The sequence below is a fragment of the Castanea sativa genome, chromosome 8 (assembly GCF_040712315.1).
Source record: "Castanea sativa cultivar Marrone di Chiusa Pesio chromosome 8, ASM4071231v1".
Taxonomy (NCBI): Eukaryota; Viridiplantae; Streptophyta; class Magnoliopsida; order Fagales; family Fagaceae; genus Castanea; species Castanea sativa.
The window spans coordinates 4,361,998-4,434,086 of record NC_134020.1 but is presented as its reverse complement, the minus strand read 5'-3'; the positions used below and the strand labels follow the sequence as shown (position 1 = coordinate 4,434,086).

At 34.5% G+C, this 72,089-nt stretch overlaps 3 protein-coding genes across 8 annotated transcripts; 2 read left to right on the top strand and 1 right to left on the bottom strand.

Annotated features, from left to right (window-relative positions):
* The first annotated feature begins 34,283 nt into the window (after positions 1–34,283).
* Positions 34,284–53,983, top strand: LOC142607436 (putative serine/threonine-protein kinase PBL25). Of its 4 annotated transcripts, XM_075778932.1 has the most exons (6): positions 34,284–34,513; positions 51,007–51,117; positions 51,615–51,817; positions 51,931–52,120; positions 52,386–52,777; positions 52,973–53,983. In XM_075778932.1, the coding sequence occupies exons 2-6, from the start codon at positions 51,015–51,017 to the stop codon at positions 53,501–53,503; spliced, it is 1,419 nt and encodes a 472-aa protein (XP_075635047.1). In that variant the 5' UTR covers positions 34,284–34,513; positions 51,007–51,014; the 3' UTR covers positions 53,504–53,983. The 4 variants fall into 4 exon arrangements, with proteins under 4 accessions (XP_075635047.1, XP_075635046.1, XP_075635045.1 ...); XM_075778931.1 differs by lacking the exon at positions 34,284–34,513 and having other exon boundaries at positions 50,664–51,117; positions 51,633–51,817; XM_075778930.1 differs by lacking the exon at positions 34,284–34,513 and having other exon boundaries at positions 50,664–51,117.
* Positions 36,486–50,058, bottom strand: LOC142607435 (uncharacterized). 3 transcript variants are annotated; one of them, XR_012839323.1, is made up of 5 exons: positions 49,843–50,058; positions 42,498–42,612; positions 40,454–42,410; positions 39,700–39,853; positions 36,486–36,659 (listed from the first exon to the last, which is right to left on the bottom strand). XR_012839323.1 is itself a non-coding variant. In XM_075778929.1 (4 exons), the coding sequence occupies exon 3, from the start codon at positions 42,247–42,249 to the stop codon at positions 40,459–40,461; it is 1,791 nt and encodes a 596-aa protein (XP_075635044.1). In that variant the 5' UTR covers positions 42,250–42,410; positions 42,498–42,612; positions 49,843–50,058; the 3' UTR covers positions 40,002–40,018; positions 40,454–40,458. The 3 variants fall into 3 exon arrangements, 2 of the variants coding, with proteins under 2 accessions (XP_075635044.1, XP_075635043.1); XM_075778929.1 differs by lacking the exons at positions 36,486–36,659; positions 39,700–39,853 and adding an exon at positions 40,002–40,018; XM_075778928.1 differs by lacking the exons at positions 36,486–36,659; positions 39,700–39,853 and having other exon boundaries at positions 40,308–42,410.
* Positions 53,984–61,925: 7,942 nt separating the features above from the next.
* On the top strand, positions 61,926–71,455 carry LOC142605657 (uncharacterized). The gene is given in 11 exon segments (XM_075777090.1): positions 61,926–62,399; positions 62,962–63,082; positions 63,223–63,311; positions 64,127–64,547; positions 64,646–64,746; positions 66,073–66,139; positions 69,235–69,462; positions 69,753–70,217; positions 70,482–70,554; positions 71,157–71,371; positions 71,373–71,455. Coding segments are annotated over 11 exon segments (2,217 nt in total). The 5' UTR covers positions 61,926–61,992; the 3' UTR covers positions 71,403–71,455.
* The last annotated feature ends 634 nt before the right edge of the window (positions 71,456–72,089 follow it).

Genomic DNA, 72,089 nt, shown 5'->3' with positions numbered 1-72,089 from the left:
GCCTTGAACTTTGGACAATTCCTCTTCTGATGTCCTTCCTCACCACAATGGAAACACTTTCCTTTGATCTTCTTTCCTTTGTTGGCAACCCCTAAGGAAATTTGCTTACCCTCTTGCTTAGTGAAGTCTTTCTTTTTCTTACCCTTGCCTTTCGACTTAGGTTGAGAAGTAGAAGTTTCACCCACATTGGCTTCAACACTAAAAGTACCAAGGATACCTTCCGCCGCCACTAACTCATTCATTAATTCAGACAAAGAATAAATCTTTTTGTTCATATTATAATTCAGTTTGAATTCCTTGAATGATTCTGGTAGTGACTGGAGTATCATATCCACTTGAGATTCTCCATCAATGTCGGCACCTAAAACTTCCAAAGTGTTCAGATTAGAGATCATTGTAAGACAATGCTCCCTAACTAAAGTACCTTCAGCCATTTTGGTATTATAAATTTGCCTCATAGTTTCTTGCCTTGCTGAACGGCCTTGCTCAACAAACATCTCCTTCAGGCTTTGCATAATGTCCAAAGCTAGTTCTACATCCTGCATTTGATACTATAGAACATTTGAGATAGATACTAGGATGTAGCACTTGGCCATTTCATTAGATTTCATTTGAGATAGATGAACATTTGATGCTTTTCCTCAAGAGGAGCATCTAATGAAGGAAAGTTAGGACATGGTTGAGTAAGCACATATTTGTGCTCTTCAGCAGTTAAAACTATGTCCAAATTTCTTTTCCAGTCAACATAGTTGGATCTAGTCAGTTTGTTTTGATTAAGAATAGTAACAAGCGGGCTAAATAATGCCATGATAAAATTTGAAAACAATCAACATGAATATAATAAGTAAACTGGACATTATCAATTTAGCATATAAACATATAGTATGGAACCTTAATAAAACCATAACATAATATATGCAACGACAACTCAATCCCATATTCAATATCCCTCAGCATAGAGTGAACATTAAATACTATGATTGATTGAGAACTATTCTCATTATTAGTGCTATCATTATAACTCTTATCAAACACTAATAATATATTGTTTTACATTTAGCCTCTAAGTAATAATAGTAAGAACTCAACATAGAGGATACTATAATACTTAGTCTAGTGTATACCATTGTCTAAAATCATGTGTAGCCACATTTCATCCCTTTAACAGGTTTATTTTGTAGTACCATGATAGAAACACCCTCCGCATGGAATGCAAAGCTCAAAGCTAAGACAAGGTGTTTGATCAAACCACTGTAAATCAGGAAATTCAATCTTGTAGGACCATGAAATGAATACTCTCCGCATGGAATGCTAGGCTCGAGACAAAGACAAAGTACATATTTCACACTACTATGAACCAACAATGGAGGCCGTGAGATCCAACCCTTATATCTCTCTCCCACTAGATGTTTTAAAATAAAGGTTTTTAAATTTAAAACATGTGTAAACAAATTACACATAGCCTTGCTCTTTATACAAGTTAAAAACACTTAGAGAAAATTCTGGACCCTCAGTCCCCGATCAATCCTTTACAGATGCTCGATCGATCGAGAAAAGTTCTGGATGCTCGATCGATCCTCGACAAATGCTTCATCGATCGAGAAGCAATTCCGTGAAGCTCGAATGATCCTCGATCGATCAAGAAAAATTTTGCCAGCTCAATCGATGCTCAATTGATCGAGTGTCACAAATTTCGAATTTTCCAGAATTTTTTAAAGACAATTTTTAAACGTTTTCATGAACAAAACAACCATCATACGATCATAATGAACGGAAATTGATATCAAAAATGAATTTCATTGATGCTATAGCATTAAAGTTCAATTTAACATACTTAAACTCAAAATTAAACAACATCATAACATCAATATCCGTTTTTATCAAATAAAAATTTCAACAACCATGCAGAAAACTAATTTCTAACAACATGAAACTATTGTCAATAATTCCAAAACTCAAAACACGTTAAACAGATATGAAAATGAAGACCGCTCTGATACCATTTTATGGAAAAATACATGCTTGTATCGCATACAAAACATACGCAGTGGAAAAACAACGGATCTACTTCATTCATAAATGTTAACACGCACTATGTAAGTTTTAGAATATAAGAACAAGAGAGTGTACCTTGGAGCAGTGAATTTCAAAAACGAAGATCAGAAGCACTTGGGAACACTTTCAATCTTTATTCCAATTCCACTAATGCCAAGATGTGTGGTCTCTCAATCAGTTTTCAAAGGGAAAATGTCAAAGTGTCTACCACTTCTTACACCACTTCACAAATTCTGTATATTTCTCCCTTTGTATCTAACTAATTATCTAATTGGGCAGGCCTTTTGGGCCTTTTCCAATTGGGCTTAAGTGTGTGGTTTGGAGTGGGACCAAAAGGGACCAATAAGACACTAGCTCCAATGGGTCTCAGGCTTTTCTATCAACTCTTGACAAGTCCAAAGTTACCATTAATTATATTTAATACCACTATATAAATATAATTGCACTCTAGGCCTTATTTATAAATTATATTCCAAGTCTTTATTGTACATGCAACCCCTTCATAAAATATTCATAGTAACACAAAGTCATGAATGTAAACTGCCACTTTGTAAATTACTATATCTTATCCTTGAGTTCCCGATTTAATCCTTTAAGTTATTCATCATATATTTATGAAATCCAATTTTATAAATATATACTCTAGTAACTATTTACTAAAGTAGTTAGGCCTAACATTCTGAATAACAAACTCATTAAACTTATCTCAAGGGAATATTTTGTATCTCCATTAAGAGACTATGAATTCCATCTTGAGAATATATGTTCCATCAACATTAAATGTGGTTGCCCAACATACTGAGGTTTTGACCGTAACTCTAGATCTCACTCCAGATATATCAAAGCAACCTACACCTCATAATCAAGTCCATTATTCTCTCAAGATTAAGAGTTTATGCAAATATAAGTCGTGAGTTTATTATTCATTTGACAGTCGTTAGGAGAATAATAAATCTCACAGTGGTCCGGTTCAATATGTCTTAACTCTTAAAACATATCAACATACCAACTAGAAATCTCCATTTTCATGATCAAGACAAATCATCTTAGTTGACATGTTATAGTCTTCGCAGATGAAATGCCCAATTTCATCATAGACTACAAACTAAAATTCTGAGTTTACAAAGAACTTGTGATTTATATCTTCTGTGACTTTTCACATAAATCGCATACTATGCATCTCATGGACTATATGATAATGTCTCAATATTCATGTTACCATTATTTTTAGATAATAATAAAACAACTTTATTAAACACAACATTAAGTCATACATAATGGCATACATAATAACATACATAGCATCATACAATAGGATTTAAGGGCACACATCCTAATAGATGCTCCATACGTATAGCCATATAGGGTCAAAAGTACACCATCTAATCTTCTATACGTGAGCTCATATTTTTTTTTTCCTAATCTCCATTCACCTCTAGTTCTCCTTGAGATGAGGACAAAACTAGGAAAAAGGTACCATATTCGATATCATACAAAATCAAGCCTACACGGACACCGTGACCTTTTGCTATTCACCAAAACCCGAATTCGGTAAACCTATGCAGAACTGGACCCAAGAGCCTTCTATTACACTTGACGCAACACAAGGCATAGAAAAATAAGTCAAAATCCTTCTTCGTTTACATCGTTAAACTCATTGATATAAAAACAGTCTCACTATTGGCCAAAATACTCACATAAAAAAATTATTTTAATTCCATATAAAGCCTAAATTTGGTAAAGAACAAGATTTCTTAGGCTCTTACCTCAAGTGTGCCGTCAATCTTTCACTACTTGAACAAAATCAGAAGTCCTCCTCCAAAATATCTATCGTTATACTCTAACTTAATTAGCTTATGTGTATACTTAGGGTTTCAACCTAATTTTCTAAAAAATCTCTTAATAATATTAATTATAAAAATTGACCTCACAAATAGATTTACTTAAATACCCCTCTTTTTAAATCTTTTTTTCTCCCGAATATTACAATCTCCCCCACTTACAAGAATTCAGTCCTCTGAATTCATCACAAGAGGAACCAATTATCACCCTTCCGCTGTGCTACTCGAAAGCCACAATCATATTGATCTATACAAATTTATCTCCCATCACCACAATAAGAGCAATTAAATTATGAAGAATTCCTTTTTTTATGCCTATCACTCGACCCAAATTGCACTATAATTTACTTCCATAGTGAATATAAATAAATTTCAAAACCTACATGTTCAAGTAAACCCAGTAAAATGATAGTTCTTCAATAAGTAACCTCCAATAATTATAAATGGTGAAGGAGCCTCCAAGGTTGTGATAAAAGAAAACCACAATCAAAGTCTACAGTAATTCATTATGCTCTGATATTCTCATTGAGTTTTATATTATTTCCGCTTAAATATAAATTCAAAACTATTTCACAACATATGCATAGACTTTTCCTTCCTCAATTTTTTTCTTTTTTTTAAATTCCAAAGTAAATGAAGCCATGATGCTTTCGCTGCATAAATACAATACCACTATAAAATTTCTTACTCAATTTCCCATAGTTTAAGAACAACCAAATTACGTAAAAAAATAAATAAATAATAATAAGATTCTTTTTTTTTCAAATATACACATATCTCTGGTCTAAATACTTCTCTAAGTTCCTTTCAATATGAATAAAAGTTCCAAGGTCCATTCGTTTAGGTCAACCCCAGTAACTGATTTTTCCATCAATTATTAATTTCAACAAAATTTCAAGGCCTAAGTAGTCACCAAAAATTACAACAAGGGAAATCCACAATTGTGAGATTCACCATAGACCATTAAATGCTAGCATCCATTTAATTCTATACCTCAAAATTGTTGGAAAAATACATGTTTGTATCCCATACAAAACATACACAACGAAAAATTAATGGATCTACTTCATTCGCAATTGATAACATGCACTATGTAGATTTTAGAATTTAAGACCACAAGAGCGTACCTTGAAGCGATGAATTTCAAAAACAAAGATTAGAAGCACTTGGGAACACTTTTAACCTTCACTCCAATTCCACTTTACGCCCAAGAAGTGTGGTCTCTCAATCAATTTTCCAAGGGAGAATAATAGCGTCTCACACTCACATACACACCATTTCACAATGATGTCACACACACATCTGAAATTATGTATGTTTCTCCCTTTGTATCTAACTGATTATCTAACTGGGCTAGCCTTTTGGGCCTTTCCAATTGGGCTTTAGTATGTGGCTTGGAGTAGGACCAAAAGGAACCAATAAGACACTAGCTCCAATGGGCCTTGGGCTTTTCTGTCAATTCTTGACCAGTCCAAAGTTACCATTAACTATATCTAGTATCACTATATAAATATAGTTGCACTCTAGGCCTTATTTATAAACTATATCCCAAGACTTTATTGTACATGCAACCCCTCCATAATATATTTGTCGTAATACAAAGTCATGAATGTAGATTACCACTTTGTAAATTACTACATCTTAATCCTTGAGTACCCGGTTTAATTCTCTATGTCATTCATCATATATTTATCAAATCCAATTTCATAAATATATACTTTAGTAACTCCTTACGAAAGTGGTTAGGCCTAATACTCTGAATAACCAAACCCATTAAACTTATCTCAAGTGAATATTTTGTATCTCCGTTAAGAGACTATGAATTCCATCTTGAGAATATATGTTCCATCATCACTAAATGTGGCTGCCCAACATACTGAGGTTTTGACCGTGACTTTAGATCTCACTCCTGATATATTAAAGTAACCTACATTTCATGATCAGGTCCATTATCCTCTCAGGATTAAGAGTTCATATAAATAGAAGTCGTGAGATTTATTATTCATTTGACAGTTGTTAGGAGAATAATAAATCTCACAGCGGTCCAGTTCAATATGTCTTAACTTTTAAAAAATATCAACACATCAACTAGAAGTATCCACTTCCATGATCAAGACAAATCATCTTAGTTGATATGTTATAGTCTTCACAGATGAAATGCTCAATTTCATCACCGACTACGAAATAAAATTCTGAGTTTACAAAGAACTTGCGATCTATATCTTCTGTGACTTTTCACATAAATCACATATCATGCATCTCATGGACTATATGATAATGTCCAAATATTCATGTTACCATTATTTTTAGATAATAATAAAACAACTTTATTAATCACAACATTAAGTCATACATAATGTCATATATAGTATCATACAATAGGATTTAAGGGCACACATCCTAAAAAAAATTAAGTAGTGCATCCAAAGTTCCATTCTTTCATAAGTTCAAAAATCATTTACAATATGTGTATATCTTTTCTTCCTTAAGTTTTGTTAAATAGAAATTCCAAAGTCTCCATAAATATTCTAGTGAGCATCGTTATAAGGGTCTGTCATAGAACATCTATCTTAATCATAAATTATCTTCACAAATAAGCAACATTCATTCACCTTTGACCTCTAGATGATATTTGGGTTGGAACTCATTGAAGAGATGGGTTCCTTATAATTACATTGCCTATTATGAATACAAGTCTCTAAGTATACATCGACTAGAAGGGAATAGTCCATGAAGTACCTCAACCCCCCCCCCTTTTTTTTTAACTTGCAGATAATATTGTCCCAGTAGCCTAGAACTTAGAGTACAATGCAACTTATATTATTAACCACTTGTCAATATAAAACAAAGGTACCATAATGAACTATAATTCAACTTGTAATAGTCTTTCAAAATAAACTCTCTTGCCATCCCAACTCCTTCAATATCCAATGAAAAATATGGATCACTAGTCCAATTTAATACTCCACATACTTGTGTTCTATTTACCTCATTTTCTATTGAGCCAATCCATTAACTCTTATCAGTTAAATTCAAAGAATTACATTTCTGGTATCAAAATTATTCCCCAGGATATTAAATAATCCTCCAAGTCCATAGAAAGAAATTGAGGCTGTCAAACTTCTAAGTAATAGAGCATGTCTCAAAAACATTTAGGGACTACCTCACACAAAAATTAGGCTATGGTAATCCATGTAGGTCATCCCTAACAAGAACAATGATCCCAAAAAGTCAATCCTTAACATTAGAATCCAAGGAAGTCACCGATATATTTCTGAATTCTTTAAACACCCTCAAAATTTATATAATAACATATGCTATAATGTGAACTACAATAACCACAAATTGATTTTCCCTTCACACTACGAACTTTTCGTTAATTTCCTAACTCCATATAAACTAAAAATCAAGGAATCGTAGCTCTAACATCAAACCTTAACCCCTAAATAAAGTTCTGCAATTTCCAATTCCCTAAAAATACTCCAAATTCTGAATAGGAAATATAGTAAACTATCATTCAATAATTCGACCTATGAGAATCCCCTACAGATCAAACTAACCTTAGGTAGGTTGACTATATTAGGCAAAACTATCAAATGAGTTTTCAAAAGATCAGTCACAAAACAGCAGGAAGATTTCCTTTGCTTGTTCTTCTCTCACTCTCTTTTCCTTTTTAATAAAAAGAATAAGCTTTAATAACCAATCTGATCAAGTACAAATTTTCAAGAATAAAACACACGTATATCAATTGAAATCCTCCTTTTCATTTTATAAGTCACGTACGCATAAACCCAAGAGACATAAATATAAAATCCCAACGAATTTGACCTAACAAATTCATTATATGATGGAACCTCACCTACACTTCTCATCAAATCATCAAAAGAACACTATCTATGGCTTAATAACCTTCATAAACAATGATTATAACTGTAATCCCTAGTGTGCAAACCTTATCCCAAATCAAATCCAAGTATAGAGCTTACATGATCATAACCTAAGCTCTGATACCATTTGAAATTGTTACACCCCGAACCCAACTATAAAGAAAGGCACATGACAACCACCGCACGCTTATAAAGTAAGCACCCTAAGAGTGTGCAAGGCCTTCTTAGCAACTAAAATTTATCCTCAAAAATTAAATCAAATAAATCCAAAATATCTCAACAATTTCTTTATGATTAGATCTCCAATAATTTAATAGGAACAAAATCCAAACCTCATGTACATAATGCCAATTGGCCAATAAATATAAAACTATTAGAAGACCATCCAATCCCAAAATCACTAAGCTTCTTTTCCTGCTCATAACACAACATCAAAACTCCCAAAACTTGCTATTCTTCACAATTTGAAACTGGAGGGGGGGGGGGAAAGGGTAAGCTGACAACTCAATAAGTAACCAACATCCTAATTGTTAGGATTTGTGCCCTTAAATCCTATTGTATGATGCTATGTATGATATTATGTATAACTTTATGTATAACATGATGTATGACTTAATATTGTGATTGATAAAGTTATTTTATTATTATCTAAAATAATGGTAACATGAATATGGGACATTATCATATAGTCCATGAGATGCATTGTATGTGATTTATGTGAAAATTCACAGAAGATGTAAATTACAAGTTCTCTGTAAACTCAGAATTTATAGTTCGTAGTCGGTGATGAAATTGGGCATTTCATCTGCGAAAACTATAACGTGTCAACTACGATGATTTGTCTTGATCATGGAAGTGGAGACTTCTAGTTGATATGTTGATATGTTTTAAGAGTTAAAACATATTGAACAGGACCGCTGTGAGATTTATTATTCTCCTAACGACTGTCAAATGAATAATAAATCTCACGACTTCTATTTGCATGAACTCTTAATCCTGAGAGAATAATGGACTTGATCATGAAGTGTAGGTTGCTTTGATGTATCAGGAGTGAGATCTAAAGTTATGGTCAAAACCTCAGTATGTTGGGCAGCCACATTTAGTGTTGATGGAACATATATTCTCAAGATGGAATTCATAATCTCTTGATGGAGATATAAAATATTCCCTTGAGATAAGTTTAATGGTTTCAGTTATTCAGAGAGCTAGGCCTAACCACTTTAATAAGAAATTGCTAAAGTATATATTTATGAAATTGGATTTCATAAATATATAATGAATGAATTTAAAGAATTAAACCGGGTACTCAATGATAAGATGTAGTAATTTACAAAGTGGCAGTCTACATTTATGACTTTGTGTTTCTACGAATATTTTATGAAGGGGTTACGTGTATAATAAAGTCTTGGGATATAATTTATTAATTAGGCCAAGAGTGCAATTATATTTATATAGTGGTATTAAATATAATTAATGGTAATTTTGGACTTGTCAAGAGTTGACGGAAAAGCCCAAGGCCCATTGGAGCTAGTGTCTTATTGGTCCCTTTTGGTCCCATTCCAAGCCACACACTAAAGCCCAATTGGAAAGGCCCAATAAGCCAGCCCAATTAGATAATCAGTTAGTTATAAAGGGAGAAACATACAGAATTTTTTTTAAGTTAGTGAGATTAGAAAAGAAAAAGAAAGGGTGTGTGAGAGAGTGTGAGACACACTTTTATTCTCCCTTTGAAAAACTGATTGAGAGACCACACATCTTGGGCGTAAAGTGGAATTGGAGTGAAGATTAAAAGTGTTCCCAAGTGCTTCTAATCTTTGTTTTGAATTTCTCCACACCAAGGTACGCTCTCTTGTTCTTAAATTCTGAAATTTATGTAGTGCACGTTATCAATCATGAATAAAATAGATCCTTGTTTGTTGCTTCCGCTATGTGTTTTGTATGAGATACAAAACCAGAATTTTTCCTTCAATTGGTATCAGAGCCAAGTTTTCATATCATGATTGTATAGCGTGTGATTGAATTTTAGAATTTAAGAAAACCGTTATCTTTGTGTTTTTTAAATTTCTACATAAAGATATTGTTCCATAAATTTTGTGTGCATTGATAAATATATGTGATGTATTGTTCTGCATGTGCACAGATTGGTCATTGATTCTATAACCATTAATGGAAGAATATGATTGAATGTTAATGCTTTATAGCCATTGAAATATGTATGGGCACATTCAAAATGATAACCACATTTTACATTCTATACATGTTCCATACAGATGGGTAGGTGGTTATTGAAATGGATAGTAGTTATTTAAAAAAAAAAAAAAAACTACCATTTCATTCACAGCATGGGATTTTTTCTTTTTCTTTGCACCTCTTGAATGGATTGCATGGTTTGGCTTTTTGTTTGCATGGCTTGGACGTAGCTTCATGGCCTAAATGCATGGCACCTTTTGGATTATCAATACATGGTTTGACCATTGCATGGTTTGGCCATTTTTTTTGTTTTGAAGAAAGTGAATCCGTGAGGATTCTAACTTTCTGACAACTATATATTATATATAATATAATATTATAATCATATATTATATTATAATATATATAATACATATATAACGTAATGTAATTAAATATATATTACATATAAAAATTCATATTATATTATAATATATATAATAAAAAAATATATTATAAAAATTCATATATGTAATTAAATTCATATTATTACATAATAATAATGCTAGACACGTGAAAAAAAATATAATCCTAATCTCATTAGGAATAAATTTCATAAAACTAGCATTAACATATATAAATATATATATATATAACGTAATAAAAACCTTTATTTTAAAATATCTAGTTGGAGAGAGATTCAAGGGTTGGATCTCACGGCCTCCATTGTTGATTCATAGTAGTGTGAAATATATACTTTGTCTTTGCCTCGAGCTTAGCATTCTATGCGGAGAGTATTTATTTCATGGTCCTACAAGATTGAATTTCCTGGTTTATAGTGGTTTGATAAACACCTTGTCTTAGCTTCGATTTTTGCATTTCATGTGGAGGGTGTTTCATCATGGTACTACAAAATAAGCCTGTTAAAGGGATGAGATGTGGTTACACATAATTCTAGACAATGGTATACACTAGACTAAGTATTATAGTATCCTCTATGCTGAGTTTTTACTATTATTACTTAGAGGCTAAATATAAAACGGCATATTATTAGTATTTGATAAGAGTTATCATGATAGTACTAATAATGAGAATAGTTCTCAATCAATCATAGTATTTTATGTTCACTCTATGCTGAGGGATATTGAATATGAGATTGGGTTGTTGTTGCATATGTTATTTTATGGTTTTATTAAGGTTCCATATTATATGCTTTTATGCTAAATTGATAATGTCCAATTTACTTATTATATTCATGTTTATTTTTTTCAAATTTTGTCATGGCATCATTTAGCCCACTTGTTTCTATTCTTAACCAAAACAAACTGACTGGATCCAACTATGTTGATTGGAAGAGAAATTTGGACATTGTTCTTACTGCTGAAGAGCACAAATATGTGCTTACTCAACCATGTCCCACCTTTCCTTCATTAGATGCTCCTCTTAAGGAAAAACAGCGATATGATCGTTGGTAGAAATCTAATGAGATGGCCAAGTGCTACATCCTAGCATCTATCTCAAATGTTCTACAGCATCAAATGCAGGATGTAGAACTTGCTTCGGACATAATGCATAATCTGAAGGAGATGTTTGGTGAGCAAGGCCGTTCTGCAAGGCAAGAAACCAAGAGGCAAATTTATAATACCAAAATGGCTGCAGGAAGTTCAGTGAGAGAGCATTGTCTTAGGATGATTGCTAATCTGAACACATTAGAAATTTTAGGTGCCGACATTGATGGAGAATCCCAAGTGGATATAATACTCCAGTCACTACCAGAATACTACTCGTAATCATTCAAGGAATTCAGACTCAATTATAATATGAACAAAAAGATTTATTCTTTGTCTGAATTAATGAATGAGTTAGTGGCGGCGGAAGGCATCCTTGATACTTCTAGTGTTGAAGCCAATGTGGGTAAAGCTTCTACTTCTCAACCTAAGTCGAAAGGCAAGGGTAAGAAGAAGAAGAAGAAGAAGAAGAAGGATTTCACTAAGAAAGATGGTAAACAAATTGCTTTAGGGGTTGCCAACAAAGGAAAGAAAATCAAAGGAAAGTGTTTCCATTGTGGTGAGAAAGGACATTGGAAGAGGAATTGTCCAACATACAAGGCTGCCAAGAATAAAGGTATGAAAAGTTCATTTCTTCTTAAAATATGTTTGGAACAGAATCCAACAGATTCCTGGTGTGTGGATTCAGGTTGTACTAATCATATCTGCAATTCTTTGCAGGGGTTCCAGGAGACCAGAAAGTTGAATGAGGGAGAACTATTTCTTACTTTGGCTGATGGGAGCAAGATTCCGGTTGAAGCTGTTAGAGTGTTTAATTTGTATTTTAAGTCTAGAGTTTTAATATTGGAAGACTGTTTGTATGTACCTAATGTTCGTAGGAATTTAATTTCTGCAACTTCCTTAGGTAAACATGGATATTGTGTTATCCTGAAAGACAATTTTGTAATAAAGAAGGATAAAGTGTTTATCTGTTCTGGCAATATTGTAGATGGTCTTTATATTTTAACTCCTGATAAGCATGAATTATACAATTCTGAATTAGATAGTAACTCTCATGTGAAATCATTAAAGAGAAATTTTCCTTCTACTAGTGATGCATATCTATGGCACTTGCGTTTAGGTCATATTAATTCAAGTAGGATTCAAAGACTAATCAAAGATGGACTTTTACAGCCCATGGACTTTGATGGTTTTCCAGTTTGCAAATCTTGTTTGGAAGGTAAGATGACCAAACGACCTTTTAATGCAAAGGGTAGAAAAGCCCAAGATTTGCTAGAACTAGTACATTCAGATGTATGTGGTCCTATGTCAATCCAAGCAAGAGGTGGCTATGAGTATTTCATTACTTTCACTGATGATTGCTCTAGATTTGGTTATGTGTACCTAATGAAACGGAAGTCCGAAGCCTTTGAAAATTTCAAAGAGTTTAGGGCTGAAGTTGAAAATCAATTGGGTAAACACATAAAGGCCATTCGATCTGATCGAGGTGGCGAATACCTTCTTGGTGATTTTAAGGATTACTTGACTGAAAATGGGATTATATCCTAGTTGACTCACCTGGAACTCCACAACAAAATGGTGTAGCAGAAAGAAGGAATAGGACTCTTTTAGATATGGTTAGGTCCATGTTGAGTTATTCGACTCTACCAATTTTTTTTTTTGGGATATGCCTTAAATACTGCAATGTATCTTCTAAATTTAGTACCTTCGAAGTCTATTCCTAAAACACCTGTAGAGTTGTGGAATGGGCGTAAGCCTAGTATGAGACATCTCCACATTTGGAGTTGTCCAGCACATGTGTTGAAAAGAAAGTCCGACAAGTTACAGTCTAAAACAGAAGTGGTGTTTTTTGTAGGGTATCCAAAAGGAACAGTTGGAGGTTTATTCTATAGTCATAAGGATAATAAAGTGTTTGTTAGCACAAATGCCAAATTCTTGAAAAATGACTATATGAATAATTTTACTCCTAGAAGTAGAGTTGTCTTGGCTGAAATGAATGAGCCTGTAGTTGAACAACCAATGGATGAAACTAGGGATGATGTGGCTGTATTAGATACACCACAAGATACTACTCATGAGATGTTTAGTACACAAGTGCCTCGTCGTAGTGGGAGAATTGTTCGGCCTCCTATAAGATTCATAGGTTTGGGAGAAACTTATGAAGCTATTTCAAAAGAGGCTGAATCGGATCCTTACACTTATGATGACGAAATAAATGATATAGATGCACATCATTGGGTCCAAGCTATGAAATCTGAATTGGATTCTATGAATTCGAATCATGTATGGGATCTTGTAAAGGCGCCTAATGGCATTAAACCTGTTGGTTGCAAATGGGTTTACAAGAGGAAGAGAGGGATAGATGGAAAGGTTGAAACCTTTAAAGCAAGACTAGTGGCGAAAGGGTATACACAAAAAGAAGGTATTGATTATGATGGAACTTTTTCGCCAGTAGCCATGCTTAAATCTATCAGAATTCTCTTATCCATTGCTGCTCATTATGATTATGAGATTTGGCAAATGGATGTCAAGACTGCATTTCTTAATGGCAATCTTGAAGAAGAAATATACATGTTACAACCAGAAGGTTTCATAGCAAAGAACCAAGAGCATATGGTATGCAAGTTGAATAGGTCCATTTATGGACTTAAACAAGCATCTAGGTCATGGAACATCAGATTTGATCAAGCAATCAAGTCATTTGGTTTTGAACAAAATCTTGATGAACCATGTGTGTACAAAAGACATCGAGACCAAGTAGTAATGTTCCTAGTGCTTTATGTTGATGATATTCTACTCATTGGGAATGATGTAGGGGTAATGTCATCGGTTAAAGTTTGGTTGTCAAGCCAATTTGATATGAAGGACTTGGGTGAGGCTAACTTTATTTTAGGGATCAAGCTTTGGCGAGATCATAAGAATAAGATGTTAGGCTTATCACAAGCTGGATATATAGATAAGGTTCTAGAACGGTTTAGCATGCAAAACTCCAAGAAAGGATTGCTTCCTTTTAGACATGGAGTTCCTCTCGTCCGATGACCAAAGGCCTAAGACTCAAGAGGAAGAAAATATGATGAGACAAGTTCCTTATGCTTCGCAAAGGGAAGTCTCATGTATGCCATGCTTTGTACTAGACCAGATATTTGTTATTCGCTTGTACCGATATCAATCAAATCCAGACCAAAACATTGGCAAGTCAGAAAGCATATTCTCAAGTATCTTAGGAGAACGAGAGATTATATGCTTGTTTACCATAGTGAGGATTTGATTCTCATTGGCTATACAGATTCGCATTTTCAATCGCATCTAGATTTCAGAAAATCCACTTCAGGATGTGTTTTCACCTTGGGAGGTGGAGCCATAAGTTGGAGGAGTGTTAAGCAATCTTGTATTGCGGACTCCACCATGGAAGCCGAGTACGTTGCTGCTTGTGAAGCAGCAAAGGAGGCTGTTTGGCTCAAGAAATTCCTTTCTGATCTTGGTGTTATGAGAATGGAGCAAGTTCACATCACATTGTTTTGTGACAATAGTGGAGCGGTTGCACAATCTAAAGATCCAAGGAATCATAAGAAAGGAAAGCACATTGAGAGGAAGTACCACATCATTCGAGACATTGTTGCTCGTGGAGATGTTGTGGTAGCAAAGATTGAAAGTGCAAATAATCTAGCAGATCCCTTTACCAAAGCCTTACCTCAAAGGACTTTCGAGTCACATTTGGAAGGAATGGGAGTTAGATTAGTACACAATAGTCTTTAGGGCAAGTGGGAGATTGTTAGGATTTGTGCCCTTAAATCCTATTGTATGATGCTATGTATGATATTATGTATGACTTTATGTATGACATGATGTATGACTTAATATTGTGATTGATAAAGTTATTTTATTATTATCTAAAATAATGGTAACATGAATATGGGACATTATCATATAGTCCATGAGATGCATTGTATGTGATTTATGTGAAAAGTCACAGAAGATATAAATTACAAGTTCTCTGTAAACTCAGAATTTATAGTTCGTAGTCGGTGATGAAATTGGGCATTTCATCTGCGAAGACTATAACGTGTCAACTACGATGATTTGTCTTGATCATGGAAGTGAAGACTTCTAGTTGATATGTTGATATGTTTTAAGAGTTAAAACATATTGAACAGGACTATTGTGAGATTTATTATTCTCCTAACGACTGTCAAATGAATAATAAATCTCACGACTTCTATTTGCATGAACTCTTAATCCTGAGAGAATAATGGACTTGATCATGAAGTGTAGGTTGCTTTGATATATCAGGAGTGAGATCTAAAGTTACGGTCAAAACCTCAGTATGTTGGGCAGGCACATTTAGTGTTGATGAAACATATATTCTCAAGATGGAATTCATAATCTCTTGATGGAGATATAAAATATTCCCTTGAGATAAGTTTAATGGTTTCGCTATTCGCAGAGTTAGGCCTAACCACTTTAGTAAGAAATTGCTAAAGTATATATTTATGAAATTGGATTTCATAAATATATAATGAATAACTTTAAAGAATTAAACCGGGTACTCAAGGATAAGATGTAGTAATTTACAAAGTGGCAGTCTACATTTATGATTTTGTATTACTACGAATATTTTATGAAGGGGTTACGTGTATAATAAATTCTTGAGATATAATTTATTAATAAGGCCTAGAGTGAAATTATATTTATATAGTGGTATTAAATATAATTAATGGTAACTTTGGACTTGTCAAGAGTTGACGGAAAAGCCCAAGGCCCATTGGAGCTAGTGTCTTATTGGTCCCTTTTGGTCCCACTCCAAGCCACACACTAAAGCCCAATTGGAAAGGCCCAATAAGCCAGCCCAATTAGATAATCAGTTAGTTATAAAGGGAGAAACATACAGAATTTTTTTTAAGTTAGTGAGATTAGAAAAGAAAAAGAAACGGTGTGTGAGAGAGTATGAGACACACTTTCATTCTCCCTTTGAAACACTGATTGAGAGACCACACATCTTGAGTATAAAGTGGAATTGGAGTGAAGATTAAAAGTGTTCCTAAGTGCTTCTAATCTTTGTTTTGAATTTCTCCACACCAAGGTACGCTATCTTGTTCTTAAATTCTGAAATTTATGTAGTGCACGTTATCAATCATGAATAAAATAGATCCTTGTTTGTTGCTTCCGCTATGTGCTTTGTATGAGATACAAAACCAGAATTTTTCCTTCACTAATAAGTTCTATCAAGCAATAGATCTGTAAAGTAATAAGATGTAATATGAGTTTTCAAAAGTTATAATATGCTATGAGTTTTCAAAAATAACTAAAGAAGTTTCATAATCTTAAAATAATAAGTTGCAAATAGATCACATTCTTTAATCTTACAAATATATCATAGATGGTTTAGAAAGTAGTCAGTTTTCCATATATCAAAAGCTATAACTTACAATAGGTTCCAAAAATACATGAGCAGTTTAAGTGACTCAAAATAGTTCAAATACTCAAACATTTCCAAAATCACATATGTAGTTTTAAGGACTCAAAATAGTTCAAATATTCAAACATAATTCATATTCTTAACAATGTTATGACTATGGTCATGATATATCCCCGTGACTAGGCATCAAAGTACCAATGAATAACCCCTATTGGCTAGGTATCAGAGTACCAATGAATAACCCCCAATGGTTTGGGTATCAGAGTACCAATGGATAACCCCCATTGGTTTGGGTATCAGAATCAATTCATAGTCAGATTGTTCATAATCATATATATGAAATCATAGTTTCTAACAAAACTATATCTCATTTAAGCATGTATATAAAAATCATATATTCAGTATCAAAATATATTTATAATAATCCTTTACTTGAAATTAGTAATACAATAGAAATAAAAATTCTAACAATTATAAACAATTTTCAGTAGTTAAAAATACATTAATATAATCAAAACAAAACCCAATTAGAATATGGTTACTTACTTCTAAAAGCCATATCAAATGGAACTTCTACCTAACACTTCCTCTAAAATCATTAGGTGTCACCTAAACAATTTTTTTCAAATATCATTTACTCATTAATCTAATATTTTTAAATAAAATTTATATGAATACCCGGCCAGAAGAGAGACTGCTAAAAATATCCAATAATTTTCCACTATCATCTTATAGTTAAAAAATCCATGTATTCATAATATATATATATATATATATATATATATATATATATATATATATATATATATATATATATATATTTCCTCCACTTTCTACCACTAATAGTACCTAGGGATAAAGCCTATAAATACACCATACGTGTAGCCATATAGGGTCAAAAGTACACGGGTCAAAACTACACCACCTTCTACACATGTGCTCATATATATATATATATATATATATTCTAATCTCCATTCATCCCTAGATCTTTGAGATAAGGGCAAAACTAGGAAAAAGGTACCATATTCTATATCATCCAAAATCAAGCCTACACTGACACCGTGACCTTTTGCTATTCGCCAAAACCCCAATTTCAGTAAACCTGTGCAAAACTGGACCCAAGAACCTTCTTTTACACTTAACGCAATACATGGCATAGAAAAATAAATCAAATTCCTTCTTTGTTTACATCATTAAACTCATTGGATATATAAACAGTCTCACTATTGGCCAAAATTACTCACATAAAAAAATATTTTAATTCCATATAAAGCCTAAATTTGATAAAGAACGAGATTTCTTAGGCTCTTACCTCAAGTGTGTCGTCAATCTTTCACTACTTTAACAAACTTAGAAGTCCTCCTCCAAAATATCTATCGCTATACTCTAACTTAATTAGCTTATATATATAGTTAGGGTTTCAACCTAATTTTCTAAAAACTCCCTTAATAATATTAATTATAAAAATTGACCCCACAAAGAGATTTGCTTAAATACCCCTCTTTTTAAATCTTTTTTTTTTCTGGGTATTAGAAATACAAATCTGATTTTTTTTTTCACACATAAAACGGATCTGTATTTTCATTAACGCTCTGTTTGTTTCAGCAATGACGTTTTCTAGAAAATGAGTCATTTTTCAAAAAGTATTTCTATCAAACTATCTCATTTTCTAATGTTTGGTGGCAACTTTAAATGAGTTAAAAAACAGCTTTCTAACTTCCCTTATTTAGCTTCATGTGAGATATAGTTGTTTTCCAAAAAAATTTAATGGAAAACAATCTCTAAAAATAAGCCATACTTTTTATGTTGACCAAAGATAGTTTTCCTTTGACTCATCTTTTTTTATGTTACCAAACACTAGAAAACATGAAAAACTATCTTTACACAAAATTTTCCATCGAAACAAACAGAGCGTAAATATAGATCCGATTTTTTTATAAGATTCAAAACTGATCTATATTTTCATTAAATGCAGATCTGATTTTTTTTTTACAAATAAAACCGATTTGTATTTTTATTACATAAAGATCTTTTTTTAAAAAAAAATACAAAACTAATCTATATTCTCATTAAATACAGATTTGATTTTTTTTTTTTAAAATTTTCTTTGTCAGGCAATTGTGGATTTTGAAATTTAAAAGAAGAAATTAAAAGTTAGGTTGAAGTTTTGTATATGCGATGCATGTAAAATAAATTTACCTAAGTATGAATCCTCTTCTAAAATTTTTTTATTTTTTATTTTATGTCCAATAACATATCTAATTTTTTTATAAACCAAAAAAAAATTTTTTTTTTTTAATATTCAAAACAGATCTTATTTTTCTTGATAAAATCACTTTTTTTTTTAACTTTACACTAAAATAGATCTGACATTTTTTACAAAAATCTTGTTCTTTTCTTTACATAAAAACAGATATGATTTTCCTTACAAATCTAATTTTTTATTTACACAAAAACAGATCTGATTTTTCTTTACAAATCTAAATTTTTTAAATTCACAAAACAAATCTCAATTTTTCTAAAAAAGAGGTACATTCATAAGAAAAACTTATTTGAGTTAGTTTTGGTCAAGTGTTTGTCATGTATATTCAACATATCATTCACATCATGCAAAAAGGGTATATTGGTCATTAGAGTCTAGAAGACCAGACTCTATCTGGGCGAAATGGGTGCCTAACACCTTTCTATTCCGTAACCTAGCCCCCGAACTTAGTTTTTTTGGATAGGTACACTAGTGTCTTGTTTTCTTTTTATAATTTTGGTAAATTGTAACTAGGACAAAAAGTTTTGTATTCTTTTGCATAGATTGTAACTAGGACTCAAAGCCTTATAAGGTTCCATTTACCAAGATTGTATTTATTTTATTCAATCAATGACAATGAAGTATGTTGATCATGTAATTTGTATTTATTTTTTCTTATTTTTTTGTATAAAAAATAAGTGGCGACTCCACACTACTTACCCAAAAAGAGACGTACCCTGAAAAAACACTCAAATCTCTTTTTTGAGAGCACCCCAATTTTCGCGGTCTCTCACAAACACAATAAGTAAAGGTCGACCTATAGGTCGGGTAGAGTTGGGTGCCTAACACCTTCCCATCCCCATACTTAAACTTTGGATACGTGCTTTGGTAAAGATCAGTCCTTCCACAAAAGGACACTATATACGTGGTTCCTAGACCATAAAACTAGGTGGTGACTCCATTTTTTCTGCCTCGATCCACTCGGCCGAGGCGTACCCTTATCGCACCCACACCTGGTGACCTTGGATCCCTTAGGGGGCTCTTGCTCCACTTGGGGCTAGATCTCACCCTCCTCGGAGATATCATTTTTGGGCCTCTTGTCCCTCTTCCTTTTCTTTCTCCAGGCTTAGAAGGAAAGGAGCGAACTAAAAAGGGGTGGGAGGCCTCGGATCTATGGAGACCTCAGGCTCAACTCCCCTGGCATGAGATTCCAATAATGCTAGTAGGATGGGTGTCTTCTTTTAGATAACCATCCTTTCTGGTATATCCGTGACCTCTTGGTTGATAATGACTTGTACTGTAGCCTGAGGTTTGGAGCTGGACTTAAAGTGCTCGGCCAGATTAAGCTGGTTGAAAACCTCAAAGTCCTCTTCGATGTCAACAAAAGAAAGCTCTCAAACTGGTTCTTATGGTTCCTCATCGGAGGGTATAGCATCCTCCTTGGCTTTAATAAGGTCGACGACTTGTTGAGTGGTTAATTCAACCTCTTGAGTCCCTTTGAGGGAGGACCCGTGAGAAATCCAAGAACGGCCATATCAATTCTCACTATCTGAGGGTTTTTGGTCTTGATCACGTGCTTTAGGGATTGGAATTGAGTCAAGATGGGAGTGTACCTGAGAATAACATGGGCGGCATGAAGCTGACCGTTTTTTAGAAGGAAAATCTCGGATTTCAAAATCCTGTTAAGATCCTCTCAATTCACCAAGTTAAGATTTGTGACGGTAAAATTTTTATTTGTAAGAATTTTAAGAAGAAAAAGTTAGGAGTTAGGCATTAAAAAAAACAAACAAGCAAACAAACAGACACAAAAGAGGCTAAAAGTAAGGGAAGAAATTCTCTATGAACTAAGGGTAAGCTACTTTTTCGGGCTTATGATCACCACACCTGGTTCCCCATCCTACATAGGACAGTTTAACCCATCATGCCAGTCACCTGAAACGATCAAATAATCCTCAACCATGTCTATGTTGGTCTTAAGAAGGTAAGAAATTAATCTAACTGTGGATACCCTAGTCCTAAGGTTGTATCGCATGTCCTTGCTATTTTGGGTACTATAAACCCAATTGACCTTATGATGAGATAGGTTGACACCCATCTTTCAATCTAACATATCTACACTACTTAACACCATAAAGAGGTTTGAGGAGCATTGAGTGGGGCATAAAGATATTCATCATATATTTATGAAATCCAATTCCATAAATATATACTTTATTGACTCCTTACTAAAGTGGTTAGGCCTAATTCTCTGAATAACTGAACCCATTAAACTTATCTCAAGGGAATATTTTGTATCTCCGATAAGAGACTATGAATTCCATCTTGAGAATATATGTTCCATCAACACTAAATGTGGTTGCCCAATATACTGAAGTTTTGACCGTAAATATAGATCTCATTCCTGATATATCAAAGCAACCTACACTTCATGAACGGGTCCATTATCCTCTTAGGATTAAGAGTTCATGTGAATAGAAGTCGTGAGTTTATTATTCATGTGACAGTGGTTAGGAGAATAATAAAACTCACAGCGGTCCAGTTCAATATGTCTTAACTCTTAAAACATATCAACATACCAACTAGAAATCTCAATTTCCATGATCAAGACAAATCATCTTAGTTGATATGTTATAGTCTTCGCAGATGAAATGCCCAATTTCATCACTGACTACGAACTAAAATTCTGAGTTTACAAAGAACTTGTGATTTATATCTTTAGTGGCTAAATCACATAAATCACATACTATGCATCTCATGGACTATATAATAATGTCTCAATATTCATGTTACCATTATTTTAGATAATAAAAAAAATTATCAATCACAATATTAAGTCATACATAATGTCGTACATAATATCATATATAGCATCGTACAATAGGATTTAATGGCACTAATCCTAACAATCTCTCACTTGCCTTAAAGACTATTGTGCACTAATCTAACTCTCATCTCCTCCAAATGTGACTCGAAAGTCCTTTGGGGCAAGGTTTTGGTAAAGGGATCCGCTAGATTCTTTGGACCATCAATCTTTGCTACAACCACATCTCCTCAAGCAACAATGTCTCGAATGATGTGGTACTTTCTTTCTATGTGTTTTCCTTTCTTGTGATTCCTTGGATCCTTGGATTGTGCAACCGCTCCACTATTGTCACAGAATAATGTAATAGGAACTTGCACAATTCTCATAACACCAAGATCAAAAAGGAATTTCTTAATCCAAACAGTCTCCTTTGCTTCTTCACAAGCAGCAACATATTCGGATTCCATGGTGGAGTTAGCAATACAAGATTGCTTAACACTCCTCCAACTTATGGCTCCACCTTCCAAGGTGAAAACACATCCCGACGTAGATTTTCTAAAATCTAGATCCGACTAAAAATCTGAATTTGTATAGCCAATGGGAATCAAATCTTCACACCAGTAAACAAGCATATAATCTTTCGTTCTCCATAGATACTTGAGAATATGCTTTACAACTTGCCAATGTTTAGGTCCTGGATTTGATTGCTATCAGCTGACCATGCCAACTGAATAACAAATATCTAGTCTAGTACAAAACATGGCATACATGAGACTTCCTACCGCAGAAGAATAAGGAACTTGTCTCATTATGTTTTCTTCCTCAAGAGTCTTAGGCCTTTGGTCATCAGACAGGTGAACTCCATGTCTAAAAGGAAGTAATCATTTCTTGGTGTTTTGCATGCTAAACCGTTCTAGAACCTTATCTATATATCCAGCTTGTGACAAACCTAACATCTTACTCTTTCGACCTCGTCAAAGCTTGATCCCTAGAATATAGTTAGCTTCGCCCAAATCCTTCATATCAAATTAGCTTGACAACCAAACTTTAACCGATGACATTACTCCTACATCATTTTCAATGAGTAGAATATCATCAACATAAAGCACTAGGAACATCACTACTTTGTCTCGATGTCTTTTGTACACACATGGTTTATCAAGATTTTGTTCAAAACCAAATGACTTGATTGCCTGATCAAATCTGATGTTTCATGACCTAGATGCTTGCTTAAGTCCATAAATGGATCTTTTCAACTTGCATACCATATGTTTTTGGTTCTTTGCTATGAAACCTTCTGATTGCAACATATAGATTTCTTCTTCAAAATTGCCATTAAGAAATGCAGTCTTGACATCCATTTGGCAAATCTCATAATCATAATGAGTAGTAATGGATAAGCGAATCCTGATAGATTTAAGCATGGCTACTGGCGAAAAAGTTTCATCATAGTCAATACCTTCTTTTTGTGTATACTCTTTCGCCCCTAGTCTTGCTTTATAGGTTTCAACCTTTCCATCTATCCCTCTCTTCCTCTTGTAAACCCATTTGCAACCAACAGTTTTAATGTCGTTAGGCACCTCTACAAGATCCCAAACTTGATTCGAATACATAGAATCCAATTCAGATTTCATAGCTTAGACCTAATGATGTGCATCTATATCACTTATTGTCTCCTCATAAGTGTAAGGATCCAATTTAGCTTCTTCTGAGATAGCTTCATAAGTTTCTCCCAAACCTATAAATCTCACAGGAGGCCGAACAATTCTCCCACTACGACGAGGCACTTGTGTACTAGACATATCATGAATAGTATCTTGTGGTGTATCTAATACAACCACATCATCCCTAGTTTCATCCATTGGTTGTTTAACTACAAGTTCATTCATTTTAGCTAAGACAACTCTACTTCTAGGAGTAAAATTATTCATATAGTCATTTTCCAAGAATTTGGCATTTGTGCTAACAAACACTTTATTATCCTTATGACTATAGAATAAACCTCCAACAGTTCCTTTTGGATACCCTACAAAGAAAACCACTTCTATTTTAGACTGTAACTTGTCAAACTTTTCTTTTAACACATGTGCTGGACAACCCAAAATATGGAGATGTCTCATACTAGGCTTACGCCCATTCCACAACTCTACAGGTGTTTTAGGAACTGACTTCGAAGGTACTAAATTCAGAAGATACATTGCAGTACTTAAGGCATATCCCCAAAAGAAAATTGGTAAAGTCGAATAACTCATCATGGATCTAACCATATCTAAAAGAGTCCTATTCCTTCTTTCTGCTACACCATTTTGTTGTGGAGTTCTAGGTGCAGTCAACTGGGATATAATCCCATTTTCAGTCAACTAATCCTTAAAATCCCCAAGAAGGTATTCGCCACCTCGATTAGATCAAATAGTATTTATGTGTTTACCTAATTGATTCTCAACTTCAAGCCTAAACTCTTGGAACTTTTCAAAGGCTTCACTTAGGTACACATAACCGAATCTAGAGTAATCATCAGTGAAAGTGATGAAGTACTCAAAACCACCTCTTGCTTGGATTGACATATGACCACATACATCTGAATGAACTAATTCAAGCAACTCTTGGGTTCTTCTACCTTTTACATTAAAAGGTCATTTGGTCATTTTACTTTCCAAACAAGATTCATAAACTGGAAATTCACCAAAGTCCATGGGCTGTAAAAGTCCATCTTTGATTAGTCTTTGAATCCTATTTGAATTATTATGTCCCAAACGCAAGTGCCAAAGATATGCATCATTAGAAGGAAACTTTCTCTTTAATGATTTTACATGAGAGTCATTATCTAATTCAAAATTATATAATTCATGCTTATCAGGAGTTAAAATATAAAGATCATCCACAATATTGCTAGAACAGATAAACATTTTATCTTTCTTTATTACAATATTGTCTTTCAGGATAATACAATACCCATGTTTACCTAAGTAGGTAGTAGAAATTAGATTCCTACAAACATTAGGTAAATAAAGACAGTCTTTCAACATTAAAACCCTAGACTCAAAGCAAAAATTAACAACACCAACAGCTACAACCGGAAGCCTGCTCCTATCAGCCAAAGTAAGAAACAATTCCCCTTCATGAAGCTTTCTGGTCTCCTGGAACCCTTGCGAAGAATTGCAGATATAATTAGTACAACCTGAATCCATACACCAGGAATCTGTGGGATTTTGTACTAAACATATTTTAAAGATTAATGAACTTTTCATACCCTTATTATTGGCAGCCTTTAACTTTGGACAATTCCTCTTCCAATTTCATTTCTCACCACAATGGAAACACTTTCCTTTGATCTTCTTTCCTTTGTCGGCAACCCCTAAGGCAATTTACTTACCCTCTTGCTTAGTGAAGTCCTTCTTCTTCTTCTTCTTCTTCTTCTTCTTCTTCTTCTTCTTCTTCTTCTTACCCTTACTTTTCGACTTAGGTTGAGAAGTAGAAGTTTCACCCACATTGGCTTCAACACTAGAAGTACCAAGGATGCCTTCTGCCGCTACTAATTCATTCATTAATTCAAACAAAAAATAAATCTTTTTGTTCATATTGTAATTCAGTCTGAATTCCTTGAATGATTCCGGTAGTGACTGAAGTATCATATTCACTTGGGATTCTCCATCAATGTTGGCGCCTAAAACCTCTAATGTATTCAGATTAGAGATCATTGTAATAAAATGCTCTCTCACTGAACTACCTTCAGCCATTTTGGTATTATAAATTTGTCTCATGGTTTCTTGCCTTGTTAAACGGCTTTACTCACCAAACATCTCCTTCAGACTTTGCATAATGTCCGAAGCTATTTCTACCTCCCGCATTTGATGCTGTAGAACATTTGAGATAGATGTTAGGATGTAGCACTTGGCCATAACATAATATATGCAACGACAACTCAATTTCATATTCAATATCCCTCAACATAGAGTGAACAATAAATACTAGATTGATTGAGAACTATTCTCATTATTAGTACTATCATGATAACTCTTATCAAACACTAATAATATGCCGTATTACCTTTAGCCTCTAAGTAATAATAATAAGAACTCAGCATAGAGGATACTATAACATCAAAATCAGTTTTTATCAAACAATAATTTCAATAACTATGCAGAAAACTAATTTCTAACAACATGAAACTATTGGTAATAATTCCAAAACTTAAAACATGTTAAACAGATACGAAATGAAGACCACTCTAATACCATTTGATGAAAAATATCATGTTTGTATCACATACAAAACATACGCAGCGGAAAAACAAAGGATCTACTTCATTCATAAATGTTAACACGCACTACATAAGTTCCAGAATTTAAGAACAAGAGAGTGTACCTTGGAGCAGTGAATTTCAAAACCGAAGATCAGAAGCACTCGGGAACAATTTCAATCTTCACTCCAATTCCACTAATGCCCAAGATGTGTGGTCTCTCCATCAGTTTTCAAAGGGAGAATGTCAAAGTGTCTAACACTCCTTACACACCTTTTCACAATAGTGTTATTGTTGTTCACTCTTGAAAATTCTGTATGTTTCTCCCTTTGTATCTAACTGATTATCTAATTGAGCTGGCCTTTTGAGCCTTTCCAATTGGGCTTAAGTGTGTGACTTGGAGTGGGACCAAAAGGGACCAATAAGTCACTAGCTCCAATGAGCCTTGGGCTTTTATGTCAACTCTTGACAAGTCTAAAGTTACCATTAATTATATTTAATACCACTATATAAATATAATTGCACTCTAGGCCTTATTTATAAATTATATCCTAAGACTTTATTGTACATGCAACCCCTTCATAAAATATTCGTAGTAATACAAAGTCATGAATGTAGACTACCACTTTGTAAATTACTACATCTTTATTCCTTGAGTACCCAGTTTAATCCATTAAAGTTATTCATCATATATTTATGAAATCCAATTCCATAAATATATACTTTAGTAACTCCTTACTAAAGTGGTTAGGCCAACTCTCTGAATAACTAAACCCATTAAACTTATCTCAAGGGAATATTTTGTATCTCCGATAAGAGACTGTGAATTCCATCTTGAGAATATATGTTCCATCAACACTAAATGTGGTTGCCCAACATACTGAGGTTTTGACCGTAAATATAAATCTCTCCTGATATATCAAAGTAACCTACACTTCATGATCAGGTCCATTATCCTCTCAGGAATAAGAGTTCATGTGAATAGAAGTCGTGAGTTTATTGTTCATGTGAATAGAAGTCGTGAGTTTATTATTCATGTGACAGTCGTTAGGAGAATAATAAAACTCACAGCGGTTCAATTCAATATGTCTTAACTCTTAAAACATATCAACATACCAACTAGAAATCTTCATTTCCATGATCAAGACAAATCATCTTAGTTGATATGTTATAGTCCTCGTAGATGAAATGCCCAATTTCATCACCGACTACGAACTAAAATTCTGAGTTTACAAAGAACTTGTGATTTATATCTTCTGTGACTAAATCACATAAATCACATACTATGCATCTCATGGACTATATGATAATGCCTCAATATTCATGTTACCATTATTTTAGATAATAATAAAACAAATTTATCAATCACAACATTAATTCATACATTATGTCATACATAATATCATACATAATATCATACATAGCATCGTACAATAGGATTTAAGGGCACTAATCCTAACGGTACCATTCCCTTAAATGGCAGTGTTCTATCTCTACCACAGCGAGAATATTTTATTTAGCTTTAAAGGCCTCTCTCCCCTCGGGTGTGCTTACTAGGCTAGCGAATTTACCCATCCTAATGACTAAACAAAAGAAGAACTCTAAACTAAGTAAGGGTGCATGACACTTACAAGTTTGGGAAGTGGGGCTCCTTAGATGGCTTCTCTATTGGTAAGGTAAAAAATTATAAAATAGGGGAAAGTGATTCCCCTCTCCCATTATATAGGGGTGAAAAAGGAGCAGTAATTTTCCCACCCATTAATTCAAAAAAATTTCAACCGTTGGATTTTTTCGCGCCGTAGAACGTGGGGGACATACAGCCACCTACTGCATTAATTACAGCATTGCAGATGCCAAAGTGTCAAAAGCGTGTATGGGACAAGAGAAGAGACACTCCTACATAGGAATACATCCAGAACATGCCAACTTTCCAACCCTTTACCAAAACCCCACTCTCTCGAGTAGCAGAGAGAGTGAATGTTTGGGGTGCTATTGTGGGAAGGGTAAGATTCGAATACAGAATTGTGGTACATGGGCCTGACCCGAGGAGTTGGAAAGGCTCATCCTCTCATCAGTTCTAGCCCAATACGTTAATAAGAGCTCGAGTATTGAAACCAAAGAAGTCGGCTGCCCTAGGTGCCCAAAGGGCGAACATTCCTCAAAAGGCTTTAAGCAAGTCACTTGGACCAAAAGACAAAATACCAAGGAAGGAGGTAGAGACATACAAGTAAAAAAGAAGGAAAATATCCAGGTAAAGTACCCGTCACCTCCGCATTCAATGCACTGCACCAAATCAGCTGGCCACATTAATGGCAGAATGACCCCTGAATAGTATCCTCATAGCTTGTAGCATATTCTACCACCTCCAGCAAAACCCTGATGAGACAAACATCCGAATGAAGATCAGTAACTATACAAACGGAGGGTTGGGATGCATTTCAAATATAAGGAAAGGGAACTCCTCCAAAATGGTGGACGGAGAATCTAAGAAAAATATACCTTGTGCATCTATACTTTGTAACCAATACTTGAACATTATATAAACTAAAGATCCTCGGACTAACCCGAGGAAGAGTTAATATAGAAATCTTCTTCTTTCTTATAGATAATTTGTTGTTTTTCCATTAACTTGAAACTAAACCATTAAAGCATACAAAGGTTGACCTTGGAAACCCATTCTCTACAAATTAATTGTACTAGGCACTCACATATTAACTCTCCATCCATCTTGAGTTGGTAATAGATTTCAGCCCACTTACACATAAGTTTTACAATACATCCTTACAGAATTTAATCTCAACGAAAATGGGCAAATTCCCTTTTCGCGCAAAAAAAAATGGGCAAATGCCCCCTTTCCCAAACTAATTAGAGAAATGCAAGTTTTTCTTTTTCTTTTTTACCTATAACTCGAGTTCATGGAGCTCAAGTTACAAAACGCCGCTATAGGCTCCTTAAAACGTCACTATAGGCTCTTTAAAACGCCACTATAGGGCTTAACTCGATTTTGAGAAAATCGAGTTTCAAAAGAAGGGCATTTCCCTAATTAGTTTAGGAAAGGGGACATAATGCTGTTTTTTTTTTTGGACGAAAATGGCATTTGCCCATTTTGGCCATTTAATCTCAATTCATTTTTGTTACATGTAGATGCAAAGGTTGATTTTTAATTGAATTTGAAGTCTTTCATCTGAATATATATATATATATATATATATATATATATATATTAAAGTAATGCATATGTTGTATGGTTGAGAACGATGATTTTCGCCAAAGGAAGACAATTGGCGAAAAGATATCAGAGACAAAAGACCAATATGTAATTGGATGGTCTAGATATTGAATTGATATGTAAATTCCCAATATTCAATTTTAGATGTTATGCAACAACAAAAAATATTTATGCATATGTTGTGTGATTGAACATGGTGATTTTGACTAAAGGAAAATTATTGGTGAAAAGAGCCTGCAAACTTTATCTGTATCAATTTTTGTCCTAAACAAACCAATTATTATTCTGGCATCAACAATGATCCACTAAATATTTGTAGCACCAAAACAACTTAAAAAGTTTATTTATATAGCTAATTTTATATTTAATCTAAAAAATAGTAATATTGACTATTATGCATTATACGATTGAGCAGGATGAACACTGAGCATCACTAACATGGTCTTCAAGTGCACGCAATAATTTATCACATTCTGACATTTACAACTTATCTTTTTAAGGGAACAATAAATTTCAATCAAGTTTAGCTACAAATTAAAATAGGATTACATGAAATAATAATAATAAAAGTTATTTATATAATAATTAATGATACTATTTTAAATAATGGGTCATGCTAACGAGTGCTCTTAGAGCAATGATTAACAATCCATTTTAGGAAAGTTTTGATACCATTTTTATGAGAAATGAAAAAAGCTATCAAAATATTAATTGTTTTTTTTTCTTTTTCCATAAAAATTTTCTTTAAATGGATTATTAACTATTACTCTAAGGACATCTATTAGCATTTCCCTTAAATAATTAATTATTTTTAAAAATATGTATAATTATAATATTTACAAATCTATAAATTATATATATACATATATATATATATATATGAACTGTGTGAAACACAGGTTAACAACTAGTATATATTTAAAAATTAAAGCGTAGCATTTATTGTTGCTACATTTCTATTAAGCCACATTAGCATTCACATCTCTCTCTCTCTCTCTCTCTCTCTCTCTCTCTCTCTCTCTCATTTTTAACTATTTTTCTTCTTATTAATTCCCAAATTATTGTTTCACTTTTTCTAACATTTCTTCTCCCTTTAACATTTTCATCTCCCTACTACTATTGTAAGATGCAGCAATCTAGTAAAGTAGCATTGCCATGTGTCATGCCAAGCACCGAGGAGGCCAGGGTAATTTCGAGAATATCCCACCCTCGGATAGGGGGGGGGGGGCAGGAGTGAGGGTTAACCCTGACGCATTGAGGGGGTGGTGGCTGCCACCCCATTTAATGCATCCCACCAAACCTCCTAGCCGCATTTATGTGAAGAAGACCCTTGAACAATGCTGCCTTGGTTGCCACTCCTCATAGCGGTTATGGAAAGGTGCCGAATGGAACTAGCACTTGAGTAGTGGCCTGCACGATCAACAAATAGAAAATCAGGATCATCTGAGAGGGTCTATATAAGATAAAGGGTCCCCTAGAGAGAGTGGATCGGAAAAAGAGCAGAAAAAAACATTGTAGCACAAAGAACTGAAACTGTAAACAAATCTCATAGTGATATATTCAAGAACAATTCTCCTCAGACTTGGCCGAGGAGAATTATCCTTCTTAACACTGTGCTTGCCTTCTATTTTTCCTTGTCTCCTTGTTATTTTTGGTTCATAGTAAGCGTTATCTCACCCGTAAAAGTCTAGTCTTAGAGCCCACTCTCTAACAAATTCATAGTGTTGGGCTATTTGGGTCTGGGTCCTCCAGTCGTTTGTGCTCAGAAGCTAAATCCAGTCCTTACAACTATCTACCTTAATATTACTCATACTCTATCATTTTATCTTTTTTTATTTTTGTCTCTTCTTATTCGCATCATTTTATTATAAATTTGCAAATCTCTAACATTCTATACATAGCTTTCCCAATTCCCACACAAGAAGGTTCTCTCTCTCTCTCTCTCTCTCTCTCTCTCTCTCTCTCCATTTTTGTAGAATTGTTTTTTCGTTTTTTGTGTCTTTTTTTTTTCATTTTTTGTGGATTTTTTTTTATCTTGCATCTCTATTTTAGATTGATTATAATCTTTTGTGTTCTTTAGAATTCTATTTTGGGTTTATGTGATTTAGTTTTGTGTTTTTAAGTTATTATCTTTTTTCTTTTATTTGATTTCATAGATATTATCCTATTGTATTATAAATATAGTTTTATTCTATTACATAGCATGACTATGATAATTTGGTGTTTACTATTATATCTTTTAACTCTTTTTCTTCTCATCTAATTTTCTATAAATTTGTTATTATCTTTCACATGATCTCATGAATAAATTATTATTCTCTTGTAATATTAAACATGGTTTGTATCTCATACAAAACATACGCAGCGGAAATTTAACGGATCTACTTCATTCACAATCGATAACATGCACTATATAAGTTTCAGAATTCAAGAGCAAGAGAGCGTACCTTGGAGCGATGAAATTCAAAACCAAAGATCAGAAGTTCTCGAGAACACTTTCAATCTTCACTCCAATTCCACTAACCCCCAAGATGTGTGGTCTCTCAATCAGTTCTCAAGGAAGAATGTTAGAGTGTCTCACTCTCACACACACACCATTTCACAATAGTGTTCTCTTACAAAAAATTCCTACAGAAAATTTTGTATGTTTCTCGCTTTGTATCTAACTGATTATCTAATTGGGCTAGCCTTTTGGGCCTTTCTAATTGGGCTTAAGTATGTGGCTTGGAATAGGACCAAAAGGGACCAAGAAGACACTAGCTCCAATGGGTCTTGGGCTTTTCTGTCAACTCTTAACAAGTCCAAAGTTACCATTAATTATATTTAATACCACTATATAAATATAATTGCACTCTAGGCCTTATTTATAAATTATATCCCAAGACTTTATTGTACATGCAACCCCTTCATAAAATATTCGTAGTAATACAAAGTCATGAATGTAGACTGCCACTTTGTAAATTACTACATCTTAATTCCTTGAGTACCCAGTTTAATCCTCTAAAGTTATTCATTATATATTTATGAAATCCAATTCCATAAATATATACTTTAATAAATTCTTACTAAAGTGGTTAGGCCTAACTCTCTGAATAACTGAACCCATTAAACTTATCTCAAGGGAATATTTTATATCTCCGTTAAGAGACTATGAATTCCATCTTGAGAATATATGTTCCATCAACACTAAATGTAGCTGCCCAACATACTGAGGTTTTGATCGTTAGGATAGATCTCACTCTTGATATATCAAAGCAGCCTACACTTCATGATCAGATCCATTATCCTCTCAAGATTAAGAGTTCATATAAATAGAAGTCGTGAGATTTATTATTCATTTGACAGTCATTAGGAGAATAATAAATCTCACAACGGTCCAGTTCAATATATCTTAACTCTTAAAACATATCAACATATCAACACATCAACTAGAAGTCTCTACTTCCATGATCAAGACAAATCATCTTAGTTGATATATTATAGTCTTCACAGATGAAATGCCTAATTTCATCACCGACTACGAACTAAAATTCTGAGTTTACAAAGAACTTGTGACTTATATCTTTTGTGACTAAATCACATAAATCACATGTTATGCATCTTATGAACTATATGATAATGTTCGAATATTCATGTTATCATTATTTTAGATTATAATAAAACAACTTTATTAATCACAACATTAAGTCATACATAATGTCATACATAATAACATACATAGCATCATACAATAGGATTTAAGAGCATTAATCCTAACAACTCTCTCTCTCTCTCTCTCTCTCTCTCTCTCTCTCTCTCTCTCTCTCTCTCTCTCTCTCTTAATTTTTTACTATTTCTTGCAACTCCACTTTAGGTTGAAGAATCATTATGTTTTTTTATAACTCTATTTGGGTTAATATGTTTTGATGTTTTATTTTTGAGTTCCCCAACACAAGTAGTCTCTCTCCCTCTTATAAATTTGGTTTGATTTTTGTTTGAGCTAATACTTGGTTATTTTTGAAGTGAGGATTTGAATTTTTATCAAAAACAATACTGGCTATACATTTGAATGTGTCTATCAATTATTTAAGTAATATTAAAAAAAAAAATTTATTATCATGATAACCTACTCTAAAGAATGAGAAATTTGAATAATTTATTTGAAACTTAAAAAGTTTAGTTGTAAATGAAAAAAATTGGAAAACCATAGCACATTATAACATAATTTTAAAGAATATAAAACAGCTCATAAAGAAATTATATCGATCAAACACTATACCAAAAATAATAGAATAATATATTTGTGGAGATCAAAAGATGAAAAATAATTTTAAAAATTGTTTAAATTTTAGGGAAAATAAATTATCTTCAACAAATTTTAGAGAACAGATTATATATTATACCACAATTACAAAATAACTATCCATTCCCATGCATCACGTGGGTCTGTGATTAGTAATAATAATTTTTAAAAAATACAAAGTTTAATTAATTCCAACAAAATCTCAATTCTTAATTAATGAATTCAAAAAAAAAAAAATTCAAGTGCTTGTAGTGAGTTTTCAAAGAACTCAATTATTCAAAAGAAAATTGAAACTCATTTCAACACAATATATGGAAGGAAAAAAAAGTAACACACAAAACTCTAATGTGGGATTTGATTTTTTTTTTTTTAATATAAGTTATCCAGTATGAGTTTTCCATGCTTAATGATAATATAGGGTTAATATTAAGGGTATTTACCTAAAAAAGCACAGACATGGCAATTTGTTTGCCGTGCCTGTGTCGGACACAACGTACGCTTGGGACAAGGTTGCACACTTGTCATTTCCGTATTTTTTTATTATTGTTTTTTTTTTTAATAATTGGACACATCAAGGACACGATCAGGACACAAATGAGACACGCCTCGTGCAATTTTTTTCTTTTTCTTTTTTTAAAGAGACTAAAAGTCCTAAGCCCAGTATGATGCATTTTAAGAATAAATTAAATTCTATAATCTAACCCTAAGTCCCAAAATCTGACTCTCTCAATCTCTCTCCCTCTCTCACTCTCTTAGGGTTATCGGCAAAAACAGCAAAGGCCAACAACTGGGTTATTAGTGAAAGCAAAGACTAATAGAGGCAAGGGCGAAGGCGACGGTAAGTTCTCTCTCATCTCTGTCGCTCAATCCTTCTCTTTCTCTCTAATGCTTGATATTTCTTTGGCTTCCTCTCTCTCTATTTTCCTTGCTTGAGTTCTTGAGTTGCCTATATAGTTATTTCTTTTTAGTTTCAGACTTTCAATCTTGTATTTTAATTTCTAAACATCGTTTTAATTTGTTATATATTCACTTTATTATCCACTATTACTCTTAAATTGATATATGTTTAAAATTATATGAAAAACAAATGCTAAACAATATATAGAAAATATAAATAAATATATATATATATATATTTAATATTTAATAAATATACGTATCATCGCTGTAGCCGTATCCTACTTTTTCACTTTTTCAAAAGTTGCCGTGTCCCTATATCATACCCATACTCAAACCTGTTCCCATATCCGTATCCATGCTACCTACGCATTGACACACTTGGTGTAAATATGGACATGCTTAAAAATTCAATTCTCTTCCTACTGCTTTTTTTCCTTTGCACGAAGCTTCCTAAACGTTCTCCTTAGTTGGCTCATCTCAGCTACCATGGATTTGTTTTCATTTTCAGGTTTGTATTCACTTTCTTAGTTTGCTGTCAATTCCTCAATGCTCAATCTACGAAACTCGTTTATTTATTTATTGATCAGTTGCTCATTCTACGACCCCTAGATGTAGTCAATGGCAGTTTCATATACAGCTTCACGTTAATGATCGATGAACTCTGCTTTAAAATCAGTCCACCGGGCATTGTAGATGGATGGTATCTCTCTTACTAGCAACAAGAGGATGTGGGTTTGAAATTGCATACAGGCGCCAAGGAGAGAGGGTACCTACTACCATCGACGTCGAGTAAAAAGCCTACACCAAAGCCTGTGCTACAATTTTTCTTTTGTTTTTCTTCTTTTTTGTTTTTTGTTTTTGTTGATGATATGGAACTTCACTAATGTAGAACCCTTTGAACTCTCTGAGGAGAAAACATACACAGAACCCCACCAACAAGCGTGTTCTACATTTCTTTTGACAAAATTCTTAAGACTATAAATATACACTCCATTCATTTTGAACTAAAATATTTTCAAATGTAAAATATTTTATATGTAAAACATTTTGAGTAAAATGTTTTCAAGTGTTTAGTATGCAATTAAATTTTTTCAAGCAAATCACCAAAATCAATGGCTAAGTATCGAAACCACTAATGCTAAAGGTCCGGTGACCAAACCACTAGAACCAATAGTTGGAATGGTGCCTCCAGCAACTGGACCGCTAAAACCGGCAGTTAGAGTGGTGGTTTCGATGACCGGACTACCAAAGATCACCATTGGAGCAGTATTTCTAGTGATCACAGGACCACCAGCACCAGTCACCAGAGCGGAGTCTCTGGACACCAAACCGCCGGCATTGGTTGCAAAGCAAAGCCACTGGCCACTAAACCCCGACACCAGTCTCCAGCCATCAAACCGCTATCACTGGTAATTGGAACGATGTCTTTGGTCACTAGACCAAAGACCTTGCTACCAGACGGGGAGGGGAAGCCACTATGTATTTTTGGGAAATGTTTTACCAAATTTTCAAAGGTAAAACATTTTACAATTTTTTATAAAGGATTTTACAAGCAACAAAAAATATTTTACAAATTTGACTATAATTTTACCTGCAAACAAATACTTGAAAATGGAAAATCATTTTTCAAAAAATATTTTAATTTAACAAAAAAAAAGGGAGCATTAGTGAACATCTAACTGTTATAGTCCACAAGGGATAGAATCCAAAACTTGGTGACTTTAAGTTCGTAACTAGTTTTTGGTACTGTCATCACAAGCAGTCACTCCCACAGTTTAAACATGTCAAGTTCAGAGGTTGGGGAATTTATCTTATATTGTTGTTAATCAATGGTAAAATAATAAATTCCCAAACACTACCAAATGTATCACAAAGCTTCTAGTGATGTTCAACCAATATCACAAAACTGACAAAAGTATCAACTCGAAGTAATGGTAATGAATAATGTAAATGATGCCAGCTAATATTACCGACAACAAACTAACATATACATGAGAGACTAGTCAAAATGCAATGAAAAGGACTACATTTCCACCTGCTACTACAGTCTCAATTGTAAACATCATTTTCCATAGGTCATCCAACTGTCAGGAAATGATAAAATTATGTATCAGGAGTATTCAAAAATAGTACATGGGCCATCCAAACTAGATATTAGAAAAAACAAAACAGAGAAGCTTCCTGGGTCAAAAGATCGCAGATAATGAACAATAGTATATAGTCCTATCAAAATTGCAACAAATGAAACAAACTTGAAAATTTGCTACCGGGTTTTCATACAATTCCTCCAATTCCATTACTAGAACTACACAATCATCATGATTGTGTGATGTTGATGAAACTAAATAGGGGTCTCCATGGGTCGGATTTGTGCCCAGCCTAAGGAACTTCTCCACCCAATCAGATTGGATGGAGAAATTCCAGACCCGCCACTGACCATTGAGGGAGTCGGATTGGAAAAATTGGATTACTATCGGGTGTCGGCCGGATTCGGTTGAAACCGGTAACAGTGGAGAGAGGCAAAGCAATGGCAAAAATCTCCCCAAATTCGGCGGAGATCGCACTAGATCAGGTGGATGGGAGTGTGCGTTGGTCGGGTTGAGTGATATTTCAATCCAACCCACCAGGGACAGATTAAAAGAATCCCAACCCATCATAGGGGTCCAACCCAACCCACGTAGGTCAGGTTGGACCCACGAGTTTGAAAGTTTTTTTTTTTTTTTAATAAAAAGAACAGCAACAATATTACAACTATTTGCTACCCCCTAAAATCTGAAAATTCTAAGTATTAGCACCACCATACACAAATTATCATATCAACACAATATCAAACCAAATGATATTTAGTAAGATATTAAATAGTTATATCCTAACTTAGTTGAGAAACAAAATAGGGACCGGCTCCCCTCCCATTAAAAAGCCTCCCATTATCTCCCGTTTTTACACTGATGAGAAACACGTGGCTAATAAAAAATCTAAGGGTCAAAAGGAAGCCACATCAAAAGATAATTTTTCTCTCTTCTTCTCAAACCCAAATCCTTCTCCACAGTCCTTGCTAAACCTGGAAATCACCACCCATTCAACAACACCCTTGGCAACAGACGGCAAGAATCCATCAGAATGGTGTCGAAGCTGTCAAAGTGGCCACTGATTGATACCGAGAAACTGAGGAAAATGTAATCTAATTCCAGCATTTTCCTTGCTTTAGTTTTTAAAATTTGAGATTTAAAAGAAAAAACTTAGGTAGATGAATTTTACAAAACATGGCTATTCCTATTCGATGCTCCATCTGGGTTTTAAGTAAACATATGAAAAAAAAAAAAAACTACCCAGATAAAAATTAACTTCCATTTTAGAATAAAAGCTTCAAGATTTCAATTTTTCAATCTTTTCTTACACTTTCTCAAAGACCAGACAGTGCAAAATGTGGAATTTGGAATAGAAACTAAGAATTAAAATTACCAAGTGAACTTTCTAATGAGATGAAGATCTGTGAGATAAAAGAGGGTTTTTTTTATAAAATAAAATAAAAATAAAAAAACTTTGATGTTAGAATTAGAACTTTTCGCCGAAACTTGTGTACTTTTAATTCATGAGCTTCGTACATGAAGCAATTTTTCCAAGTGAGAAAATCCTAGCAACTTCAATAGATAATGATGAGAAAATCCCTCAATTCTAGATCTAGATTTTCTTATAACATCTAGTTCTAATATCAAAGTTTCAAATGTTTTAGCTAAAGATCTAGTATTGTGATTCAACGGTTTGTTACAGAATAAACGTCGGTGTATGGGTGACTGACAGCACCATCAGCGCTTCTCATACTTTGGTGGTGTCTCCGGCACCTTTCTTATGGCTCCTTGCCGTCCATAGCCAAGGGTGGTGGTGCATGTGTGGTGAGTTTGGCAGGGAGGCTGCTGAAGGGTTTGGGTTTGGGAAAGAGAGAGATTATATTTTGAGTTGGTTTGACTTGGACCTTCCAATATTTTATTAGCCACGTGTTCCTCATCAGTGTAAAAACGGGAGATAACGGGAAGCTTTTTAACGGAAGGGGGCCGGTCCCAACAAAATATGTTTGAACTAGTTCCAAACCAACTCAATTGAGAAACAAAATAAACATAAACAAGTTCTACGAGTTACATGGATCCAAAATATCCAAGCTATCCAAAATAAACATAAACTTGTTCTATGAATTACTAAGAACCAAAATATCCAAGCTATCCAACATTCCAATTAATCATCCACTTCCACTATTTTATTAAATTAGGAAGAGGGGCAAAAGCGTAACTAAAAAAACATATAATATATATTTAAAATATATATTAAACTTAGGTAGGTTGGATCCTGTTAAGCAGATTTGTGAATCTAATTACCTGAACGAAACCCAATCTGCAGCCAAAAAAAAAAAAGGCAATTTGACCCAACCCATCAACCCCTAAAAACTGACCCAGCCCATCAAGTTAGGTTGTGATGGGTCGGTCTTGGCCAATTGGTGGGTTGGCTAAACACACCCCTACTGGCGGAAATCTCACCAGATTCAGCAAAGATCTCGTCGGATTTAGTGGATCTCTGCTAGCTTGTCCCCGGATTTGGTGGTTATTACGGTTGGGTCAAGTGGCTCAGGTTTTGGAGGAGAAAACCCCCCAACTGACCTGCCAGAGCAGTTGGACTGGGCAGCAGATGGATTGGGTCCAGTAGGGTGGCCAGGTTGCTTTATCAGCCCTAAAACTAATAGCCAGATTTAGAATAATCAACCACATAATACCACCAATGCTCAGAACATTGCTAAGATCCAGTATTGGACATTTAAACTGATCTTCACTGTACTAATTCTCATTCTTCTAAGTTCTAATATTTCTAACAAAAAATACAACATGAGCATAAATATATGTGAATCGAAATTCAAAAGTTTCTCTACTAGTAATTTGGCTAGCTCCTTAAAAATCCAATCATACAATTTATATAGATGAATTGATAAATCATTAATTATTACCCTGCTTGCATAGAGAGACTACCTAAGTTTGAAGGTAAAACCAGCAAAAAATCTTTATATGTGTTTATTATAAGAGATGCGTAATAATTTAAAGGAACTTTGGACAGAATAATTATTACGTGCAATAGACAAACCTTTTATTCGATGACCAGAAAGTAATTAGGAGAGGAACGATTAAAGTGCCATTTAAGTATCAGCACATCAGTGCTGTTGCAACCAAATTGAACGAGTCCTAAATCATTTTGGCCAAGCTGGCCTCTCATTTAAAGACATGCATTCATACGCAACCTGCACAAATATCATGAAAAACATGTTGGTAAAAAGATTAGCTAGCAAAAAAAGTAAAATACCATATAACATATGGTATAGATTTAAACCTGATATTTTTCATGTTACTATTCCTTTCTCACTAGGGACATCCCTAATAAAACTTTTTACAGAAACTGATATTCCCTGTTGAGATTTCCAAAAAGATTTAGAACAGCATTAATGAGTAACCAGGAGATCTCTATGCAATAAAGAACGCACAAATGATCAAATGAATTTTGTAAGTGGGCTAAGAGAACTGAGAAATACTTAGTTTCTTCATAATTTTAAAAAGACAAATTTGCGATCACACTGAGAATAAAATCAAAGGAGTAAAAATTTAACTGCTGATATGAACAAGATTGTAATGACCTGATTATGCTATTTAAGAATAGAAACATGAACATGCCACCACCAAAGATAAAAGACATACAAATAGAACAATGCCAAAAAAGACCTGATCCTTATTTTTTGCAACAAAATAGTCAGACATACATCGAGATTACAAGCACACCATTGATTCTATTGCATTTCAGACTAAATTTAGAATTTCAAAAAAAAAAAAAACTTTGACAAACTAACTCAGGTCAAATTGGCATTGTGCATTTCTTTTGTGAATGTCCTAACATATGGCAGCGACCACATTGAACAACTCTCTTTGGCCGCTTAAAGCTCTCTATACGAAGAACCTTCTTTTTGGGCCTTCCAGGTGGTCGGCGAGTCTTCGGTGGGCGTATTGTGATATCAACCTTGGCACCTCCACCCTCTGCACCCTCACATAGTTCTCTCCATTGGCTTTTATCTGGAATAGGATTTATCATCTGCGAATAGGCCTCTCGGAAACTTGCTACTGTGAAACAAGGCTCAGCAAATAAATGGGCATTTTGCCCACAAGAAATAAGTGCAGCAGCAGCATGTGCGCAGGGTAAACCATACAGCTGCCAACGGCGACATGAGCAAACACGACTTCGTATATCCACTATATTTGTCCGCTCAGTTGACACAATCTCAAACTCAACTTCATTTGCACGAAGTACTTGATAGCAACGAGCATCTGCAATTGCCTCTAAAATCCGCTTCTCAGCAGATGGTACAAGAATAGAGGTCCACCTCATGCCCATATCCCGGCGATCATTAAACCAAGATGTCAATTGATGGCGAATATGCTCCATCATTTGCACAATAGGGAGTTCATGACATTCAAGGGCCCAATTATATAACAACTCTGTGACCCCCAGCACAAAATGGCCATATCGCACTCCCTCAAAATATGCAACAGCCCAAAGTTGGGGAGGGAATTGTTGAAACCATGGTATCACATCCTGCGAAACTTCTACCATCTCAGCAATCTTGCTTTCAAATTCAACTGCTGTAAGTGCATAGACAGCATTCCAGAAGATATTCACCAATTTTGTGTTTTTAAATGTATCACGGAAATTTTCACTAACATAACGCAGACAAAAACCATGAAAAGCACTTGGAAAATGAGTTTCCACAGCCTCAACTATGCCTCTTTGTCTTTCCGATAGTATTGTAAGCCTAGGCATGTTGTCAGTATTAACACCGAGAAGTTTTCGCAATTCTGACATGAACCACATCCAATTCTCATCACTTTCCACATCAACAATAGCAATAGCCAATGGAAACAATGCATCATCAGCATCAACAGAAGCTGCACAAAGTACTGTACCCAAGTATTTCCCTTTAAGATGTGCTCTTTCAAGTTCTAATAGTGGTCTACAAGCGTTTATAAACCCATATATTGACGCACGATAAGATATGAAGAGGCGCTGGAAGCAATTTTCTTGTCCGGTGGCAACAACTGTTGCAATGCTTCCCGGGTTTGTTTTCCTTATTTGCTCGCAATATGAAGGAAGAAGACGATACCCTTCTTCAAAAGTTCCATGAAGTGCAGCCATGCTACGCTCCTTCCCACGCCAAGCTTGCATGTAGGAAACAGCAACTCCATGCTGATCACGAATATCTTGCAGGATCTCTTTTGGTTTGTATTGTGGATTATCCCGAATGCGTGCTTCCACAGATCTAGCAACCCAACCTACTGATGCTTGCTGATGATGATGGTTGCGAACTCCTTCACAGGTATGCTCTCCATGTAGGGTTCTAATTGTAAAGGTTGGAACTCCAGGACATTTGGCTACATGAACACGCCATGGACAACCCTCTTTATTGCACTTGGCTATAAACCGACTGCGATCTGATTTAACTATTCTAAGATCAAAATGCAGTGCTATGGCAATATCTTTTAATGTTCTTCGGCAAGTTTCTACATCAGCAAATTCTTGGCCAATGGCTAATGGATGATCAATTATTTCAAGAGAAGTGTTGGGTGCAGCTACAGTTAAAGAATGATTAGCCATGTATCCACTTAAACAAGAAAATATCAGGGTCACATGATTCTAAGAATTTCTCTCAGGAACACAGATTAGAAGTGATTTTCAAGGGTACATTTCAAACACTGCCACCACAACCAACCCAAAAGAAAAAAAGGAAAGAAAGAAACTCCTGTCAGGTACAGAGTCTGCAATAGAAACCAAAAGAATGAGGAGAAGGTTAAACAATATAATAACAGTTACAGAAACAAAGCAATTTATGGAAAGAGTTGTACCAGTCCAAACTAACAGTGACAAGGGTCAGAAGTTTTTCTTGACAGAAGCATAGCATTGCAAGTAAAATCCTTTGCAAAGTGTTGGTTTGTTCACAAGGACAAATGAATGTAGCGCCTGAAAGACAAAATAAAAAACCATGCAGAAGTTATAAGACTTATTGATTCAATTATTAAACTAGAAATTTAAACATTTGAACCTCTTTAAAGAGAGAGAGAAAGGGGGGGGTTCAATGAAGAAAAAAGCTCCATAGATTTTTGTTTCATTGGTAAGTTACCACTCACACCCAATGGGCCTTGAATCCACCTCACCCTGCCCCTAGAACTTATGAGCGGAGGAGGTGCCAATTGAGCTAGAGCTCATTGGCAAAATGCTCCATAGAATTGATGCCACACAATAATATGCATCAAAACTGAAAAAACAAAAGAAAGGGAAGGAGAGGAGATGAATAGTCATCCACCATTTATCAAAATAAAGCAAACCAATTTTAGTATCCAATTGGATTCAGGGACTTGGAAACCAACACAAGTCCAACAATAACGGTGTCATTCTTCAAAATACTACAATCATATGCCACTTCTTAGGTCTCATGAAATTATTGACAATTAGTCAGTGTGGATCCTGAAATGAATTGTCATTAACCATCGTGCGCTAAGAAGTGAACAGAAACTAAACATTTATTGGTTTAGAAAAAACAAGAAAACAAAAATAAATAAGTATCTGAATTAAAGATTTTCAAAGAGAATACCAATAGAGTCCTTTTTTTTTTCTTTTTTTGATAAATAACGGAATTGTATTAAAAAGAAACCAAGTACACCAGGGGTGTACATAAAAAATAGTACATCAAACACTTAAATTACAAAGATCAAGCATTTCAAAAAATTAGAACAAGGAAAAAGATTAAAGAACAAACTCCACTCCAACAAGGTGTAAAAAAGGAGAGATTTAAGATCCCAAATAGACCGTTCCTTCCCTTCAAAACATCTTGAGTTCCGTTCTCGCCTAATACACCATAGGACACAATGAGGTACAGTCCTCCATAAATCAATGCTCCGATGCCCACCAAAAGAACCTTGCCAACTCGAAAATAAATCAGTAACACTATGTGGCATAACCCAAAGGAGACCAAAAAGAGTCCAGATCATAGACCATAACTCATAAGCAATTAAACAATGAAGAAGAAGATGATTCACTGATTCCCCACACTTTTTTTACACATATAGCACCAATCTATATCTGCAACACCCTTATACCATAAGTTCTCAAGAGTCAAAATCTTACCTAAAGCAGATAGAGTCCATCATAAGTACAAGCTTATTTAAGGATTGAAGGAACAAATTTACTTGGCAATGCTTCTGGGAGAGATCAATTCTACTCATCCTCAGTATTCTGGTCTGTCTCTTTTGTAGAACCAAAAAAGTGTTTGAACATATTATGCTTAACCAGACTTCAATAAATAAGATTCCCAGCATTATTCAGCCTACCTCATTAACAGGTTCCACCAAGAGTTATCCAACTACAAGTTTATTTTTATCAATTCTTTTCAGCAAAACAAGTCTAGATCTATCTCATTCATACCATCAACTGTGCAATTCTTTTGGTCAAAATTAATTCCAAGTTGAACTCTTTCCCACTCTCAAATTCTAGTACAGACTTCTCTTTATTGATCAATGGAAAACATTTAATCCACAATCTTATATACATTGTATCTTGCCAGTGTACTCAGTTTTTGTTTGCTAATGCTTCCATTTCCCCCCTCTTTTCTCTAGTTTTTCACTTCCAACAGTTGAAGAACGTCGAATAAACACAAAAAGATGTGCCCATCATGCAGGCTACTATTATTGCACCACTGCTCCCTTTTTCTTTTTCCTTTTTTATAAATCTTTAAGTGGTAATATCCTACATTTTCCAAAAAGAGGATGAATTCATTTCTTTCTTCAATGGAATCTACCAAAATGATTGCAAATGCATTAATATGGCTGACTATTTACTAAATTTTTAATTCAATTGGGTAACAGTTCCAACCGTGGCCTCACGAAATTGATGCAAACGAAATCTTGAAACTTCAAAGAAAAGAGAGAAAATTGAGTTTGAGAGAGGGGGAGGAGGGTCCAGAAGAGAGAAGTCCACTCTCAAATCAGATTCAAGAAGAATATTATCATAGCATCTCAAAAGTGAGTTCACCATGGCCAACCTTGGCTGCTTATACACTAAAGGAGTTAATTATGCTGACTTTACCATCAGTTATGCTGACATCATCCCCCCAGGTTCTTAACCAAATTGGTTAGCAACCATCTAACAAACAACTAACAACTCCTTAACAAACTACAAGTGGCACTAACTACTTTAAACTAATCAAGCGCTAATTTTCAAATAACAAGAGCTAATAAAGGATCTAGTGCACAAAACTCTCATTTTTGCGAGGTTTGGGAGAGGTGTGTAGGCAACCTCACCCCCAATTTTTTCAGCCCTCCTATTTTGGTGAGGTTGATTCCCAAATTCGAACATGCAACTTCTCACTTTTGATGGAAGGCACTTGTTATCGCACCAAGATTCAACCTCTTTTCAACTAATAAGAGCTAAGTATTACAATTAATTACATGATTAAAAAAAGGTATAACATTGACTCCATGACTAAAGGACTGGTACTCAGCCATGTCATCATCATAAAGTAGAATCTGTGTCCCACTTGGCCAGGTCCTCTTGCATGTAGAATCAGCCGTGTGGAAATGCCCTACACCACAAATTCAGGGGCATGACTTCAATCATGACACCAATGAGGGCCCTATTCAGACACGACCAAAAACACACCAAGCCCCACGGGAGAGTTCTTATGTCGTTGCCGTCATCACTTCCAAGAAATATAACTCGACAATAGCTCAATGAAGAATATGTTGCTTTCCCATTCCCCAATTTGACAGCATGGTTGATTTAATGAATGGATGCATTCTCTATAAAATATATCCAAAGGCATTATACCTTCAAAGTTGAATACGAACTGAAGAAGCATCCAAGAATGCCTTGAAGACTAAAGTACTCCAAAGTGCAATTTTACTTGTATTAGAAACATAATTTCCAAACATCTAACTATACACGGAATGAATTTCACTTACATTGGTAGACAATTGCCTATTTCTAATCCAAAACGATTACCCTTTCATGCAAATCACACCTCATTCCACTCATGGGAGTGAGAGGCTCCATTGCTGTTGCATGCACTGCAATATGTCAATGGCCACCTACCCAGTGGCATCCCCTTGTACCAGCTTCACTTCCATCTGGTTCTCTTCATCCTCTATAGGCGAATTACGTAGCAATGCATAGAAATCCACCCATGCCTTCCCATTTTACCTTCAGGGATACAGATGAACCATTGTCGTGACCCATAATGGAATTCAGAGATCTCTAGATACCTACCACAGTGGTTTGATCTGCAAACTACATGTACAACCTTGCATTCGCCTCAGAAGTTCTGGAAAAAAATTCCCATCTGAGGGTGAGCTTGGGGCCACTTCAATTTGCAGCAACATCCACTTCAACCCAAGTTGACCCAGTCAAATTTTACCCAAGAGTTTTTTGCTTGCCTTCCATTAATACACGGGGCCAGGCTGGTCACTGTCCACAAAGAGTTCGAAAGTTTTAGTGCATATAGTGAGGAAACAGTTGAGGGGCTGATTGATGTCTGGGTGCAGGTGGTTTTGAGATAGGGTCTCCAAATCAGATGTAATATATTTGCAGCAACCTATAATGTTTACTGACATCCTATAACAGCATTTGAAATGATGACTTCTCTCACCTTCAAGTCACTTTAAACATTAAAAGAAGCACCATTTGTCTATTGCGGCTTCAAACTGTCAATTCAGATGTACCAAGTTTTCTCATTAATGTATGTGTCTCATGACATAGAGCAGATTAAGATACCTTGTTTATGATTAATAGAGCAGTAAAAGGCAATTCGGTAACAAGATTTCATGTATAGAATGAAACTAATAGTTAGATATTGATCTGTCATCTTCTGTTGGCAGATATCACACTTGTCTTTTGTAGAATGAATCAGGAATAGCTTCTTTCGATTTGTTGTATTTAACTTTGCTTCATGGCAGTCTGAGATTTGAAGATTAATTCGGCTAAGAGCGAGCTGGTTTTGGTTAGAGTAGTACACAATGTGGAAAGATTAGCTCAGATTCAATGAAGCAAATTAGGTACTCTTACTTTATTTAGGCCTGCCCCTTGGTTTGCCTCATAAGGTTAGCTCAACATGGGATGAAATTGTGGAACAAACAGAAGGAGATTAGCAGGGTAGAAGAAAATATATTTGTCTAGTGGAAGGGTCACCTTGATGAACAATACCCTATCTAGCTCAACTACTTTGTACTTTCCAGGAGGCATTTCTAGAACTCTATAGCATTAGTTGAGGACCTAATCAAAGGCTTCACTAGAATCTTCAATTTTCTAGGGATACCTGAGATTGGGAATTGGAACATCTATACACTTTTTTGGATCTTACCAATTCTATACCTCTTAATGGTGAGGGTCAGAACAAACTTTGTTAGAAACCAGCAAGGAATAAGAGTTTTAGAGTGAGTGAGTACTATATCTCCCTTTCCTTGACCCTTGTCACTCTTTTCCCTTAGAAACCTATGTGGCGTTCAAAGATCCCTCCTAGGGTTGCTTTCTTCTCATGGACTGTTGCCTTAGAGAAGATTTTGACTCTTGAGAACTTATGCTATAAGGGTGTTGTAGTTGTAGATTGGTGCTATGTGTAAATAGAGCCCCAATTAGTGAATCATCTTCTTCTTCTTCATTGTCCTATTGCTTATGAGTTATGGTCTATAGTGTGGACTCTATTTGGTTTTCTATGGGTTATGCCGCAAAGTGTTACTGATTTACTTTCAAGTTGACAAGGTTCTTTCGGTGGACATCGGAGCATTGATTTATGGAGGGCTGTACCACATTGTCTTATGGCGTATTTGGCAAGAACGGAACTCAAGATTTTTTGAGGGGAAGGGACGGTCTATTCCAGAACTTAAATTTCTCTTTCCACACTTTGCTAGAGTGGAGTTCAGCCTTTAATCTTATTCCATGTTCTATTTTTTAGAAATTCTTGATCATTGTAATTTAAGAGTTTGATGTACAGTTATCCACGTACACCCCTGGTGTACCTGGATTTTTTATTAATACAATTCTGTTATTTATCCCAAAAAAAAAAATTCCTATGCCAGGTAGTATAGCAGTATTGCAAAGAGCTTTGAAAAATTACAAAGAGATCTTTTATGGGGAAAAAACGAAATTCAATTTTGTGAATTTAGAAACAGACAGTGCCCCAATTCAATCTGTAGGTTTTGGAATTAGAATACATGGTACTTTCAACCATGCTGCATTGAGGAAGTGTGACGTAGGACAAGGGGGAACAAGGTAATCTGATTTAGAACTGTTGGGGCAGATCTAGTATTACCTCTATTTTGAGGGCTTAGGGTTAGGTTTTGGTGGGGAATAGGCTAGAAAATAATAGGGATTATAGGGTTTTCAAAGGGGACAAGGATTAATAGGGTTTAGGGATGAAACAAAGGAAAACAATCAAGGTTTGGGTGGCTATTCCTGTTCTGTGAACAGTGATCAGTGAACAGTAAAATTAAAGAAAATAGATAAATTTTAGGAATCACACCTAGACTTCCTAAGCATCACACCTAGGGTTCCTTGGCATCACACCTCAGAGAAGGTTGCATCACACAAACCATAAAAGAAAGCTTCATAGCTCTTAAATTCTGAAAACATTCATTAATAATCAACTCAATAGAAAGTACTACAACTCTTTAAATAGAAGACTTATACCTAATCCTAGTTGAACTAGGATTTCTTAAAACCCTAATAAGACTTGGACTTGGACTTGGACTCCGGCTTTTACAACTAAGCCCAACTATATAACCAAACTTAAAATAAAGCCCAAAAGATCTCATGGACTGTTAGCACAGCCCATTCCAGAATATTATGAAATTACAAAACTGCCCTTGATACATAAAATCAAATAAAATATAATAAATCTGTCTTCCCATTGCCTCCTACATCAAAGTGGCTCCAGTGTTATACTATGACAAGGGATTTCACTGAGGGTTGCCGTGGAGGCTAAATTTGATGAGAAATGGGGCCATTGGTGTACAGTGGAGGTTAAGAGTGATTATGGAGTGGTTTGTTAGGAGTTATTGGGAAAAGTTCTCAAAGTTTAATAAATAACTTGTTGGGGATGGTAGTCACACTTGCGTTTTGGTAGGAATTATGGTGTTGGAAGTTATCCCTTAAGGCTTTGTTTCCTGATTTGTTCACCATCACAGTGAAAAAGGATGTTACTATTGCATAGTACATGGATAGATCTAAGTTGCTTTCCACTTCATGATTGGGATTTGGGAGTTCGAATCTGTTGCGAATTCTTTTTAAAAAAAAAATTATGTGGTTCATACTGATGGGGAAATGAATGGACAGGATTGTTTGGGTTTTGTAAGGAATAATGAGTTTAATGTTAGATCTTACTGTGAAGCACAAAAAGGGGATTGATTTTTTAATTTTTGAAAATTTGATATTTACAAGGAAGGAGGGGGAGATTTGAACCAATTGAGGTATAAGGCTCTTGGCCATTAAAAGAGGATCTTGTGTCAGAAGCATGTACACGAACGACGTAAGATATCAAAGTATATGACACTTATGAGCATCGTATAGTTGAGATGAGATCCGGAACGAGATCATAAGCAACCTTTCAGTATTCTCAACAAGAACTGAGCTGACCACATTTTGTGTGTGTGAAGAAAATGCATTCATCTCACAACAACACAGTTGCATTTACTCAATAAAAATTATTAGTACATGAATCTGGAAATGATTATAGAACAGCCAATTATGAATAAATATTTATTGATGAGCACACATATTGGATGATGCCTCATATCACTTTCACCAAAATTGTTTGTACTAAGGCAGCAGCTTGTGTGGAGATAGAATAGTACAATGCAGCTTTGAGACTATAAATTGAGGGTATTCCCAAACCTAGAAAGTAGTTGGTCAAAATTCAAATAAGGTAGAGAGACTAAAAAACCCTAATTAACTAAAGATAGATCAGTCCAATTAAACGAGTTAAGAGAGAGAGTGAAAAAAACAATTAAGTCTCTAGTAATTTTCACATTCAGAATTTGGTGTGTTTTAAATTAATAACCCAACAACAATTGGATCTAGTAGCGTGCGTGAATTCCGAACTGAAAAAGGAGTAAATATGCTTTTTATTTATATATTTTGTAAGAAAGAAATATAAGAAGAAGTAGACGACATGGGTGAAAAAACGAAATATATTTGTGAACCAACCTGGTGGGAGTGGGACTGCCCCTTCTTCTTCTGCTGTAATCTTTTGCTTTTGCTGCTGCTGCTGCGAGAGTGTGTGTGTGTGCGCGCGCGCGAGCGATTTAGGGTGTCCGGCAAATTGGAGGTGAGATTTTGGGTGGACGCAGACGGAAGCCAACTTCTACTAATTTACTCTTCTTCTTTTCTTTTTTCTTTTTTTTCTTTCTTTTTTGAGATTTTGCAACAGGAGACTTTAAAAAGATATGGTTTATGAAAATGATACAGTGCGTTAAAAAATTGTTGTGTTTCCGGACTTGCTTCGTAAGTGTTTTTTTTTTTTTGCTAAAATATAAATTATACCTTTTAAGATGGGATCAAATTCATTTCAATCCTCTCTATTATACTTTTATTCAATTAAATCTTCTCATTTTTCAAATTTATTTAATTCTGGTTTTTTATCTAACTTTTAAAAAAAATGTCATTAAATATGCAATTAATTAATAGAAAAAGTATATTTGTGACTAAATATAGCATAGTTCCTGGAATGATTAATTTTTACCAAAACATGTGTTCAAAATTTAAATATGGGGATAGAAAGGTGTTAGGCATCCAAACTCAACCCCACCCATTCCGTGGGTCGACTTCTACTCATTGTATTTTGAGTCCTAACGAGTATTCTAACTCACACACCCTAACATGGGCTTTAAAAAAAAATGAATATTAAATAGTAAAGTATGGTAGAGTTGGGAAATGCCCAAAATTATGACCTTCATTTGAATTTTTAACAGCTTAGAAAAGAAAAGTTGGCAAGGCTGGATAGAAACCATAAATAGGTTGGAAGGAAGGAAGGGCATGGTTTTGCATCCACTAACCGAATTAGAATCCCACATTTTGCTCTCCTTTCAAATGACACCTTCTTCCCTTCCCTACCAAAATGTCCACTCATATCTCCTCTTTTATCTCCCAGAAACCAAAACTCATACGTCTTTTCTTCCCACCAAATATTTTTTCAGCATCTCCTCGCCAGCTTTGCCTACGGGCTGGCTAGCTTGAGGACAACATTCTTTTATTTTTATTTTTATGTACTCTTTGAAGAACATTATTAGTGGATCCTTCAATGCTTGCTTTTATTTTAATTTTTGTTTCTGGATTCAATCAAGCATATGATTAGATCATTGGCACACACAGTTACAGATATGAGTTGCTTCCCGTGCTTCGTGTCACAGAGGAGTACGAATACCAATAGCAAGAGGGAGCACGTTTCTCCATTTGATGAACACACTACATCAAGATCGCCTGGTAATATTTTCATCAATTTTTTCTTCTTCTTTTTGTCCTACTCCTACATATTATATGCCTATAACAGATTAACCAGTTATATAATTCGCTCAACTTATTATGACTTTTAATTCCTCTTTCTCTATTGCAATTTCCATTTATTGCTCCTTATGAAAATTTTGTTACCATTTGGGATTGTTCTTGAAATATAGACAGTTTGTAAAAGTCTAGTTGACAAGTCAGTGAACCACATTTGACATCCAATTTCTAGTTACTTTTGAGAAATAATCTTTGATTGTTGACATGTCTTCCACCTATTAAAAAAAAAAACCATTTGGACAACTAACTTCATGGGAGTTTTTTTTTCATAATTTTAGTAGTTACAATGGAGAGGGTGGATTTGAATCTTAAAAAAAAAAAACACCGCGGAAGCATGATACTTTTCATTCCAATTTTAGATTTTCTTTTTATTTTTTATTTTTTCCATTTATCTAATTGAGAGTTTGTACAAGGTTCAGTAGCTAAAACTCCACTAGTTGTGCGTGTAGAGATTAAGAAACAAAAGGCTGCAGGTTGTGAAGTTCAAGACAGAAATAGTGCAGCAAAAACTTTCACTTTCCGTGAGTTAGCAACAGCAACGAAGAATTTCCGCCAAGAATGTCTATTGGGTGAGGGTGGATTTGGAAGAGTCTACAAGGGTACGCTTCAAGCAAGCGAGCAGGTTAGCTTAATTATAAGGACCCCTACTTTTTTTTCCCCATTTATTATTGTTATTTTTTCTTTTCAATGAATAATCTCTAGCTTTCTCTGCCATTAATGTGTTGTGTTGTGTAGGTGGTGGCAGTGAAGCAACTTGACAGAAATGGATTGCATGGTTACAAGGAATTTCTTGTGGATGTTTCAATGCTCGGTGTCCTCCACCATGAAAATCTGGTCAATCTCATAGGATACTGTGCTGATGGAGATCAAAGGCTTTTGGTGTATGACTATGTGTCAGGGGGTTCTCTAGAAGACCATCTTCTTGGTATTATTACGTTCTTCAGTTCTTGTTTGATTGTTTCTTTAATTCTATAACATAATCAGACCAGTTTTGATTACCATTTACCTGTGTGCTTTTGTGTTTGTCTAATAGCATACTATTCTAAATTGCAGAAATTCTCAAGGCCATCTTTAATTTCTTGCAATTCTAGCAAACTTGTGATAATGTTCCAATCGAGGATGTTCCCTTTAATTATTCCTTAAAACATTAAAGTTTATTGAAGCAGTTTTCATCCATATTTGTTATGCAGATATTGGACCAGATCAGAAGCCATTAGATTGGTTTACAAGGATAAGAATTGCATTTGGTGCTGCTAAAGGATTAGAATACTTGCATGATAAGGCCAATCCCCCTGTTATATATCGTGATTTAAAATCCTCAAACATCTTGCTGGATGAAGATTTTAACCCAAAACTGTCTGATGTTGGACTAGCTAAGCTTGGCCCTCTTGGGGACAATACCAATTTATCGTCGAGGGTGATGGGTACGTATGGTTATTCTGCTCCAGAATACACAAAATCATGTCATCTCACATTGAAGTCAGATGTGTACAGTTTTGGAGTTGTATTGCTAGAGCTCATTACTGGTCGAAGAGCCATTGACACCACAAGACCAATTGAAGAGCAAAATTTAGTTGCTTGGGTAATTCTATTTACTAATTTAGCTAGAAGATATATATATATATATATATGCCTTCCAACTCCTGATTTAATTCTTTTTTTAACTTCAAAAACTAGTAATTTATAGATAACCAGAAATTAAGCATACATGTTGAGCCCTTAATCATCAATTATCTGTTAAACAACGTCATTTTCTATTATGTTCATGGTTAAATAGGCACAACCCATATTCAGGGACCCAAGAAGGTTTCCAGATATGGCCGATCCTCTTCTTAGAAAGCAATTCCCAGAAAAAGAATTGAATCAAGTAGTTGCAATAGCAGCCATGTGCCTGCAGGAGGAAGCAGCAGTCCGTCCCTTTATGAGTGATGTTGTAACTACTCTAAATTTCCTTTCTACACCTCCACCAGAGATCATCCAGCTTGCTCCTCTTCCATCGCCTGCCACACCTTCTCAAACTGAAAATCATCACATTGACCACGATACTTCAGATGATGAAGATGAAGATAGTGAAAGTAGTTCAATACACCAAGATGCAGATAGTAAAGCTGCAGACATGCTGGGGAGTGACAGTTCAGATTCAGACCACGAGGATATTGATATAATAGATGAAGAACATAAAGAGCATCATGATAATGGAGATGCTTCAGATTATGAGGATAGAGAGACAGCATATTGTGAAAATGAATACCAAAAAACCGTTCTTATGGATACTAAAATACAGCTTTCTAATAACTCAAGTTGCTAAAACAGCAGCAGCAGCAACAGATCACATAATGGAAGAGCTTCTTTGATGCACAAAGTCAGCAGCAGCTTTAGTTCATATGAAGGAAGAGTGTTATCAAGCTATAGCAGCAGCAAGGGAGCACACGATGGAGATGGACGTGTATCTTCAGTCAACAACAGCAGTAGCGGGGATTTATCATAGGAGATTGCTTGCAAGTGTTTGTGTTTCTTCCTGAATATCACAAAACGAATAATTCTTCATCTTTCTTTGTCTATTGCCGGGAGCTAATCTTTGTTTCTAGACCACAACAACAGAAGCAACAGTGAATCACAAGTGATCATCTCCATTTCACTGTTAGGATTTTTTTTTTTTTTTCACAATGTACCTAGTGTCAATTCATTTAAATTTTAAATGATATGACATTAAATACACCTTTATATTTGTAATGTTTAGTCTAAATCATGAAATAGATCCATTTTAAATGGGGAGGATCTTTTATCATGTATAGAATATAAAAGGTGATTTTGATGACATTACTCAAAATATTCAACAGGGTACTTATTTGTAGTGCCCATTCATAAACTACTTATTTTAAGACGGGTTTTATCCAAAAAGAGCAAGTTGGTAGAAAGCCACGTTAATCTTTTTTGGACAAGGGAAAGCCATTGGCCCCTGGGGACAAAAATTTCTAAAGATGGTAATGTTCTATTTCATATTTCAAGATTTTTGTCTGTTCTTTCCTCATTCATTTTATGCACAAACTTAATTTAATTTTTATTATTTTAAGAAATAATTTTATTTAATTTTATATAATTTGATAGTTACAACAAAAGAGGATATTCAAACTTTGGTTCTTTTAACAAATGAATGAAATTTATGCCATTAAACTATGAAATTTTTGTGTGTTTCTCTAATAAATTTAAAATAAATAAATAAATAAAACCAAAGAAATCCATCATAAATTATGAGTTTAGTTACACGTTACACCCTAAAATTATAAAAACTTGCAATTAGCACCCTTATTATATAACTAAACCTTGTGTCGATGCCTCGCGGTGGTCCGACCACCCATCGTGGTGACGTTCACACACACCTGTGCGTGCAGGCTCAGGAGCTCAAGTGCTGTGAAGAAAGGTAGATCTCTAGTGTGTGACTGGAAAATGAGTCAATTTTAATGGAGTTACCGAAGGTAAGTGAAGTCGCCACCAATCATTGGATTTTTTCTAAAGTGTGATTAGTCACCTAATTCTATTTGATTTTATTACCGATCGTAAGCTAAGAAAAATGGTGTTTTTACTAATCTAATATGGATGGGTAAAAAATCTTGATTCTTGAGATCAAAAGTCTGGTTATGTGTGTGAAAGGTATTAGGCACACCCCACAATGCTTGGTAGTAAACAATCCTTTAGTTTGGTAAAATCATAAGTTAAGGACATTGGCAATTAAAAACAAGCTATTGGTACTAACTTTCAAGGCTTTAAACGAATCGGGCTTTGAGGTTTGGTTTCGGAAAAGGTGTGGTCTTGATTGATGCTTCCCTAGTGTGTTTAGGATCGATGCCAAATTTCCACGATGAAAATCCAGTAGCATTTCGCCTTATTTTCATAGCAGAAATTCAGCAGTGCTTCACCTCAAATGTGTTATAACACACAAAACACTAATCTCACCAAGCTTTCGCCATAGGAATACCTAAATATGGCAATAGGTGCCCTATTTTCACAGCAAAAATCCAGTAAAGTTTCGCGTTTGGTGCGCTTTGGTACACCGACAAGGTTTCACGCCTGTGTATACGACGCGTGCCAACATGATCATACTAGGACAAGTCGAAGCCCTTCAAAGCATCAAGCATATTGATGCGCATCACATACATGGGGAAACCAATGTCACTCATGTGACATGAATCAAGACAATCACACCGCAATGATCATGCACACAATATAGCATAAGCATGCACATACAACAATTGCCTTGGGCACATACCCACACTACAAGGTCAAGAGCACTCATGACTAGAGAGGGTCACTTACATAGCCACGAGAGTCCATCATACAAAGTGCACGATCACCCACATACATACATACATACATACATACATACATACATCATGCACAATGCTATCGCACATAGCAGGAATGTAAAGCAGACATTGCCAACATTCCAATGATATGGCCTAGCAAGGTACAGGAAATGTAAAATAGACATTGTCATACCTAGGGAATGCGGCCAAAGCAAAGTGCAGGAAAGATAAAGGATACTGTTAGGATGTGTGCCCTTAAATCCTATTGTATGATGCTATGTATGACATTATGTATAACTTAATGTTGTAATTAATAAAGTTATTTTATTATTATCTAAAAATAATGGTAACATGAATATTGAAACATTATCAAATAGTCCATGAGATACATAGTATGTAATTTATGTGAAAAGTCATAGAAGACATAAATCACAAATTCTTTGTAAACTTAAAATTTTAGTTCATAGTCAATGATAAAATTGGGCATTTCATCTGCGAAGACTATAACATATCAACTAAGATGATTTGTCTTGATCATGGAAATAAAGATTTCTAGTTGATATATTTTAAAATTAAAACATATTGAACTGGACCGCTGTGAAATTTATTATTCTCTTACCGACTATCAAATGAAAAATAAATCTCACGACTTCTATTTACATGAACTCTTAATTCTGAGAGGATAATGGACCTGATCATGAAGTGTAGGTTGTTTTAATATATCAGGAGTGAGATCTAAAGTCACGATCAAAATCTTAGTATGTTAGGCAGCCACATTTAGTGTTGATGTAACATATATTTTTAAGATGGAATTCATGGTCTCTTGACGGAGATATAAAATATTCCCTGAAGATATAAAATATTCCCTTGAGATAAGTTTAATATGTTTGGTTATTCAGAGTGTTAGGCTTAACCACTTTAGTAAGGAGTTACTAAAGTATATATTTATAGAATTGGATTTCATAAATATATGATGAATAACTTAAAGGATTAAATCAGGTACTCAAGGAATTAAGATATAGTAATCTTCAAAGTGGCAGTCTACTTTCATGACTTTGTATTACTATGAATATTTTATGAAGGGGTTGCATCTATAATAAAGTCTTGGGTTGTAATTTATAAATAAGGCCTAAAGTGCAACTATATTTATATAGTAGTATTAAATATAGTTAATGGTAATTTTAGACTTGTTAAGAGTTGACAGAAAAGTCCAAGGTCCATTGGAGCTAGTGTCTTATTGATCTCACTCCAAACCACACACTTAAACCCAATTGGAAAGACCCAAAAGGCTAGCCCAATTAGATAATCAGTTAGATACAAGGTAAGAAACATACAGAATATTATGAGAGACATGATTATGAAATAGTGTATATGTGTGAGAGAAAGTCATTCTCTTATTCTCCCTTGAACTGATTGAGAGACCACACTTATTGAGCGTTAGTGGAATTGGAGTGAAGATTAAAAGTGTTCTCAAGTACTTCTAATTGTTGGTTTTCAATTTCACCGTACTAAGGTATGCTCTCTTGTTTTTAAATTCTGAAATTTATATAGTGCATGTTATCAATTGCAAATGAAGTAAATCCGTTAATTTTTCGTTGTGTATGTTTTGTATGAGATACAAACCATGTTTGACCAACAAATACATGGAGAGGAAACCCTAATACAAGGGAAAGGCTAAGAGAGAGGGAGAGAGAAAACCACTCGGGGAGGCTAGGCCTCCTAATCTACTAAACATTGCCCTTTATAGGATTACGTCTTTTTGCTTGCATCCTTGCCCTTATTGCTCGTGCCTTTGCTCGTGCCTAGGAAGTCGCACACTCACTCCAAGCATGTATATGCAACAAACAAAGGAAGCAGCCAGTAGACAAGCAAAAGGGATAACAAAGAGGTAAAGGGAGCATGCAAAGAAACACACTAGCAAAGAGGGCCAAACAAGGGCCAATAAACATGTTAAGGACACGAAGGGGCAAACAAATATGTTATCAAACAAAAGGGAGTTTCCTAGGAGGATAGATGTAGGTTTGGACCAGGTGTCCATAGTTCCATGAGATTGGAATATAGACGACACAAGTTCCATGAATCAAAATTCCAAAAAAAGGACTCAGGTCTCGTGTATCAAAGATGGGTGTGAACTCACACGAGATAGTAGGAATTAGACTTGATGACACAAGCAAGCAAAGACTCATGCATGAACATGTAGGCAAGCGTGCAAAAATGCAAAGAAGTAAAAAAAGTCAAATGGGTAGCACAAAGTAAGCAAGGCAAGCATTACATCTCACAGAGCGGAGAAAGGGTATGCATCAAGCAAACTGATATCACAAGGATGTATTCTCACAAGTGGTTACACCTAAACAAGCCACAAACGGGACAAATGCGACCACACACAAAAAAGTAGCCCTAAAGACTAACAAGCACAAGCCTACGGAAGGCACCAAGCGTGGTAAAACCTAGATCTAGGCAGGCAAATATGGATATAAAGCGTAGAAGCAAGTAAGCATACATATGCATAAAAGGAATCATCCAAGCCCTTTGATATAGGCCTAGGTGTATGGATGTAGGCCTAGACCACAAGATCTAGGTCTACACCCTACCTAAAGGGCTAAAACACAAGAAAGAGATATAGCAAGAGACAAAAAGGGCTATAGAAGCACATGGCATAGCAACCAACATGTAGATCTAGACAGAAACATGACAAGGAGAACACCAACATATAGATCTAAGCATAAACATGACAAGAAGCACATAAAATATGTAGATCTAAGCATAAGCATGACAAGGAGCATATAAAAATGTAGATCTAAGTATAAGCATGGCAATATGCACCTAGGTATAGGGATTTAAGCACAAACATGGTATTTAGATCTATCCTAGCCCAAGAAGGCTAGGCTAATATCATTAAAGCAATAAAATATGGCAAAAAGCAAGGAGACATACTAGGAAAGCCTTAATATATGCTAGGAAGCAAGATAGAGCAACGAATATACTAAGAAAAGCAATAAAACATGTTATAATGCAAGATAAAGCAAAGGGTGTAAATTGTAGTTAAAAAGCTACATCTACACCCTTAAGACCAAGGAGAGGAAAAAGAGTGCAAGAACACTATCTCTTGATTGTTGAGAAAAGAGAGAAATCAAAGGTTTCTAGATATGTTTGGGAGAGAATTTTGAGAGGAAAAGAGAGAGAATTTGCCATGGGAAGTGCTCCAAAATGCTCAAAAGTGACTCTTCAGCTTCTGGTGGCCACTCCGATGGCCCTAAAGGGCCACTAGGTTTGATGTTGACATCAGCAATCTCGGCTTCTTTCGCGATTTGATTTTGGATGCATATTTGAAAGTCTTTCCAAACTCTGATTGAGTTGATCTTGGTATCCTTGGAAGGATCTGGATGTCTAATTTGCAAAACACTAAAGAAATTGAAATTCCAATGGTCGGATCAAAAGTTATGGCCTTGGGAAGCAAGTTGACGCAATTTGCACGGTTTTCAAGATATCTCAATAGTTTTAACTCTGATTTCGACCCATGAGTAGTCATTGGAAAAGGAATTCAATAGTCTTCGCAATGACACTGGCCTTAACCCATTTTGACGATCGGATCAAAATTAGGGTTTTTGAGACTTTTGGGAGTAAACCTCTGCTCAAACTTGGTCAAAGTTAACGAAAATCACCGAGTAACTCGAGTTTGATGTAGACACAAGAAAAATGTTGTTTTGGGACGATTTTGACCAACTTTGACTTTTGGCCAACCCAAGGTTAACTAGGGGCATTTTGGTCGAAATGGCACTTTAAGTGCTCCAATGCTCGAACGGGTTGCATCACGTCAATTTAGGTGTTTCCGCGGCCCTTTGGAAGAAAGTTAATATTTTTAGAATTTTTAGGATCTGGCACATAAATCGAGGTGGATAAAATACGATATCTACCCCTTGCAAATAGCACTTGAGTCTTCAATGTAACCATTAGATTTAGATGGAGTGCACTTCAGTCTTCCCATTTTCAAATATTGGCCTAGACTTAGCAAATGGGTCGAGTGGGTTGGGTTGGGTTGGGTTGGGTTATAGATTAGATGAAGAGATTTGAGGGAGAATGCGAGTGCTTTTGCGATTAAAAAGTGAGAAGTGAGAACCACTCATTGGTATTAAATTATAGGGTAAATTGCAAAACACACCCTTGAAGTTTGGGGATGTTTAGATTTTACATCCTAACGTTTCAGAAATTGGATTTTACATCCTGAAGTTACATTTCGTTTGCATTAACAGCCCCTCTCGTTAGTTTTTGTTGACATGTCTGTTAAGTGCCACGTAAGCTTACGAAGTGTATTAATGATTCAATTGAAACACAACACGTGGATTTAATTTTACATCTCAGATAAATAACCTAAAAAACTTTAAATTATTTCTACCAAACTATTAAATAATTTAATTCTATCTTTTACCTCAAAAAATACAATAATTTAATTAATTATTATTTTTACCTGATAGGATGAACAAACCCAGACAATAAAAAACGATGAACACTAGCGAACAACCTAGAAAAATAAAAAATGAAGAACACGATGAACAAACCAGAAAAATCAAACATAAAAATTCAAACCAGTAAAAAAACAAATTACCATAGTAGATTTAAACCCATAAATACACAACCATAAGATTGGAATGAAGAAATAATTGAACCAAGGAAAATTGAATTAAAATTGAAATAGATGTAATGAACAAGAATGTTGGGGGAAAAAAAAAAACCAAATGAGCATTTTCCTTTCAATCTCAATTGATGAGATCTAAGAGCACATCGCCGAATGACCCAATCCATAGCCATCAGGGCACAACAACCCATTTACCCACTAATTGTCATGACCCATCAAAACAAAGCCAATATGCCCATCACCCACTCTTCTCTAGTGTTCGCCAAGCCACCAATGAGAGACCATGATTCTAGAAATGGGCTCTCCAATCTCAATGTCAATCTCCAAGCCAACAATCTTTGAAACCACCACCAAATCGAGATGAGTAGCGATAGCGAGGCCGAAGAGAGCAAGGAAGAAGTTGAAGAACTTGGGGATGAAATGAAAGGTTGATGATCTTGAGTAACCATAGTAGCCATAGTTAGTAGCCCAACCCTTTGAGTACTAGTATTCTATCTCTCTCTCTCTCTCTTGGCCTCACCGATTTGTGGAGTAATTTGTTAAAATTATGTACCCTAAAAAACAATACTATGCATTTTTATTTGATAATAAAATTTTATTTTCACGTACATAATTTTTATAGGTATATTTTATTGTTTAAATGTGGCATGTGATGCCACCTCTGTAGAAAAATCATGTTAATGGTTAAGGAACCAAAGACAGGGAGTAATGATTTTCATAGATTATTAAATTATTCTAGGCCGTGGATATTAATTGAATATTACCACTGAAGCCTACACTTGTTGTGCTGCTATATGATAGGATGATTTACTCTATCATTGAGGTAGTGACTTTAAGCAGACAAATGGGTGTAATGTAATAAGTACATACACTAAATTGGATCCGATCAAGAACACCTTATGAAGTGATCACTGTTAATCAAAAGGTTGTTCTATCACAATTTTTCTATTGTCCTCAAACATGAGAGGTTTGTGTATATTTATTTACTATGCACATAACTTTGATAGTGTCAACTGGTGATGCTAATTTTTAAAGGCTATATACAGATACGTTGGGTTATGTGTGTATTGAGTAAAATATATAAATGCTCAACAATGAATTCACTAGTCTCTAAAGAAGATAGTATATTCAGTTGATTTTCATATTGAAGTTGGACTCAAAACAAAACCGGCCGGTGACATTTTTCAAAATTGTTTTTCATATATATATGTTTTTCATGATCATTATGATAGTTTCCACATCATAATTTTGATTTTTGTTTTAGTTTAGTTCTTTTATTATTTTGATAGTTTCTATGGCCTATGTGGGTATTAATTGAGATTGTACTAGGTTGGATTTGATGTTAGGAATTTTTGGGATGCCCAGAAAGTGTTAAAGAAAAAATATTTGAATTATTTTATATTTTGTTTTAAGTTTATGCGACTTTGAATTTTAAAGAATTTAATTTTAGTTATTTAAAGTGTTTTTGGTTATTTATTTGAGATGGAGTAATTAAAATAGGCAAGTCCACGTGTCATGTTTCAATTGGATTATTAGTACACATCATAAGCTTATGCGGCACTCAACAGACATGTTAGCAAAAACTAATAAGAGGGGTTGCTAATACAAACGGAATGTAACTTTAGAGTATAAAATTTAATTTCTGAAACGTTAAGGTGTAAAATTTATATACTCCAAAATTTAAATTTTAGGGTGGGTTTTGTAATTTACTCTAAATTATATGTTCTCCAAAACACGAGAGGAAACTCGTGGCTACGGTTAACCACACGAGTGTAACCCCTCAGCCTCAGCCTCCTTAGCCTGAGCTCACTTATATTTTAGAAAAAGAAGAAGAGAGAAGTGAAAGCTAATTCCATCTAAATGAGCTGCTTGAGGTTGAGCAAATGCTTGCTCAAGTTTAGAAGGGATGAAGTCTATGAAAGAAATCATCCCAGATTTCAAGTTTATTACTATAATAATAATAATGAATTTCAACGACACTGCATGTCTAAATCCCTTCTCAGAAACACAACCAGAACCCATGTCTCATTTTCAAACAAAAACAACAACAACCACTTTCTTGATAATGATTTAGAAGAAGAAGAAGAAGAAGAAGAAGAAGAAGAAGAAGAAGATAGAAAATTAGTTCATTGTGAGGTGGAAGTAATATCGTGGAGGGAACGCAGAATCAAGGCTCAAATTTCCATTCATGCTCACATCCAATCTGTTTGGAACGCTCTCACTGATTACGAGCGCCTTGCCGATTACATTCCCAATCTTGTTTCCAGGTTTCTTCTGTATTTTTTATTATTATTTGTTTTATATCATTTGAATGTGTTTGATCATATTAATAATATTATACGTGCTTGAGCAAGAGCAACTTAAAAAATAAAAATAATAATAATAATAATGTGGTGGTCCGTTCCCAATATTCTTGGCTTTTGGACCAAGACTCCCAATTTATTTGTACTCTGTGTTGGGCTTATATCTCACAATGGGAGGTCCAGGAAGTGATGGTTGATGTCACTGACTGACGGAGTTCTAGTATCACTTAGGCACTGAATTTCCTTCATTTAAACTCTGCCCTGAAGATTGATTGCTATACAGCCGAGCTCCCTCTCTGGAATCCGAACGGGATTTCCTTCTCCTTACTTCTCTCCCTAATTTTTCCAACCCGCTATAGACTGGGGTACATAATCTCCGCCCCGTTCCCTTGGTCGATCATAACTCACTACAGAATAAACTACTGTTGAATATTTTCTAACTTATATATAATAATAAAAAATATCATGAATTTTTGTTGTTTAAATAAATAAATTACTAATTGTTTGTGTTTGTGTTTGTGTTTAGTGGGAGAATAGCTTGCCCTCATCCTGAGCGGATATGGTTGGAGCAAAGAGGCTTGCAACGGGCACTCTATTGGCATATTGAAGCACGTGTCGTTTTGGATCTTCAAGAATTTCCCATTTCTGTAAGCAACTAACTCCAACCCCAACCATCTTTTATTCTTAACCCAACCAACCAACCAAAAATTTACTTACTATCATTAAATCATTTCTGTAATTCTGAGAGAGAAAAAGAGAGATTTATTTTTATTTTAAAATGTTTCAGGCTAATCATCGTGAGCTCCACTTTTCCATGGTTGATGGAGATTTTAAGAAGTTTGAAGGCAAATGGTCCTTAAAATCTGGGACAACAAGGTACAATTCATTTACTTTTCTTGAATCCTGACTCATGTAACAAAAATATTTATAACTTCATGAATAAACTAGATGTGGGAAATCAAGTCTTAGAATACTTGCTACGGTAACAGCATTGATTGTGTTCCTGTACCATCTTGGTCAAAAGTATGTGAGCAATTGAACTTCAATAGGGAAAAAATTGTTTTTCTTTTCTGTTTTGCATGGAATTTTAAATAAATAAATGATTTTTCCATAGTCTTATGAATTGGTTCTTTTTAGTAGATTTAGAGTGCCATTTATAGATTTTTTGATATTATGGCAGTTTCCATAATACTTGTTCTATTGTCCCTTTATATGCAATATTAAAGACCTTGACAATGTTGGTTGACCGAGGATATCATATCCATGATAACATCAGTTTTATGTTGAAAACTTCCTCCCTTAATAAATCCTTTGCACTTGCTTTTACAAATCCATTATAGTTTGAGCTCATCGATCCGCATCTCAAGGCTCCCCCACCTTAGCCACCTGAAAGCATGTCGTCTCAATTTAAGACCTTGACAATGTTGGTTACTGGAGGATAACATATTCGTGATAGCATCATTTTTATGTTGAAAACTTCATCTTAACAAATCTTTTACAGTTGATTTAACAAATCCATTGTAGCTTTTATTATTTTGGACAAAGTCTAGGTGATTCAGTATACTTGGTCAACAATTATTCTCATTTTCCATCATCATATTATTATTCCTTCTTCCTTATAGATACTGTATCTATGCAGATACTCGTGCAATTTGAGGTATTCAGATTTTTTTTCTTTAAATGTTTTGCAGTTCTTCTTCATCAACTACTTTATCGTATGAAGTTAATGTGATACCAAGATTCAATTTCCCCGCCATTTTCTTGGAGAGAATTATCAGATCAGATCTTCCTGTAAATCTTCAAGCATTGGCTTGTAGAGCTGAAAAAAATTTCAAAGGGATACAGAGATTAGCACCCACAGGGAATTCCTCTGCTGGAAAATCCACGGGTGGTGTTAGTTCATTCCACAAGAGCTTTGATGGCGCCTTGTGTGAGATGGGTAAATTGTCACTTGGAGAATTTAAAGAGAGATTTGCTGGATCTAATTTTGGTCCCCTGTCTCCATCTTCTAGTGAGTTGAACAGTAACTGGGGCATTTTTGGAAAAGTTTGTAGACTTGATAGAACTTGCATGGTGGATGAAGTTCATCTTCGTAGATTTGATGGTCTATTGGTAACTGATTGACCCTAGACTATTCTCTACTAGCATTCCTGTCCTAGGAGAACCATACCTGTTTTAGCAGTTGCTAATAACATGATTTTGGGCTGAAGGAAAATGGAGGCGTTCATCGTTGTGTTGTTGCTAGCATCACAGTAAAAGCTCCAGTTCGTGAAGTTTGGAGTGTTTTAACTGCTTATGAAAGTCTTCCTGAGTAAGTAATATATATGCTTTGTTTTTGAACTTTTTCTAAAGAAGTTAATTTTATTATGGCAAGTCCCTAAGATACTGGCTACTTCTGTAAATCTTTCGTCATTCCTTTTATCAATGTTAAACTTAGGCTAGTCTCCCCCATGTGTATGTCAAATGAAAACATAAAGACCTTGTGTTATGTTCTTGTCAGCATATGTTCTACTTGCTACATAAAAAATAAATAAAAAAATCTGAGGTCACACTCAAAACTAAACTGGAACTGAATAAACTAAAATTTCCATTATTCCAGAGACAAACCAAGCTGAGTATATTTCCATCATTCCTCATAGTATATTCTTGTACAATTAGCTTTGCAGAAGTGATAAATGATACACAGATTTTTGTAATCTTTAAAACTTGCTATGGAGATAAGGAGAAAAGGAAAGAAAATTGAGATGTCATGAGCCCAACAAGGCATAAGACATCCTGAGCTGTGAGATGCAGAGCATTTTTCCTCACTGATGGTTGGCGTGTTAACCATTTGGGCATGCCATTTTTGGGATTCATGTCCCTTTTTCATCACATTGAGCACCAACAAATGAGTCCTCATTTATTAAAAAAATACAGTGGCTTATGCTTAACTCAGTGGTAAATATATTGGTGTCATTAATGTATAAGTTTTGCTTGCACTGGGATATTTCTCCATTATATTAGAGTATTCCTATCTCTTTACTTCCCTCATTTGAGTGTTGATAGACAACTTTTTGGTTTATGGTTCTATATTCATTGTGCAGATATGAACAATGCAAAATGTTTAGGCTATTTAAATTTTTTTGTTTATTCAATTTTTTGACTTGTCAAAAAAAAAAAAAAAAATTCAATTTTTTGACTCTTTTTTTTATTTATTTATTTTTATATATATTTTAAAAGTATAATTAAAATACTAAGGTATTTCAAGATTATCTTGTAAAATGTTATTTTTGAAGAAAATGAATAAATCCCATTGGAATTTTGGGAAAAACCAACCACTGGGATAGAATCTTATCAGATTTCTTACCAAATTAAATATAGGTATTATTACATTCTTAATTATTCAGCTTTTCAGGTATCACATTCCCAAAAATTTGGATGCAATGAGACATATTAGATCCCCCAAACCAAATGCCATGTAAAGGTTCTAGTTTGCATTTTTCTATATCTTGTACAAAACTCTAAAATATATATTCATTGTCCTTTAGTGGTTATGAAGAGGGAAAGAAGGGTGTGATGCTACAAGCTGCTGTTAACTTGATTTTTAGGCCCGATAGTTTCTTTTGCCTTATTATTTTTCTTTGGATATTAATTGCAGAATAGTTCCAAATTTAGCCATCAGCAAAATACTGTCACGTGAAAACAACAAGGTCCGCATTCTTCAGGTACAAGCTTAATATTTGCTAATTGCAATATGAGACAATACCTCTCTTGAAGAATTTTTTATTTACTTTCATATAACTGGTGAAACTTTATTAGTTTTGTCTCTATACACTTGCTGCATTTTTTTCCTCATGTGTAAGCTTGTTGTAAAAAAAAAAACATGGACATACTTAGCAAAGGCCTGAGAACATAGGCTGACTGAACAAATAAACATGGACATGATTAACAAAGGCCTATACATTGCTGCAATTTACAGAGGAGAGTCTTCAAGACTGGAGTTGATCCCATTCCCCATGTGAGTGATTTTTAGGAACTCTAGGGTGATGTTGTGAAAATTGTGAAATAATTTGTTTACATAATGGTATTGTTTGTTTGGAGAGATTTTAGGGAGGACGGAAAATTGGGGAGAGAAAAATGGAGAGAAAACTTTTTAATGGATGTTTGGTTGGAAAGGGGAGAGGAAAAAAATATGATGGGGTCTAGGTGTTTTCTTTTCGGATCCATCAAAATGTTCTCTCCAAAATGGAGAGAAAACTTAAGAGGAGAAAACTCAGTGCATTAAAAAGACTAGAATACCCATGTGCAAGTGCACATGGGTTTTCGTTTCTTTGCCTAGTTTGGCTTTTTTTTTTTCTTTTGATTTTTATCCCAGACCGTTGTACGCTATCTTTTGTTTTTGTTTTTGTTTTTTGTTTATCAAAAAATATCTTCCTTTTTGTTTAATTTTGCAATATTTTTCCTTTTATTCTTTTTTTTTTGGTCTTTTCCTGTACTTCTCTCTCTCTCTTTTTTCTTTTTTAGTGCTCATCTTCCTTTAGCTTGTACTCCTTTTAAAAAAAAATTTGAAGTGTTCATACTTCACACACAATTTTTTAAATAAAAAATGTGTTACTTTTTTGTTTTATTTAATGGGAATATAATTGTAAATTTATACTTCATTTTCCATCCTCTCATTTTTCCTCTATATCAAATAAAATAGTTTTCCATCCTTCCATTTTTTCATTCCTCCAACCAAACACACATTAGGGAAAATTAAATCTTTTCTATCCTCCCACTTTTTCATCGTCCCATAATTTTCTATCCTCACATTTTTCCACCCCTCACACTTTTCCACCTCTCCAACTAAACGGACCCTAAGGTTAACAAAGATAGAAAAGAAAAATATGACATAAGAAATTTACGTGATTCGGTAATATGCTACGTCCAAGGGAGGCGACAGTATAGTTTCACTATAATTTTGGAGATTACAACAATAACTTGAAGTCACTCTCACAAATCCAAACCCCAAATACACCCTTGGTTCTCTCTCAAATAAATAGAGAACACCCTATTGTATTTAGACAAGAGTCGCAGGACACTCTAGCTTCCTATCTTTGGTGCACACACACAGAAGAAGCCATTTCAGTTTTCTATCTCACTTAGTTGCCCACACCTTTCTCTCTTGCTCCACTTCTATTTATACTAAAGAAGTCCAGTTGGATTTAAAATAGTTCTAGTGTTGGGTGCACATGGGCACCATGTTCCAGCCCACTACGTGTTTGAATAAGAATTGCATTGAATAGTTACTGCTTGTGAGAATCCTCGTGGATTAGAAGTTTTAGGCTGCTGTGTGTCTAATATGTAAAGGCAATTATACGTGGTTATAAGTGGTTTGCTGCACAAGTAGAATTAGTGTGGGTGCCACATAGAGAGAGACAGCCGAGAGAGAGCTATGCAAAGAAAAGAAGATAGAGAGGAGAAAACAAAGTGTTATTGCCTTTCAGATAAATAGTTAGTATGTGTGAGAGTAAAGAAAACAATGATATTTTCGTTAGCCATGAAACATGCATGAGGATTTAATATTGTATACATGGTTTACTTTTATTGAGAGTAAAGAAAATAAATAGGAAAGAGTTTTACCATATTGAGTAACCAAATGGTTTACTTTTATTAAAACAATTTTCAATTATCATTATTTAAATTAAAGTAGATGTATGTAAAGGTAAAGTATAAGTAAAGTTGAAGCCACCCGAGATGAATATGCAAAGTTAATCTCATTATCATGGTGTATTTTGCCATTTTAAGTAACTTAATAGTTTACTAATGTTTTTAAGGTTTTTTTTTAAAATTATTTAAATTATTTTTTAATTTTTAAATCTTCAATTTTAAACATAAATCCATTTTGTTTTTATTATCATGATATGAGACTTTTACTATCTATTGAATATTTAATGTATTTTATATATATATATTTTTTAAAATGGAGAAAAAATAAATTAGGAAGATGAAGGATGACGTGGTTGATGATATGGTTGAATAGGAGTGTAGCAACAATAAATGCTACGCTTCAGCTTATATATATAGTATTGTTTAGTTCACGTTAAATTTTTTATTTTCATGAAAAGTAGATAAGTATGATGGGGAAAAATGGAAATTATGAAAAAGAAGAGAAAAAAAAAAAAAAAATCCTTTTAGAAATGAACATGATTGTTATGGTCAGAAGATTGTGTCACAAGTTTCAGGGTATGTACCATACAGTCACCAGTGCTGCTGTACCACCAGCACTGCAATGCTGCCACTGCAAGGCTCCACCACAAGCTCCTCTAAATTTTTCATTAAATTGTGTAAATGCTGTCCATGATGGTTTTATCCTGTTAAAAATTTATATTGAAATTAACATTCTTTGTTATTATTATTACTAGTGTGTAGCCCTGTTCATATGCATGGGTACAATTAAAAACAATCACAATTATACATTTTTTTTAAAAAATGTTGAGATTATACATGGTATTAGCTTACACAATTTTTAAATCATATATTTTTAAAATATGTTATGGTTTTTCATATATATATATATATATATATATATGATTTAGATTTTCATTGGATTTAGATTCTACAATTTTTATACTCAATTATTGGACTCCAATTTAAATCTAATTTTGAATCTAATTGGGTTTAGACTTTTTGATTTTTACACTTAATAATTAGTTTGACACAAAAATTAAAAGTTAAATAGGACACACTGCTCACAATTTAACTCCAATTGAAATTCAATTTAGATTCTAATTTGATTTTCTTTGAGTTTTGGCTATTAATATATATATAGATTATGTAGGAAGGATGCAAGGGCCTACTTTATATGGTACTTCATGCACGAGTTGTCCTAGACTTGTGCGAACATCTTGAACAGGAGGTTAGCTTTGAACAGGTTGAAGGGGACTTTGACTCATTTCAAGGTAAATGGCTTCTTGAGCAACTAGGAAATCATCACACACTGTTAAAGTACACCGTGGAGTCAAAAATGCGCAAGGATACCTTTCTTTCTGAAGCTATTATGGAGGAGGTTTGTATCTGTTATTTTGATGTGACTACAATGGCTTTGGACTTTGTTAAATGTAAATGTAGTAGTCCACTTCAGTTTTTCATTTTTCTTTGGAGGACTTTTTGTTTGACCTTTGCATAAACATAAAGGTTGATTTAAAGGAGCTAACAACTTTTGATATAAAAATTACTATTGAAAGATTTGTAATTTGTTGAAGTGGTTTTAATGGGAAAATCAATCTGCTTGTTATATTTATAGTTTTCAAAGAGTCTCGAAAAATTTATTGATAAATTATCTCTCTTACTTTCTAGGTTATATATGAAGATCTCCCATCAAATTTATGTGCAATTCGAGACTATGTTGAAAGAAGGGAAATGGCTCACTCACTGGAATCATGTGACCAAAATAGATATTCTAAGGAACGAAGTGCTTCATCTAGCATTTATATAGTTGGTGATTGTAGTAGTATAACAACTGAGCAGGTCTCTGATTTAAATGGTGAAGGTTCATTTAGACAAAGGCCCAGGGTCCCAGGCCTACAAAGGGATATAGACGTTCTTAAAGCTGAGCTCCAGAAATTTATTTCAGAACATGGGCAGGAAGGATTTATGCCCATGAGAAAGCAGCTTCGATTGCATGGAAGGGTAGACATTGAGAAGGCAATCACACGCATGGGTGGATTTAGAAGGATTGCCTCACTAATGAACCTTTCTCTTGCATACAAACACCGGAAACCAAAGGGATACTGGGACAACCTTGAAAATCTGCAGGAAGAGGTAGAGTGCAAAACCTGAATTGTATCTAGCGATAGATCATACAAAAGTCCGATTTCTTGTCATTAGTCTTTTTTTTTTTTTTTGAAACTCGACTGTTCGTACAGGTAAATAGCTATCTGAATAAGGTGAATCTCAGTCTGAGCCCCCTTAATTCATCAATGTTATTTCAATTAGCCTGAAATTTCCATTAATAAAGTTGTGTTATTGGGGTTATAATTGTGCTATTTACCTGGTCTTGAGGGAGTTTTTACTTTTTATTTACAGATAAGTCGATTCCAGAGAAGCTGGGGAATGGACCCTTCATTCATGCCCAGTAGAAAGACATTTGAGCGTGCAGGTCGGTGAAGATTAATCCCCATTTCCCAATTAGGCCACAAACAATAGGCAGCACAATCTACGAAAAGATTCTCATTTATTATTGAAATGGGCTACATTGACATCCTTGAGTGAAAGCACACTAATTCTAGATTCAAAATCTGGTTAAATTTAGGTACTTACCATAGACTTTATCCAAAAAATTTCTGCAAGCCAGTGAAACTATAATGGCCTGTTTGGATGGAGGAGGGAAGGAGGGAAGTGGAGTAAAGTTGGCTAAAAATAAGCTAATTTTGTGCTAAATCTACTCCACTCTACTTTACTCCCCCTTCCTCTCCCTTAATCCAAGTGGACCATAAAAGCCGATATGGTCCGTTGTACGTGTTGCATGGCATAATACCGCAGCCCATGCCCAGTGTTCTGACCTCAAATGTCTTCCGATGTTTTAAACACATATTTGCATATAGGAGACTTAGAGCTACATTTTCTATTTGTTGTGCAATGCTGGGCTACATCTTTCCTTTTTGATATTTTACACATTAGGAATTAAACTAGTTTCAGCATGTAAAGTGAATGCTGTGAATTGGTGGTTTTTTCAATTAAATTTACCTGCAACTTTTACAGGGCGCTATGACATTGCACGAGCATTGGAAAAATGGGGGGGCCTCCATGAAGTTTCACGTCTCCTCTCACTCAAGGTCAGGCACCCCAATAGGCAAGGGAATCCTTCCAAAGATATAAAAATTGATTACATATCATCAACTGAAGCAGGGGGAGAAAGTAAGACACCATCAAAACCCTATATTTCTTTAGATACGCAAAAGTGGCTCAAAAAGCTAAAAACATTTGGACATCAATTGGGTTGAATGAGAATGCAACCATTCATTTATCTATATATCGGTGATGCTAATAGTCTTTTTAAAGGGTATTGCTATGGTGATTGAATTTAACTGGTCTGGTATTCAGGTGGATGTTCTCAGACTCTATACATCCCCCTCCCCCTCTCCCTCCCCAATAATTCAATGGTTGGGAGAGGGAGATTTGAACTTTAGATGCTTCCACAGAGGTGGTTCTGCAAATATTTTTTCCGGGGTCATAGAAAAACTTAAATTAAACAAAATTTAATAATAATAAAAAAGAACATGTATATATCGACAAAAAAAATAAATAAAATAAAACCACACACAAAAATACATGAAATTTTACAAGTTCCTTTTGAGTTTTCATATTTTGAAATCGTTACATGATAGTTTATTATCGGTTGTTATTATCTATTGTCAATATAAGTAGGTGTGACCATTTTATTTTATTACGTTTGTATAATATTATTATTTTATGCCGTTATCATTATTTATTTGTCATTGTTTTTATGAACATATTTTAAATTAAATGTTAAAACTTAACTCACTATCACTGTATTAATTATTGACCCACGCAGCGACATTCATCTACACATAAATAATACATTAAGTGTTTACTTAGCATATCAAATCTTTGAACAATCACCAACTCTGCTATTTTTTTTTTTGAAATTATTTTAAATGACTAACTTTATAA

Coding starts and splice junctions, on each gene's coding strand:
- LOC142607435 (XM_075778929.1), bottom strand. CDS start 42,249: ATGGCTAATCATTCTTTAACTGTAGCTGCACCCAACACTTCTCTTGAA.
- LOC142607436 (XM_075778930.1), top strand. CDS start 50,982: ATGATTAGATCATTGGCACACACAGTTACAGATATGAGTTGCTTCCCG. Junction 51,118..51,614: donor CACTACATCAAGATCGCCTG/GTAATATTTTCA, acceptor TACAAGGTTCAG/TAGCTAAAACTCCACTAGTT. Junction 52,778..52,972: donor AGCAAAATTTAGTTGCTTGG/GTAATTCTATTT, acceptor ATGGTTAAATAG/GCACAACCCATATTCAGGGA.